At 47.4% G+C, this 52,856-nt stretch overlaps 2 protein-coding genes across 4 annotated transcripts; both read left to right on the top strand.

The window, feature by feature from the left end:
• On the top strand, positions 4,285-24,087 carry SEPT3 (septin 3). 3 transcript variants are annotated; one of them, XM_018048831.1, is made up of 12 exons: positions 4,286-4,443; positions 4,604-4,730; positions 8,767-8,958; positions 10,763-10,891; positions 11,534-11,615; positions 13,775-13,912; positions 15,195-15,312; positions 16,168-16,263; positions 18,832-18,931; positions 20,159-20,210; positions 20,492-20,585; positions 22,759-24,087. In XM_018048831.1, the coding sequence occupies exons 3-12, from the start codon at positions 8,796-8,798 to the stop codon at positions 22,822-22,824; spliced, it is 1,038 nt and encodes a 345-aa protein (XP_017904320.1). In that variant the 5' UTR covers positions 4,286-4,443; positions 4,604-4,730; positions 8,767-8,795; the 3' UTR covers positions 22,825-24,087. The 3 variants fall into 3 exon arrangements, with proteins under 3 accessions (XP_017904319.1, XP_017904320.1, XP_017904318.1); XM_018048830.1 differs by lacking the exon at positions 4,604-4,730 and having other exon boundaries at positions 4,285-4,443; positions 18,835-18,931; XM_018048829.1 differs by lacking the exon at positions 4,604-4,730 and having other exon boundaries at positions 4,299-4,443.
• On the top strand, positions 26,400-46,188 carry WBP2NL (WBP2 N-terminal like). Its single transcript, XM_018049074.1, has 7 exons — positions 26,400-26,461; positions 35,268-35,376; positions 35,956-36,097; positions 36,254-36,346; positions 39,187-39,297; positions 45,632-45,760; positions 45,866-46,188. Exons 1-7 carry the CDS (start codon positions 26,400-26,402, stop codon positions 46,186-46,188), a joined length of 969 nt encoding a protein of 322 aa, XP_017904563.1.

Consider the following 52,856-nt stretch of genomic DNA (forward strand, 5'->3'; position numbering starts at 1 on the left):
TGGCAAGAGCCTGGCATCCAGGAAGTTCAGTTCCATCTCCTTAACAGTCCATCCGCATAGGCAGGCACGGCCCCTGGGCCCCCTGCCCTCTCACTGGGAAGAGCTGTCCAGCCCGGGCAGGGAGGCAGCCACCCACGGAGGAAGGAGGCTGCCCACAGTTGGCTCGTCATCAGTGACCCTAGTTCCAGGGGACAGGGTCCACTCCGAGGGCCCAGGGAACCCAGGTCTGGCCAAACCCAGCAGGATGCCCACAGCGGAGAAGCCCCTGGTGAGCTCGTACCTGACCCTACCATTCCAGTCCCGCTTGGCTCCGAGTCCACCAGGTCCTGCGGGGCCAGGCTCAGTGGGTCCAAAGCACCCCGTTCCAGTGACTGCACACGTTTCTGCCAGAGCTTCTCCAGGAAGAGGCAAACCCCGGTCCAGGGGTATCCCGAGACCCCGGCTCCATCTCCAAAGGGCCTCCCCTACCACAGGGCCTGCGATGGCCATGGACTTGGCTGCTCTGGATACAAGGCCACACACAGCCAGCCGTTTATCCACAAGGACCACCAACAGACCCAGCTTGACTGTCAACCTGGCTACACCAAATCCATCCAGACTGGACACAGGCATTGAGTCCCCTGATCTGGATACCAGTCTGGGCTCGGCCGTGGATGTGGCTACAGTAGGCACAAGCAAGCCTGGCAGGGGCATGGACTCGGTAACTCCAGACCCGGACAAGGTGGGCAAAGCCATAGCCACAGAGGGCATAGCCCAGCCAGAATCCACCACAGGGGGTGCAGCCATGGAACGGGCAGCCCCAGATCCAGTCAAGCTGGGCACAGCCAGGCCGGACACAGTCATGCTGGTGAACACAGCCAAGCTGAGCGTGACTACAAATTCTCCAGCTGTGGATATAAGCAGGTTGGTCATAGCCATGGGTCCAGCTGTGCCAGTCACCCCAGACCCGGCTGCTGGTGAGACCACACTGGACAGTGTCATCAACCTGGCGACATCAGACGTTGCCACCCAGCCATCAATGCTGAGCCGAAGCACAGACGCAGCCCTGGGCCACCCTACAGCAGATGCTGCTACGGACTGGGCCGCAGAGCTGGACCGGGCCAGAGAAACCAAAGGTAAACGCAAAGAGCTGGGCTGGGGAGGCACTGGGCTGCTGAGGGTGGGCAGGCAGGGGTGTAAGGGCCTGGAGAGAGGTTATGCTTGGCTAGATCTGGAAAGGGAGGGAAGATTTTTTTTTAAGGTGAGAATGTCATTTATTTTAATATCTATGTATTTAGTTTATTTATCTGGCTGTGCTGGGTCTTAGTTGTGGCACATGCAACATGTGGGATCTTACTTCCCTGACCAGGGGTCCAACCCGTGCTCCCTGCATTGGAAGGTGGATTCTGAGCCTCTGGACCACCAGGAAAGTCCTGGGAGGGAAAATTTTAAGGTCAGAGTTGAATGAGCTGGGGGAAGGGGATGGGATTGAGGGGCAGGACACAAGAGAGGCAGCCTGAGCTGGGTCCCAAACTGCCAGTCAGAGTTCAAGCTGAGGGAAGCCTTCAGAAGAAAGGCTTGCAGGTGTAATTTGTGGGAGAGCAATTATGCTGTGTTTGTCCTTTGCCATCTTCCATGACTATCTCTCTGTTCCCTGAAGACCTAAAATAATCAGGTGAGCTATAGGTGAGTCCAGCTTGAAAGCAACCCACCTACATGAAAATGTAGACCAGCACTTCAGTAAGTGGTGATTTGTCTAACAGTCAACACTGCCAGGCTCTTCCAGGTGTGAACAGTAATCTCACACTATTAGTGAGACCTTCTAAATCATTCCCATTCAGCCTTTCAGGAAGATAGCTGTTGATGTCTCCTTTTTTTTTTTTTTTTTTACATTAAAAAGTTTATTTATTTGGCTGTGCTGGGTCTCAGTTGCAGCATGCAGGATCCTCGATCATCATGGCATGTGGAATTTTTCTAGTTCCAGTACATGTAACATGCGGATCTTAGTTTCCTGACCAGGGATCCAACCCATGTTCCCTGCATTGGAAGGTGGATTCTGAACCACTGGACCACCAGGGAAGTCCTGAGAGGGAAGATTTTAACTCTTAGTTATAGATTTTAACTCTTAGTTGCAGCATGTGGGATCTAGTTCCTTAACCAGAGACCAAACCCAGAACCCTTGCATGGGGAGCTCGGAGTCTTAGCCACTGGGGGGAAGCCCTGATAGCTGTTGCTTAAAAGGTGTCTTACCTGGAAATCTCTCTTGGTTCCCTAGCCCCAGCGCTGTAGTCCTAAAGGGTGAGTTGGAGATTTGTATGTTGGAAGTCCTACACGAACTATAAACTGGTCAACACAAGGGCCAGAAGTTCATTTGGTCTTCGTGAGGCTGTGACTTGCCTAAATCATATAGCTGACATGTCTAAAGTGGCAGTAGTGGTAAAGAACCTGCCTTTAGTGCAGGAGATGTACAATAAGAGACTCGGGTTTGATCCCTGGGATGGGAAGATCCCCTGGAGGAGGGCATGGCAACCCACTCCATGGGCAGAGGAGCCTGGAGAATCCCCTGGGCAGAGGAGCCTGGTGGGCTATAGTCCATAGACATCTCAAAGAGATGAACACGACTGAAGCGACTTAGCATGCATTCATGCAAGGTAACAGGGACCCAGCGATTGGAATTCTTCTGGCAGTCTCATTCCCAACCTTTCAAAGGCTCAGAGATTCTGGGTCTGGAACAGATGCTCAGAAAGCATCTGGTCCTGTGGCTTACCTGGGGTTGGGGGTTGTCAGCCCCCTTCCCACTGCACTCTGCACACTCGGTCTAGGGGAGCCCACTCAAGCTCTCGTCTTCCCTCCTCCAGGACCCCAGCTCTCTCTCCATCTTCAGCCCAGCCCTCTCTTCCGAAATGCAGGTGTGGACAGCCAGCGGCCTGCCGGACCCCTCCGCCCAGACAGCTCCCAGGCAGGTCCAGAGGCAGCCCTTGTCTTCCTGACTTCTGCCTTTCCTGATATCACTCCCAGAGCTGCAGGCCCCACCCCACTAGAGACCCAGGCATCCTCCTCTTTCTCTCTCCTTCATCCCAGTCGGTCTGATTCCAACTCTGTAGCCCAGCCTCCTCAGTCCTAGGCTCTGTGTCCCTTTCTCTCCATCCCTCTGCCCCATGCGAGGCCACCCTCCCCCTTCAACTGGCATGAGATGAGGGACTCATGGGAGCACTTTCTGCTTAACAGCTGTTGGTGACTCACCATTATCTTCTTTTAAAGTCCAGCTCCTTAGCTTGACTCCCAAGGCTGTGGACTTCTCCAGCCTCTTCGCTCTGTATCCGTCTGGAATTTTCCCTGCTTCCTTGCGCGCAGGAGCTCTGCTGCCCACAGCACCAGGCAGCTCTCACTTCTGGTCTCACCGCAGCCCTCCTCTCTCCAAGGAACGATTTCCCTTCTTCCCGCCCGCCTACATTTGCCTTTCCATCTTGTTCCGCAGCCCCTCCAGGAAATCCTACAAACCCCCTCTTCCCAGAGTGCCCACCTCCCTGCACCCGCAGTTTCCCTGTGCACACCGCACGCCCTGTGTTAGGACGGTCCAGCTTTCTGTCTTACCCCACCAGACCCAGAGCTCCTTGAGGGTATAAGAGAATGGTCCTCATTCCTATGTCCACCTGGCCTGGCAATATGCTATCCATTCATGTGGATTAAATGCAAGAAAGATTTTTTTTTTCTGATCCGTAAATTGAGGCCCAGGAAAGAAAGTTCCTGACCAGTTCAAGGTCATAGGGCTCGTCATCCCAGAGCCAGGCCTGGAACCCGGGCTCCTGAATCAGGCAGGGTTCTACCGTCACCCACGCCTGGGCAGAACCCCACGGAATCAGCCCAACATCCCAACCACCGCGTGACTCACGCTAGCGCACCGCATCCCGCAGCTGTCACCGGTCCCCCGCACCCCCGCCCCACCCCAGCCTTAGAGAGTTAGAGGCCAGGAGAGGGATCCAGGCGGAGGGATGGGATCGGGGCGCCGCCCCTCGCCCGGCATCTCGAGCCTGCGAGGCCCAGCGCCCCCGCTCAGCCGGCGCTGGGTGCCCGCGCTCCCGCGTGCGGGCGGGCGGGCCGAGAGCCGGTGCGGGCGCCGACGCCGTGGGAGGGGGAGGGGCCCTCGGCGGGGCGGGCGGCGCGCGGGTCACGTGGTGCGGGTGGCGGCGGCGGCGGCGGCGGCGGCATCGGTGCGCGCGGGCAGGGGCAGCGCGGCGCCGAGCCACGGAGTCGAAGTCTCGGGCGGGCGCGGCGGCGCGGGGCGCTGGGGCGGCGCGGCCGGGCCGCGGGCCGGGCGGGTGGGCGGAGAACGCCGAAGGGCGAGGCCCGGCTGCAGGGGCTACTCGGCCCAGGAGGAGCCCGCGTCCGGCTCAGCCTTGCAGCCCCGCGCCCTTGAGCATCTTCCCGGAGGAAACGGAGACAAAGGAGGATTCATGTCCAAAGGTAAGGAGGCCGGCCGGGCCATCGGCGCGCGCCGGGAGGCGGAGGCTGCGGCCCCTGCCAGCCCAGCTGGAGATGCTACCGGGGGAGGGTTGAAGCGCGGAGGAGCCCACGCACGGTGACATATGTGCGCGGACACACACACGGTGGCACACTTCCCAAGATGCCCAAGCCTGGAGAAATGCACAGACGGGAAGGCGGAGAGGCACGGAGACCCCCGAACAAGCAAGCGGGCACCGCGATGCGCGCTGGAGCACACTAGGACGAGCGCACACGCACCCCACGCACAGGTATCGGGACCACCTACAGCCGGGCTCAGAGACCTGTGCGCTGACACACAGACCCCCTTCCCCCACACACAGCGGCGGGCGGGCGCACGCTGAGACAGGCACCAGCTGGTGGTCTCCAAGGGAACTCGCTGGCCTCCAGAGGACTGGGATGGAGGAAGGGGTATATATCTCAGCGCCCTTTGCTTCTGTGAATGGGAAAGTACTAAGATATCTTTTGTGATTTCTCCGCCGAGAGCCAGGGGCTGGAGCTAGGGGTGAACTGAAATTGCCTCTGCGGGTGGGGGTGGAGTCTTAAAGACTGCTGGGGTCTGGGGGTTGGGAATGATCTCCGGCTCCGGAAGGAAGAGCCTACCCCTGGATCCCCACGAAGCCAGGAAGGCAGGTGCTATTCTGGAAAGGTCCCCTCCCTTTGCGGCCACCTTCCCAGCAGAGGGGTGGGGTCCCTGGGCCGGACAAAGACAAAGCCCGTTCATTTCCCTGTAAGAGAAAGCACCAGGGCTCTTGCTTGGCAGGGAGGTGGGGGCGGGGCAGGGGGTAGCAGGTTCTGTGGGGACTAAGCCAGAGCTGAGCTGGGGACGGACAGGGTCTTTCCCTGGAGCACGGTTGAGGCAGGTGGCTCCCAGCAGGAGGTGCTGCAGGCAGGGCCCCGAGAAAGCTGGGAGCTCAGAAGGAGCCCCAGGAACCATGTAGGCAGGATGGCATATTTGAGTTACATCCGGCTGTGAGCCCATCCCTAGCTCTTCCCCACCCCTGGGGAGCCCCTCCTCCAATCCCTGTTGTGGCGTGGGGAGAAGGTGTCATAACAGAGTCTATCTCCGGGCCTGGGGCCCACCCAAGAGCCATTTGCTGGGTTGGAGGTCAGCTGCTCCACCAAGGGAGCAGCATCCAAAGGAGGAGAAAGGTGATGGCTCTGAGTAACATCAGCCTTGCAGTGAGGCTTGCATCCATTCATTCATTACTCAGTGAGGCTTGCATCCATTCATTCATTGCTGAGTGCCTTGTTATACTAGGTACATTGGGGCACAGAAATCCATAAGACATGGCTCCTGCCCTGAAGAAGGGTGGCAGCTGGCATGTGTTCGGTGCCAGGTTTATGCCCACACTTTTGTGTAAGCATCAAAGCAACCCATTGAGGTCAGGACTGTCCCTGTCTTCCTGAGAACACTGAGGCTCCCGGAGGCCATCCGCCTGGGAGTCAAGGATGGGCCAGCTGCCCATCTGGAGCTGGCATGGCCCGACCTGGAGGGGCTGCAGGGGCAGAGGAGGGAGCTACAGAGTTGAACTTTGGAGCTGCATACGCCCTGTGCTCTGGAGGTCTCCTTACCAGACAGTATGAGGCAAGGACTCATAAATAAATAAATAAATACCAGACTCATTTTCCAGGTCTGCAGAGTAAGACCCTGCCCCCCCAAAACACACACGTGTACACAGATGGCTCCATCTCACAACAGTGGTTGTGGTGACCCAGTGGGCTGGCCGTAGGGGCATCCGGGGGATGGAGAGGACTGGCCTGGCGAGCAGCTGGACAGGGAAATCAGGGCATTGGCCCCAGTGCAGGTGTGCTGAGTTGGGCCCGGGAACCACGTGCAGAGTGGAGGCGCAGGCCAGGCTGCTGATAGTCAGCTGCTTCAGGCCCGAGCCAATCTGGGTGCCTTCTGGAGCCGCCTGGCTGGCAACAACTTCCTGGGAAGCAGGAGGGAACCACGCCAGGCCCTGGGGAGGTCCCGAGACTCCGTCAGATTTGGCTGTGCCCGCGGATGACAAGGAAAGAACGGTTTCCAGTGGAGAGAGAGAGGAGAGTCATGCCAGGACCAGGGAAAGGACCAGGTGGTGGGGGAGCAAGAACAGACTCCTGGCTGGCTTCGGGGGTAGGAGCGGGAGGCTCCTGTGCCCTCTCTGTCTTTCCCATCTGCTGCTCCATCACTTCTCCCTGTGAGCCGGAGGCCCTGCAGGGTGGTAACCAGGAGCCATAGGATTCTAGAATGGCCAGGCCGGAAGGGGGCCTCCAGAGAGCATGGAGTCCAGTGACTGCGCTGGGGAATCAGCGTCTCAGGCACCTCCCTTTAACAAGTGCTTTCACATACACCACTTCATCCCCCCCTCCTGACTGGGAACTGAGAAGGGGCAGGACCAAGAGGGTTTGCAGCAGTGAGGCAGAGTGGGGGTGCCTCTCATGTGCGGGGCTCCCCGCAGCCTTCATCACTATCCTGAGAAGTATACAGAAGAGGAGGCAGGTGCATGGGGGCAGGTGGTTCACCCGAGGCCACAGAGAAGGCAAGTCACAGAGCCAGGCCCTTCCCATGTCACCACACACACCCGTCTTATGGGGAGGGAAGTGGAGAGGCCATGTCCTGAACCCCACCCTGGAGGGACAGTGCCCTGATGGGGGAACACAGATTTCTCATGTGTATGAGCATGCCCATGATGCCCCAGACCCAGAAGGGTGTTTGCCGTTCTCCACTGGGGAAGGGCTGTGATCTCAGGCTCTCCTTTCTCCTGTTACCCACCACGCCAAGAACACAGCGTGTCATGTCATCTTAGGCCTGTGACTGCCCCTACTTGGGCCTCATCCTCTCCTCATTGGTCAGCAGGGGAGACTTACTCCTCCTCAGATTTAAAACAAAGGCTTGGAGAGGACTTCCCTGGTGGTCCAGTGGTTAAGACTTCTTACGTCCACTGCAGGTGGCATGGGTTTGATGCCTGGTCAGGGAACTAAGGTCCTGAATGCTGTGCAGCGCAGCCAAACAAAAAATTTGAAAGCAATAAATGACTTAAAAAATGATAATAAGGCGTGGAGGCTGTCTGGGGATCCTCAGGGCACAGATACTCCTACTTTGCACCAGTGCTCATGGAACAGAGGGGACACAGACTGGGAGGCACAACTGATGCTCGCTCTGCTGAGTTGAGATAGCCCCATGTGCTTCTTAGAGGAGAAGGCAATGGCACCCTACTCCAGTGTTCTTGCCTGGAGAATCCCATGGATGGAGGGGCCTGGTGGGCTGCAGTCCATGGGGTCGCTAGGAGTCGGACACGACTGAAGTGACTTAGCAGCATGTGCTTCTTTCTTTAAGAAGATTATTTTGTTGCATCAGGTCTTAGTTGTGGCATGCTGGACCTTTCGTTGTAGCTCACGGACTCTATTTGCAGTGCATGGGCTTAACTGTTCCTCAGCATGTGGGATCTTAGTTCCCCTACCAGGGATCAAACCCGCATGCTCTGCATTGCAAGGCAGATTCTTAACCACTGGGCCACCGGGGAAGTCCCAGACCCATGGGTTTCTAAAAGACAAAGCAACTAGGGCAGGGACAGGCAGTCAATAGACATTAGGTCCAGAATCCTAAAAGGTCTTTGCTTTGCCCTTTATTTGGGTGAGGCAGGACTCAGGTTGGAATAACCCCAGACATCTCTTAGGTCAGTGCTTCTCAACTGTTGGCAGTGCCAGCCAACATCTGGCATAGTCTAAAAATGCTTTTGGTCATTAAATTGGGAGCTAGTGCTGGCATAAGGAAATGACAACCCAGTCCAGTATTCTTGCCTGAAAAATACCATGGACAGAAGAGCCTGGTGGCTACAGTCCGAAGGGTTGCAAAGAGTCAGACCTGACTGAGTGACTAAGCATGCATAGGCGTCTAGTAGAGGCCAGGAATGCCACTAAACGGACTCCAATGCCCAGGACGGCTCCCTACTCTAATTATCTGACCTAGCATGTCAGCAGGGCCAAGGCGAAGAAACCCCTGGGTTAGAGACACGGATGTGGTGCTTTGGGGCAGCGAGGTGCATTTGAAAGTACCCCAGCAACTGGAGGGTCTGGGTACTGGTCCAGATTTTCCATCTGACTTGTTCTTTGTTCTCAGGCGAGCCCTTACCACTGCCTCCCACCCCCAGGCCTCAGTCTCCACATCTATGAGATGGGAGACCTGTACTGGAGGACATCCACGGTCCCATCCAGGCCTAACTCTGTATGATTGTGTATCCAGAGACTAATACTGTGGTGTCCACGTGACCTCAGCCCATCCCTCCCACCTTGGCTTTGCAGGGCTCCCGGAGACCAGGACGGACGCAGCCATGTCAGAGCTGGTGCCTGAGCCCAGGCCTAAGCCGGCAGTGCCCATGAAGCCCGTGGGCATCAACCCCAACCTGCTGGGCTACATCGGCATCGACACCATCATCGAGCAGATGCGCAAGAAGACCATGAAGACCGGCTTCGACTTCAACATCATGGTGGTCGGTACGGAGGCCGTGCGCTCCCTGGAGACCCTGGTGGCAGGCAGCGCCCTTTAGGATCCCACTTCTTTCTTTAGAATGGCCTCAGCCCTGGCTTCTCCAGAACGAGCTCTTCCTCAGAGGAAAGATCTCAGCGTGCTGATCACAAAGGCCTTACTCCTTTCTTCCCACAAGGCTGGCTGATCTGAGGGTGGGAGATGTGAATGGATGATGGTCAACCTGGCCCCATCACCCCCCTCTCTGTACACAGGCAGCCTTATAGCTGTGCTCAAGGCCTGGGAGCATTACCCTTGTTCTTCCCCACCTTCAAGAGTTGGGGGAGGGTCAGAGGAAGGGTGGTCTTCTTTCTGATCTTTGATAGTGGTTTCAAGCTTGAAGAGAATTTTCAGGACATCGGTCACTAAGTAGGGTCACTGGGCCACAGAATGTAAGAGCAGGAAGGGACCTTTGCCTTTGATTGCACTGACAGATTTTCTCAGTTGCTGAAACTGGGGTCTGGGAATCATCCTTCTTCCTCCTGCTTTATCCCCCAATCCAGTCAGTCACTAAATACTGTCAATTTTACCTCACAAATATCTCTTCCAGTCTGTCTACCCTCTCCATCTCCACTGCCAGCACCCTGCTACTACCCTGGGTTACCATGTCCACCTGACTCAGAGCTGCTCATATGTCTGGGCCAGAGTGTAAATCATCTGGAACATCTTGCTCTAAAAAGTATTGGCTAAACTAGACAGCGTGCATGATGACATTACTTATTTTTCTCCTGGTTCCCTGTCTTCAATCCATTGTCTACCAGTGACTAAATAATTTTTCCACCCTGCAAAACTCATCATCACCCATCCTACTTAACAATGTTTAATAAATTTAAGGGTTTGAATTCCTAGCTTGGCCTGGTGCTACTTCTCCACTCATCTCTTACCACTTCCCATATATAGCATCTTTGTTGTTGTTCAATCGCTAAGCCATGTCTTACTCTTTGCAACCCCATGGACTGCAGCACACCAGGTTCCCCTGTCCTTCACTATCTCCCAGAGTTTGCTCAAATTCATGTCCATTGAATCAGTGATGCTATCTAACCATCTCATCCTCTATCACTCCCTTCTTTTTTGCCTTCTTTCCCAGCATCGGGGTCTTTTCCAATGAGTCGGCTCTTTGCATCAGGTGGCCAAAGTATTGGAGTTTCAGCTTTAGCATCAGTCCTTCCAATAAATATTCAAGGTTGATTTCCTTTGGGTTTGTTTGGTTTGATCTCCTTGCAGTCCAAGGGACTCTCAAGAGTCTTTTCCAGAGCCACAATTCAAAAGCATTGATTCTTCACTCAGCCTTCGTTATTATCCTGTGATTCTTGTGCATGTTTGAGAAACACTCTGCTCAGACCAGTGGTTTTCACCTATCTTTTAGTTGTGGAGCTCTTCCTTGGAATGAAATCTTCTTCAGAAGCGTAAAGTCAGTATGCAAAGTAATTCCATCTTTAAGTGTGATTAAGGACTAAAGACTTAGGTCAAGCAAAAATGAAACAGAAAACCAATACACAAGTGCAGGGGTTGCCCCTTTCCCAGCGCTCCCAGGGCTCCAGAAGGAGAGAATGTGCAATTCGACTGATGTTTCCCCAGGTCCTTCACCAGCAAGTAGGAAAGCATTCCCACCCACTCGCTCTCCCTGCTCAGCCTCTAGCCTCTCCAGTGAGTGGTCAGTCAAGGACTTGGATCACAGCTCTAGAATTCTGTAAGCTCAGGGGAGAGATGCTAGGCTTGGGAGCTGGGCCTGGAGTCTCCCTGCCTTCTCATCCCCTTCCTGTCTTGCTGCAGGTCAGAGTGGACTGGGCAAGTCAACACTGGTCAACACCCTCTTCAAATCCCAAGTGAGCCGCAAGGCCTCCAGCTGGAACCGGGAGGAGAAGATTCCCAAGACAGTGGAGATCAAAGCTATTGGGCATGGTGAGGACCCAGCAGGGACCCTGATGGGCACTGTCCCAAGGGCCTCTGCCAGAAAAGGGGAAGAATGGGGCATCTGGGGGGTGAGACAAATGAAAGACAACCTGAAGACGGAATAGAATTAAGCCCTTGAACAAGATGGAGCCAGGTTTTTCGACTGTAAGTCCAGAAAAGGGGGTGTGGGAATTAGAGAGGAATGAAGTAGGTCTTGAGTGGGATGATAAAGCCTGGTGGATTTTTTTTCTTTTCATTTAAAAAAAATACTCTTTTTTTTTTTGGCTGCGCCAGGTCTTGGTTACAGTATGAGGGATCTTCAGTGGGGCACGAGAACTCTTTGCAGTGTGCAGAGTGTTCACGTTTGCAGCCCTAGTTCCCAACCAAGAATCGGACATGGGCCTCCCTGCGTTGGGAGCATGGAGTCTTAGCCACTGGCCCACCAGAGAAGTCCCAAGACTGGGTAGATTTAGACAGACAGAGGGGTAAGGAGGGCATTCCAGGTACTAGGAACGGCATGAACAAAGGTGTTGAAGGGTTGAGGACCCTGAACTTGATTTTTCCAATCATTGGTCCTGCTGGTAGGCAGTGGGGCACCTGGCATCAGCTGGAGGAGTGACCCTCCGGGTGCCTTTTCTGTTCCCTCCCCAGTGATCGAGGAAGGTGGTGTCAAGATGAAGCTGACCGTCATTGACACGCCGGGCTTTGGAGACCAGATCAACAATGAACGCTGGTATGTCTGCCCGTGTATGAGACCTCCATCCTAAAGACTGCCAGGCAGACACTGAAGGTGGAGCAGACTCACTCACACTGAGAACCATCTGTGCCCTCCATGCTGAGGGCTCAAACGGCAAGACTTGCCGAAAGAGGGGAGGGGGGTTGTCAGGAAGCAAGCGGAGAGGACCAGATGGGGCCCGGGCGTGGGGATAGAGGGGGACAGAGCAGAGAGAATGTCAGCCGAGGCATTGCCTGGAGATGGGAGTGGGTCAGGAGCTGGAGCAACGGAGCAGGGGGAGCTGGGGTGCAAACCCAGGCGGACCTGGAGGTTGTGGCAGATGGCTTGGCCTGAGGGCCAGGTGTTGGCCACCTGGACAAAGAGAGGGCAGGAGGGAAACGGGGGGGACGGCGGTTCCCATGAGGAGAGAGCCTCTGGGGATCCAGCGTCCAGCCAAAATGGGGGAAGCACACTGCCCAGGTGAGGATGGAAGTGTCGGCTGTGAACAGAACGCACAGTGCCTGCCTCACGGTGCAGCCAAAAAAAAGAGAGAAGCAGCACAACGTAAGAGTTCTAAGTCGGGTCTTATTCACCCTCTTACTGAGGGTTCCCCAAGTGGCTCAGAGGTAAGCAATCTGCCTGCCAGTACAGGAGACACAAGAGACACAGGTTCAGTCCCTGGGTCGGGAAGATCCCCTGGAGAAGGGAATGGCAGCCCCCTCCAGTGTTCTTGCCTGGAGAATCCCACGGACAGAGGAGCCTGGCGGGCTGCAGTCCATGGGGTCACAAAGAGTCGGCCCGACTTAGCGACGGAGCACACACGCACACACGCACACACGCGCACACTGAGGGCTGTAGCCTGAGTCAGCCTCCCAGATGGCTCGGAGGACCTGCTCTGAAAAGGTGGGCGGAGGCCAGTATACGTGTGCATTTTGACTGGGGATACGTGCAGCCAGGCATACATCTCAGCAGAAGGCTACTGCCAGTCAGGAGGAAGAGAGATCTCTGTTAATGATTTTAGTGCTTTTCTAAGTATGGGAAAGTGTAAGAATTTGGGTCCAAAAGTTTTTTTTTCCTGAAATACAACTATTGAAGGGCCTGTTTCCCCAAAGCGCAGAGAGCCTTATCTTGTTCTTTGTCCCAAATTCCTTCCAGGATATATTGTAGGTCAGTGACTACAGTGGCTAATGACTTAATCCTTGTAAAACCAGATGGCAAGTGACACTCCTTGCTTTACAGAAGGCTCTGGGCAGAAGTTTGCTCCCAGACAGGGGTGAAGACAGCTGTGCCTCTGTGAGGGAGCCTGGGGCTGCCTCAGCCAGACAGGGCCTCTCAACAACACACCTTGGAATTTGCTGTATTGATCTCAGAAAGTGGCTGGTCACCTTCTTCTCTGGCTGTCCACACACTCCTAGACAGGGAAAGGTTACTATTATAGCAACAGCATGATAAGGATGAATTGTTGCGCTGGGGTTAATATATGCTTGTGCTTATGCTGTGATTATTATAACGCCAGGCTTGAGTGCTTTCTCTGCGCCATTTCTCTGTTCAGAACTATGTTGTTGTCGTTTAGCCCCTCAGTCGTGTCCGACTCTTTGCAACCCCTTGGACTATAGCCCGTCAAATTCCTCTGTCCGTGGGATTTCCCAGGCAAGAATACTAGAACGGGTGGCCATTTCCTTCTCCAGGGGATCTTCCTGACCCAGGGATCGAACCTGCATCTCTTGCATTGCAGGAGGACTCTACCACTGAGCCACCAGGGAAGCCCCGTTCAGTATTATACCTCTGTCCTAATTCTTACATGACTCTCTCCAGGCACCTGTTGTTACTCTCTTTTCACTTATGAGAAAAGAGCTTCAGAGAAGGGCAGAGACTTCCCCAGAGTGGCCCAGCTAGTAAGTGATGGATGTGGGGAAAGTGCACCGCTGTCAGGAGTAGGGTGGGGCTCTGCAGGTTCCCGTAGGCCAATCAGAGGACTCGGACCACAGAGGAGTTCTGCCCTTGCTAACAGGGAAAGCCACCCATGGGGGCTGAGAGAGAATAGTCAACAGGTCACCGAGAGCCCTCGGGAGGCAGGGAGTGAGATGGAGGTGAGAGCCTGCCTCCTGACCCTGGTGAGAGGGGCTCCCGGTCGTGTCCTTCTGGGCCTCCACCTGCTCTCTTCCCCCCTCCTCCAGCTGGGAGCCCATTGAGAAGTACATCAACGAGCAATACGAGAAGTTCCTGAAGGAGGAGGTGAACATCGCCAGGAAGAAACGCATCCCTGACACTCGTGTCCACTGCTGCCTCTACTTCATCTCCCCGACCGGACACTCGTACGTGCCAGGCCTGCCCCCGTCCCCGCGCCTGCCTCTGGTTTGCATCATTTGATCCCAGCCTATAGTGAATGAGCGATATCTAGACTCAGCTGGGGAGGTCAGGTAGGCCCCCGCATAGTCATGGCCCTGGGAGTCCCCCAGAGATCCTTGACAGGAGAGAGAAGCTCACCATCAGCCCCCATGCTGCCCGTCGGTGTGTTAGCGCCCTAGCAACACTGTGCCAGCGGACAGAAGTTGGTTGCTGTGAGCAAAGGGCTCCTCGTTTGTTCAACAGATACATGCTATGCAGAGGCCTGGGGTCAGGAGCAGCAAGAAGGATGAGATGGGAAGGGCCCAGGCTACTGGATTGGGGCTGGTGTTCAGGTGGAGGTGGGGAGGGGGGACCCAGCTGTAGGCATTTGGAGGGTGGCCAGCCCAGCAAGAGGAGCCAGGTGTCCAGCAATGAAGGCTGACAACCATCGGGCATGCTGGGAACTCTGGTTGTGAGTATCAGGCAAGGCTGAACGATAGGGAGTGCCCCTGGAGAATGGAGCCATCCAAATGGACAAGCAGGCCACCTTCCTGCTGGGGAGGTCACCTAACTGTCCCTGAGCCCAGTGACTAGGCAAGAGTTTCATTCTTGAGATGATGGCACAAGCGCAGCAGGCCCCCAGTTCTGAAGGAGCCAGACGTTCAGCAGGTTTTTAACGGTGCAGCTCAGGAGCTCAGCAGGAAAGCTAGCGTTTATCCCTCCCTAGAGCCTGGACCCAAGGTCAGAGCAGGCCAGCAGGCAGCCTGCCTTAAATATCTGGTGGACTTCAAACTACAGCCAGATCGGGGCCCCAGAGTCCAGAGGCCCTCAGGTAGGGGAGGGGCCAGGCTCCAGCTGGACCCCTGCAGGAATACTTGGGGACAGGGGGAGGCCTGTCCAAAAGTGCTGCCCCATAGGCAGAATAGACACACGTATAACCATGATACGAGGATGCATGGGTAGGGACAACAGTCCACGGCTGTTCCTAGGAGAAAGAAATCTCAGGTCAGAAAAGGTGTTGTGAAGGAGTGGTTTGAGTGGGGCTTAAAGAAAGCCAGGATATGCCCCAGAGCCAAGGGAGAGAGAAAGGGAGTTGGTGGACCATGTGTGGGTAGAGAGTTGAGTTCTGTTCTGCAGACAGGAGATGGTGGCTACCTCAGCCAGTTCTCAGCCCAGTCCTCCTGTCTCAAGGGTGCCCCTGGAGTGGTGGCAGTGGCTGAGTGGGGGAGGGCATGGTGGCTCTGACACCCCATCTCCTCTGGGCCCCAGCTTGCGACCTCTCGACCTGGAGTTCATGAAACACCTCAGCAAAGTTGTGAACATCATCCCTGTCATTGCTAAGGCTGACACCATGACCCTGGAGGAGAAGTCTGAATTCAAGCAAAGGGTGAGAAGGCCCCTCCTCCTTTTCCTGTCCCCATGCTTGCCTCTCCCACTCTGGTCCAAGCCCTCATCTATCCTCTATTACTATACCCACCTCCTACCCCATTCCCCACCTGGCTCCAACTCAACTGTTAGAGAGGCGAGGCTGGTGGAGAAGAGAAGTTAGTGCGGCTTCAGCCTTCTCGCAACGTACCTGCAAACACCACTAAATGCATAAATCACCTCCAACGTGAGAAACCATTCCGCACTGTTAGGTTGCTTGAAGGACGAGACTAATTAATCAACCACCCACTGGTCTTTATCGTTATTTTCCATAAGCTCTGTCCTGTGCTGGACACACAGGGGACTGGGTTGGGGAAATGCCGGAGAAGTATAAAGACGTTTGCTGCCTTTAAGAAACTTCATCAAGGAGATTATTGAAAAGCAGTGGTGGCTTCCTGGAGGAGGAGACTTAAGCTGAGCTTTGAAAGAGGACAAATGGGGAGAGGCTGGGGGTGGCGAGCTGGACCTCTCTTCCCTGCCAAGAGGAGTGAAACAAGTAAGGCATGAGCACTGCCCCCATGGAGTCTGTTCTCAGCGGTCCTGCTTGTCTGGATCCTGATCTTACACACCCTGAGAGGAACAGACTGCACCCCCGGATTCTTCCTCGTGGCAGGCTGCGGTGGGCAGGGGTAACTGCAGGGCTGGGGCTCCCATTCATTCAGGATCCTCCTGCTGCCCAGGGCCTCAGAGTTCAAAGATGATTGCCATTTACCCCTCTGGCTTCAGTAAGCACGCATTTGCACAAGCATGCACACACACACGTAGCCCTCTCTCTTTCCTGACGTTTGGCTACCATGCTTCTCCCGCCCGCCTCTAGGTTCGAAAGGAGCTTGAAGTGAATGGCATTGAATTCTACCCCCAGAAGGAATTTGATGAGGATTTGGAGGACAAGACAGAGAATGACAAAATCCGGGTAGGTACCTAGGACTCTGTTCATCACATAGATACCCACATTGGTCTCCCTGGGATATGTATCATGTACCACTTCTGTTTTTCCTCCTGCTTTCCCCTTTCCAAACTCCCTGCCCCACCTTGCCTGACCCCGACCAGAAGTGGCATGAGAGAGGAAGAGGACTGGGGGCCCTCGCTGCGACTGTGAACCCTGCACCCAGAAAGCCAAATTTTCCTGTTCATCCCCAGAGCCAACAGAAGCTGCTGGTTCCCCCACCAGGCCAAGCAAAACCAGAGTATGGGGTGATGGAAGGATATAGGCAGAAAAAGCTTCAGGCAGAGCTCCTCCTCAGTTTCTCCTTTTTTAAAATTCAGAGATCAGGCTAGATGAGTGGCTTATTGGCTCTTTTGCTCCCCTGGAAGAACCCTTTCTAAAAAGCTAAGTGTCAGACAGACTCCAGTATGTTGTTGTTCAGTCGCTCAGTCGTGTCCAGCTCTTTGCGATCCCGTGGACTGCAGCACGCCAGACTTCCCTGTCCTTCACCATCTCCCGGAAGAATTTGCTCAAATTCATGCATTGAGTTGATGATGCCATCCAGCCATCTCATCCTCTGCTGCCCCCTTCTCCTCCTGCCTTCGATATTTCCCAGCATCAGGGTCTTTTCAATCCTAACTTCTGAGCAGCCCCTGAGATGTTTTCTGGGAATCTTAAGGCTTCATGAAACCTGGCTGGGAAACCCTTGACCTTTATGATTTCCGAGATCCCTCTCAATTCTAAACTTCCACTGTTCTGTGATTCCTCATCAGAATCCTGGGTTCTAGTCTGAGCTTTTCCACTAATCACTGTCAGTCAGTCAGTTCAGTTCAGTCACTCAGTCGTGTCCGACTCTTTGCAACCCCATGAATCGCAGCACGCCAGGCCTCCCTGTCCATCACCATCTCCCGGAGTTCACCCAGACTCACGTCCATTGAGTCAGTGATGCCATCCAGCCATCTCATCCTCCGTCGTCCCCTTCTCCTGCCTCCAATCCCTCCCAGCATCAGAGCCTTTTCCAGTGAGTCAACTCTTCGCATGAGGTGGCCAAAGTACTGGAGTTTCAGCTTTAGCATCGTTCCTTCCAAAGAAATCCCAGGGCTGATCTCCTTCAGAATGGACTGGTTGGATCTCCTTGCAGTCCAAGGGACTCTCAAGAGTCTTCTCCAACACCACAGTTCAAAAGCATCAATTCTTCAGCGCTCAGCTTTCTTCACAGTCCAACTCTCACATCCATACCTGACCACAGGAAAAACGATAGCCTTGAGTAGATGGACCTTAGTTGGCAAAGTAATGTCTCTGCTTTTGAATATGCTATCTAGGTTGGTCATAACTTTTCTTCCAAGGAGTAAGCGTCTTTAATCACTGTAACCTGGGACAGATCCCTCACTTAGGCGTTGAGTCTCCTGCTCATCAAGTGTGGTAACCTAGGAGGAGTCCCTCACCTGATGTAGTTAAGACAGGTAGTTCATTGAAAAAATCAACTGAAGAAATCATTTTAAAAATGAAACATACAAATCTTAAATGTTTTAAAATAGATGTTTTACTGAATTATTAAAATATCAAAACCCCATCATGTTTATTAAATGTTCTTTTTATGTAGAGACAAGGCCTCTTCTTTGGAGATAAGTCCACTCTTTTTTAAAATTCAGTGCTTTTTTAAAAAAAAATACGTTTTTTACTATGTCTAGTCTTAGTTGTGGCATGCAGGCTTTTCATTGCAGCTTTGGGGCTCCTCTTTAGTTGGAGCCAGAGCACATGGGTTCTGTAATCTGCAGCATCCAGGCTCCCTAGTTGAGGAGCTTGGGCCCTGTGGCATGTGGGATCTTAGTCTCCTGGCCAGGGATCAAACTCATGTCCCTTGCACTGAAAGGCAGATTCTTAACCACTGGACCACCAGGAAAGTCCTGCTAAATCCACTCTTAATGCAAAAGGAACTCACCTTCATCAAGTCTTTCTGAAACATCGCATTTTCAGAGAAACAGATCTCCACACTGCTATGTCCTCAGCTTATATAATAGTTAATTTATCAAAATGCAGTAACAGTACACACCAGGCAGATCAACTTGGGAACAGACGCCTGCTGGAGCGGAGGAGCCTAGGTACATCAGAAAGTGGCCTTTGAACTCTGGCAGGGCAGCAGGCATGGGCCTCTGCCAGCGCGGGAGACCACGTAAAACTCATTACTTTGGCTGTCCATTGGGTGGGTGTCATCTAAGAGGTCTGTCTTTCTTGGCTAGCTCACAATTGTTCCAAATCAAACCAAACCCTGTTAAAAGGGCTAAAGAGTACAAAGCATTCGCCAGTTGTGGGAAAGCTGATTTACTGAGGTTAACCAGCCAGGCAGGGGAGCAATCAGGTCTGGGACCCTGGGACTTCAGACTCCCAGTCCAGTGCTCTTTTTAAGAGACAAGAGCCGGGCTTCTGCCATCAGTGGGATCACGGAATGAGCTTCAGAAATGTGCAGTTCAAGGTGAGAGGCCCAGGACTGATGCCATCCTACCCGTGGCGGCGCAAAGAGTAGAAGGGTGACATGCGCGGCGTCTGCTTTGTTAGCAGGAGAGCATGCCTTTCGCTGTGGTGGGAAGTGACAAGGAGTACCAAGTGAACGGCAAGCGGGTCCTCGGCAGAAAAACTCCCTGGGGCATCATTGAAGGTAATTCAATGCATCTTCTTGAAGAACTGGTTGCCAGTCAATTATGCTTATTAATTAAGCATCTGGAGGTCAAGGCACAGTCCTAGGATGCAAGATATAAAATGAATGCCAGCCAGAGCCAGCCAGACCCTGCCGTAAGGGGCTTACAATCTAATTGAGAAGCTGAGACTCATGAGCAGGAAGAAATAAAAGATGGATTTAGCACCTGACCGGGAGGCACTAGCTTGAGGGTCAAAGGAGTTCAGAACATGGAGAGATTAATAAAGATCAGAAACACCAGAGAAAGGTTTTCACATGAAAGGAGGCATGATCTGAAAAGCTGCTGAAGGGTTGTCAGATGTTGCCATTTTCATTTGATTAGGAATGATGTGACCTTGAGAAGGTCACAGTGATTCTGAGAGCTCTCAGAGAATCACTTAGGTGATGAATTTATCATGATACCCTCGGAGGGGGGCAGGGTAGGGATGGAATCCCTGTTCTCAGATCATCCTCGCTGAGGCACTGGGATCTCAGGTTAAGTGTCCTGCCCAAGATCACATGACTTATTAGCGGTGAAACCTGGATTTTAGACCTGGATATTTTGATTTCAAAACCAAGTTTATCCCATTATATCATGTTGTCTCTTATTTTTCTATCTTTTGCTGGGATTTTTTTTTTAATAGCATTTTTCTCATCAATTGAATTGAATGAAATTATAAGAACATCTGTCCTACCCATAGACTGTGAGAAAGAGTGCTCACGACTTAATTCTCTTCAGCTTCCATCGTCTTTGTCAAGTGATTTGCAAATAGTAGGCACTTGATCTATATTGAATTAGATTTGTCAAGCCATCCTGACCTTTTTAAGATGGCTCGATTATTCTCTCTGTGTGTTTACTGTCTTCCAATCAGGTTTTAAGCTCCTTAAAGATGGAAATTGTGTCTTCAGCCTTGGGCAAGTTTCTTAGACTCCATGTGTATTAGTTGCTTTTCCTATAAAATGGGGAATATAATACTACCTATGAGCTATTATTCCACAGAGTCTAGAATAGTTTTGTACCCTTGTCGCTGCTTCATGAATCCTTGTTCAGTGAGTGAAATCCAGCTCAGTTGCGTGCCCAGATGAGCACACCTCTGGAAGGTGGCAAATGCCCGGCCCATGGCTCAGTCCATGACCTGAAGAGAAGTTCACCTGCTGATATCTGCATTAGTGAATGACCACCTGTTTTTGTTGTTTGTTTGTTCACAGTGGAAAACCTCAACCACTGTGAGTTTGCCCTGCTTCGAGACTTTGTCATCAGGTAAGACGCACCCCTCCCATCCGATGGCAGGTTTAATTATTTGGGGTCCAGAGGCCACTTGTTCAGATCCACTTCCTCGGTCCCCAGGTCCCTCTGACAGAGCTTCCGCCGCAGTCCCCACTCCCATCTTGAAGGACAAGGGGCTCAAGAGGTGTCATTGGCTCTCTGGTCCCAGTCACCGGGTCCAGACCCTGGAAGCCATGTGTTGACCGCAGACGTGGGTCCTCTCTCCCTCGTCATGCCCCTAATCATCCCTCTTTCTCTTGCCCTGTGTCCTTCAGGACGCACCTCCAGGACCTCAAGGAAGTGACACACAACATCCACTACGAGACCTACAGGGCCAAGCGTCTTAATGACAATGGAGGCCTCCCCCCGGTGAGCGTGGACACAGAGGAAGGCCACGGCAGTAACCCATGACGGCCCTTTCTCCGTATCATCACACATACCCACTTCCCCACACACACACATCCTCAGACCACCTCCCACCACCTTCTTCCTTTCTTCTCTGTCCCACAGGCCTGTCTGGTAATTGTGGAGCATCTTGTCTACAGTGTGTGTGTGTGTGTGTGTTGTGTGTGTACGAGAGATAGAGAGTGTGTATGTGTGTGTGCGTGCATTTGTGTGTATGTGTGTGCGCCTGTGCAGGGCTGAGGTATTTATACTGCCTCCCTGGAAAGTTCCTAGTAAGCTTGGTTCCTCCATGGCTGTCCATTATCTGTCTCCTTTCCTTGTGTCCCAGAACAAGGCCGTGTGCCTCACTCAAGAGGTCTGGGGGAGGCTTCATTTAAAAATGATGGGAGCAGGTGAGCCTCAGGTAACGCTTTCTTATCTCTGAACCCACCTGTGAGCAGGGACTGCAGAGATTCTCCAAAGACGGTCTGTGGAGCTCGACCTGGGATGGTGGGGTGGGGGGAGTTGAGGACTTAACCTCCCTGTAAGCCCGGGGTGGTCTGTTGTGAGGCTAGGACTTTTGGGGAAAAGAAAGATTGGGGAGAGCAGAGAAGTCGGCCAGTGCTGGACTCCTGCAGAATTAGTGCCTACAAGTGGAGGAGAGAGCTCCACCCTTCGGTCTGTGTGGCATTCACTGTCCAGAAGCTACCACCTGTCTCTGTTGCAGACTGCTGCTTTCCACATAGCCCACTGCCAGCCCCCTGCCTCACTCTCCTCTGCTCCCCTCTCCTCTCTTTCTTCCCTTTCCCTGCCCCCTCTGACATCTTTCATTTCCTTTTAGCCTGATCCACTTGAGCTGCACTTCTATATTTAGGATTTATGGCCAGGTTACTTCCAAAAGTGACTTTAGGCCACTTAACATCCCCAGTAAAATCACAGGACAGTACAAAAGGAGATTACAAGGGAAATCAGATCTGTGAGAAGCATGGGAAACACAGTTTCTGCAGTCAAGTGATGAAAACGGCCCTGAGCTTGTGGGCAGCCTTGCAAAGGACAGGACACAGGGAGCTCTGTGGTTCCCAGTGTCTGGTTAAAGAAACACATGTGCTGGTCAAGTGAGGCAACCTTTGTTTTAGGCGTCAGGTCCTAGCAGAACTGAGTCTAAAGAAGTATCAAGAACAATATACAGTGTTTGTCTTTCTTGGTTGTTTGGCTTCAGAGACAGTTTTGAACCTCATCTCCCTCCTGTCCATCAGGATTCTTCCTCCTCAAAGCTGGCTTCAGTTTCTCCTCCTTCTTGTGTATACTTGACCTCCCTCTTCTCTTCTATTCTCTTTCTCGTGTTGAAGCTACTTGCATTTCTGTCTGTCTTTCTCAGCTTTCTGCACTTCCTCTTCCTCACCCCTATAGACATGCCCAATGATACTCACAAGCCTTCAAGTAGCCTTTTCTTGCCTTCCCCTTCAGCCCTGTATTTATTAATGCATATATTTTCCATGTTGTTTGACACACAAGTTACTCTTTCTCCTTTAGTCTGTAAGGTGGCTGAAATTTCAAGCTGGGGAAACAATTTAGCCTCAGGCAAGGGGAAAAATTGATACAGTTTACAGTGACCTCTTGCAACCTCCTGTTTCATCTCCTGGCCCAACCCGAGGTGTTTTACTGGCCTTCTACAAATCCCAGCATTTATAGGCCCTTATCACTCAGGTGCTAGGAAAACATATAGACTTAAGACCAAGATTCAGCAGACCAGGAGAAAGAGGTGGGTGATCAGATTGCTAGTGGCCCCTAACTCATGGTCTCCAATCTTTCCTGGAAGCTCATTACCATTCCAACCTCCATCTTCCCTCACCCACACAGTTATCCCAGGTTAGGCACCAGTCAGAGCAGAACAGCGCAGGGTTAGAATCCAGAGGTTGCTAAGTTTCAACAGAAGAGGGACCCCTGGCTTATATGAAGACGTGGGACTGGACACCTTGGCCTCACAGGGAAGGTCTGGGGTGGGCGTGGGGGGCCCTGGCGAGGCCGAGGAAGAGAATAGGAGAATGATGCCTGGGGCTCCTCAACTGTGGTCTCAGCCTCCCTGGAGGAGCTGTTCTGTATGCCTGCTGTCAGCTGCCGGTCTCCACACCCTCAACCGTTCTCAACCCCCCTGCAGGGAGAAGGCCTCCTGGGCACTGTCCTTCCACCCGTGCCAGCCACCCCCTGCCCCACTGCCGAATGAAGGCCATTCCAGGCGCTGCTCCTCCCTCCATTCCGCTCAGCTCTTCTTGCTGCAGGGCCACGCGCTCTTTAGCGCTGTGCGTGTCGGGCCCACCGCCACAGCCCCTCTCAGCCCTCAGCAGATGGGGGCGGCCAGCTGCCTCTTTAGAACAGTTGCTGCTTCCATTTATCCACACCACCCCTCTCCTCCCAGTGGAATGGAGTTCCCGCCAGCACTGCCCTCCTCCATCGTCTGTGTCAGCTGGTCCTAGCCCATCCGTAGGGTGAAAGAACTCACCAAGAGCTTCTTCTGCCCTTGCAAACCCATATCAGCTACTTGTAACCATCTCCAAGGGATATGGCGTTGCTCCCTGTCCATTCATCTGCATGAGCTGCTCTTGACTTCCTTAAAGGGTCAAGAAAGCAACTTTTCTGCTTGTCGGATTTGTTGACGTCAGCTGTGTGAGCCCCAATGTGGGACAAGGGTGTCTCCTTCATTGCTTAAAGCTTATTTGTAAGGATGGGTCACTCCAGATGGGGGGGAGCAAGGGCCAGGACCACTTTTTAAAAAAAATCACCGCTGGTGACTGGCCCAGAGTGCAGCCACGCACCCTCCCTACCCCATATAGCAGCCATTTAGGAATGGTGGTTTTCCTGAAGAGACATTCCTGGAGTTGACTTCCTTATCCTTAGATTTTAAATAAGAACTAAACATACACACCAAATTCCGGAAGCTCACGAGATGTGAACTCTAGGAAGAAAAGCACCCTTCTGTCCACTTAGCAATAAGAGGGAATCTTTTCCCACCTACCCTGGCTACTCCTACACCCCACCCCGCCCCCACTCCATTAATGTGAGTAATGAATTAGCCTGGCCACAGTCGGTCACTGCAGGCTGGTGGAAAATCCCCAGTGGAGGGCAAAGCCCTCCCATCAGATGCATGAATGTTTGCGAATGTTGGCTGCCACTGCCCACCCCTGCACTGAGTCTTTATGGACTACCCGTTGCCCACTGCCCGACCACTTCCACCTGGACACAACTTGCTCAAAGGCTGGTGACTTGTGGGCCATTCATCTACAACCAAGTCCTGATGGAGCAAGAGGCCCAAGCCTAGGGGATGCAAGAACGACCCATTTCTTAAATGTTACCAGTCCCAGCCAACCTTTTGGTGACATTACGGTTAATTTTCCCAATTGAAAGTAAGCCAACAGACACTCAAACTGGTTGTGTAAATGTTGCTAGACTTTATGTGTTGTACAACTAAACATTGCTGTTTGAACAATAACTGTCTGAACTGTGTTTTATTTGTGCTCCTCGATCCTTGGCCAAATTAGCTATTACATCATCTCCTGTGGAGGGTGAGATAGGACCATGTTGGTAAGAAGCAGACACAGAAATTAGAGATGGAAAATTTTTGTTCATCTTCAGTTGGCAAGAAATTGGTTGCCAGGCATTATTCCCTGGAATTTTGTGTCCAAAATAAGTTATAGATCTTTCACACGACCTTGAGGGATGTGGTAGTCTATGTAGCCTGTTTCCTCCAGTGGAAATGATGCTTATTTTCATTCAATTAATTTCCGAGCTTTCTCTCCTCCTTTTTCCAAAGGCATAAAACCAAAGCTGTGAGAGGAGTGGATCCATCTTGCTAGAAACCTGCCTATCTTGCACTGAAGACTTTTTAAGAGTTAAGAATTTAAACTTAAAGCACTAGCTTTTCTCTTATCTTTTTTGAACTTAAGTCAGTCCTTCCTGCCTATGCGGTTTACACTCTCTTCTATAGCCAGCAAATAACACAACTCTACCTGCACGTTATTTCTCTGAATTTGAATACAACAACCATATGCAATTGTGTTTGGATCCTCAACGTTCTGTATGATGATCTCAAGGTATAAATGCATGGTAGGGGTCAAGACCAGAGGAAGCAAGGTGAGTGTGCTCTTGGAGTCATTCAAGTTAAATGATGAGGGCCAGAACTATAGTCACAAGGAGAAGAAAAGTGAGAAGATTTGAGAGACAGTTGGGCTTCCCTGGTGGCTCAGAGGGTAAAGCGTCTGCCTGCAATGCAGGAGACCTGGGTTCGATCCCTGGGCCAGGAAGATCCTCTGGAGAAGGAAATGGCAATCTACTCTAGTACTCTTGCCTGGAAAATCCCATGGACAGAGAAGCCTAGTAGACTACAGTCCATGGGATCGCGAAGAGTTGGACACGACTGAGCGACTTCACTTTCTTTCTTTTCTTGGCAAACATAAAATATTACAGCTGAAAGAAACCTAAGAGTTCTTCTACTTCTTTCTTCAAACAGATAAGGAAACAAGGCTAGGAAGCATGATCATCTTGCCCAAGGTTATATACTTAGTTAACAATGCAGGACAGGACCTAGAGAGCAATGCGTGATGTTTGTTCCACTGCTTCACACCATTCCTATGGTAGTCATAATTAAAAATATATGCATACATATATATTTCTGAAATCAGGATACATCTTACAACAGATGTCAGTAGATTTAGCAGCTTTTTCCCCTTAGAGTTACACTTCAAAATGGTGCCTTTTATAACTGTCGTTTAGTTGCTGAGTTGTATCTGACTCTTCATGACCCCATGGTCTGTAGCCCACCAGGCTCCTCTGTCCAGATTTCCCAGGCAAGAATATTCAAGTGGCTTGCCATTTCCTTCTCCAGGGTATCTTCCCAGCGATCAAACCAGTGTCTCCTGCTTGGTAGGCTGTCTTTACCTCTGAGCCACCTGGGAAACCCCTATTTTATAACTGACAACATCTTAAATTTGATGAAATATATGGTAGGTAATCCAGATGTTAACATCCTTTTATTGGAAGACCTCTGGTGCTATTGGTGAAGTTCAAGGAAATAAGCAAACACACAACATTTTAGTCTTAAAAGCAACTCTGATAAAATGCATCACCTGATCCTCACAATCACCCTTTGGAGGAGGCAGGGCAGATATGATGGGAGACACAGAGACAAAAGGCTCTCTCCATCTTGGAGCTGGAACGGACTCACTCAGGATCGAAATCACCTCTTGGATCCCCTCACCCAGCTCTTGCACCATTTCCTGGACGCTGCCTCACAAAAAACTGGCTCTGATTTCAGTCTTTCTCTGGGGGAAGAGAGTTCTGCTCGCCTCAGGAGAAGTGAGGAATCATTTCAAACTTTTTCTCCAAAGGGCAACAGTTTTCTGACCTGGGTCAGGAAGGGCATAGGAAAATCCCGCTTTTAATTTTGACTCCTGACAGGACCAATTCAAGTCCATACTCGTGGGCAGCGGGGCAGCTAGGCAGGGGCGACAAAGCAGCGGCCAAGACTGGGTCTGGCTGTGGTGATCACCGCCTCATCCCTTACTCCTCGGCGCTCTGGGGGCGGAGCCAATCCCCTGGACCTGCCCGCTTTCCCCTCACGGCTGTCTCAACCTTGACTCTGCTGGGTCCTCTGACGGAGGCCCCTCACGTGACCAGCTGCCTCATTCACTCACCCCGGGTCCTTGCGCCATAATCTCCGCCCTCCCCTTCAGAACCCCGCCCAACAGCTTGGCGCAGGCCCCGCCCCCTCCCATCTGCGGGGCGGCAGGAGGGGGCCTCGGCAGGATGGCAGTGAACCAGAGCCACACCGAGAGCCGTCGTGGGGCCCTCATCTCCACTGGCGAAAGGTGCCTGAAGGGAAGCCTGTGGAGCTGTCGGAGGGAGGAGAGGCCAGGAGAATCGGCGGTGCACAAACTCTCAGCCAGTCAGAGACTTTCCCGCCTTCTTTGCGCTCATAGCAAGCGTAGCTCTTCCCCGACCATTAGAGCCGGCGCTGCCTCGCGGGTGTTCTGGATGTGAATGTGGCGGAGGCGGGAATAGGGGTGTCGCACGTGTGAAGGGCACGTGTCCAGGGAGTGAGCCGTGTGCTGCCTCAGAAAAAAGTTGGAAGTGCAGTGGCAGGAAAGGGAAGTCACACCGACCCTCGGGGTGGCGTGCCGTGCTGTTAGGAGTGAGCTACCTTTGTAGAGTGACGGCACCAAGGTCCCAGGCTTCTAGGAGGTAGAAAAGGCACGAGTGTGGCTCTTTCTAGAAAGATCCTAAACTGTCCAGGGCCTCTCATCACCCTCAGAACTTCAAAAAGCCCCCTCTCTTCTTCGTCCCCAATCAAGGAGATGGCTGGTCTTACTTTTTTGAAAAGATGGGGACCAAAAGAAGACACGTCTGGGAAGAGTGATGTTCTCTCACCTCCCGTGGGGGCCCTGGGGTTTGCACCCATGGCTTTGTGGTGCTAGCAGTGCCTGCCGTTCACCTGTTTCCTCCAGCCTCGTCAGGTTCAGCCCAGAGTTGCCCATTTTTACTTCCCTACCCAATACCTCCAGTACTTTGGCCACCTCATGCGAAGAGTTGACGCATTGGAAAAGACTCTGATGCTGGGAGGGATTGAGGGCAGGAGGAGAAGGGGACGACCAAGGATGAGATGGCTGGATGGCATCATGGACTCGATGGACGTGAGTCTGAGTGAACTCCGGGAGATGGTGATGGACAGGGAGGCCTGGCGTGCTGCGATTCATGGGGTCGCAAAGAGTCGGACACGACTGAGCGACTGAACTGAACTGAACCCAATACCTCAGCCCCTGCTTCACTCCCCTCCTCAGTCCCCTGCCCAGGCTGTTAAGAGTCCTGTTCAAACTCCCCAACAGTTCTTAAATATGCTCCTCTCTCTGCTCAGATTTGCCCTCGTTTTCCTTTGCTCTTGCCCAGCTGTGAGACTCTGAATCCCAATGCAGTGCTCAGGTGAGGCAAAACACACCCAGATTGCTTTGAATGCATCTATCAGGAAGATCCTTTAAGACAGTACATCGTGCTGATGTCCAGATCTGTTTTTTCTATGCTTCCTTCCCCAGAATATTTTCTTGACAGATTTATACACTCTGAAGGCTGTACATCCTCCCTTGGCCCTGAAGGACGGCTGCTGTTTTGTTCAGTTTTCCTAGTAGTGAGATGATTGCCCACCATACTGATGCCCTGCACGCTGGCCTGGGGAACTGAGACCTGTGTGCCTGTGGCTCTGTGCCTGGAAGCCACTTCTAATCTGGTGTTCGGGTGTCTTCTCAGCTGGGCTACGGGTTTGTCTCTCTGCTTTTCTGTTTGTGTGCTAGAGGCAAGGAATGAAGCGTGGTCTTAAAAAAATTATAGCAAATATTGATTTTATGTGAATTATCTTTGTGGAGTCCTTTCTGTGCTCTCCAATGGTTCGCCTTATTGGGGCACTGTTCTAAGGGCTTTATGTTTATAATTGCTCTATCTGCAGTGAGGATCAGTATGATTTTCCTCATGTCACAGGTGGAAAAACTGAAACAAAAAGTAATTTGCCTAAAATCATATGGTCAGGCATGTGGGAGAGCTCTGAATTTCGGTAGTGTGTATTCATGTCTCTACGCTGGCTGCCCCTCAAAAAGGAGAACTCTGTCTCTTTTTTTCTCCTCTGCAAGCAAAGCTCTGTCAGGGCTCTACCTTTTCGGATAGAAACTACTTTACAGAAATAGCTTGAGAGGAAGAAGATTGGTTATATTTTGACTTCTCCTGACTATTCACAATACACAGTTAAGAAATTCATCACAGCTTGGCTGTGTTATGTGGAGATTTTTTTCTGATCCCAGCTGAAAAGTCATAAATGTATGAGCCAGACTGTACTGGTAAAAAGGAAGATACTGATTGAGTTTTGTTTTTTAAAAATATCCATATTTTAAAGTGTGCATGTAATACCGTTTAGAAAAGTTGGGAAACATTTAATTACTCCAAATTCTTACATGAAGTGCTTTTTATATTTTGGTATGTATCCTTTTGCACATCCCCCTGTGGAAATACACACACCTTCCCCTATCAGACTGCTTTGTAATTTGTTTTCCTCATTTACTGATGTATTGAGAATGCTTTGCAGTATTGGCATCTATTAATACATCATTACTTTTGATGTCTGGTACTCCAATATGCAGACATTTTTGCTCAAGCCACTATCTGGGATAAGTCTGGTTTTAATTTGTCATTGCTATAAACATTGCCACAGTGAATTTCTTAAAGATTTATTTTTGTTCACCTATCAAAATGTTTCTTTCAGACATATTCCTGAAAGTGAAATTGTGGGGTCAGAAGACATAGACTTTTAAAAAATAATTATTTGTTATTTATTTAAATATTTATTTTTATTTATTTGGCTGTGTTGAGTCTTGATTTTGGCACACAAACCTTTGTTGTGGCCTGTGGGATCTTTAGTTCTGGTGTGCAGGATCTAGTTCCTGGACCAGGAATTGAACCCAGGCCTGCATTGGGAGCTTGAAGTCTTAACTGCTGGACCACCAGGGAAGTCCCCAGAGGACATAGACTTAAAAATTTTTTTTTACATATTTATATAAAAATCCTTGTAAAAATATTTTTAAATATTACACATATTTTATATTTAACATATTTATAAATGGAAATATATTTATTGCAAATTCCCCCTACGGTTTCAGTTTCAGTTCAGTTGTTCAGTCGTGTCTGACTCTTTGCGATCCCGTGAACCACAGCACGCCAGGCCTCCCTGTCCATCACCAACTCTCGGAGTCCACCCAAACCCATGTCCACTGAGTCAGTGATGCCATCCAACCATCTCATCCTCTGCCGACCCCTTCTCCTCCTGCCCTCAATCTTTCCCAGCATCAGGGTCTTTTCAAATGAGTCAGTTCTTCGCATCAGGTGGCCAAAGTATTGGAGTTTCAGCTTCAGCATCAGTCCTTCCAATGAATATTCAGGACTGATCTCCTTTAGGATGAACTGGTTAGATCTCCCTGCAGTCCAAGGGACTCTCAAGAATCTTCTCCAACACCTCTGTTCAAAAGCATCAATTCGTCTGCATTCAGCTTTCTTTATAGTCCAATTCTCACATCCATACATGACCACTGGAAAAATCCCCCTACAGAACTGTATCAATTTACATTCTTTTTAATACTTTGTGTCCAATTTCACCTTGCCAACACTGAATGTTAATCTTTGATAGCTCTGCCAGTCTGATAGGAAAGGAAAGGAAAGTGAAGTTGCTCAGTCATATCTGACTCTTTGCGACTCCATGGACTGTAGCTTACCAGGCTCCTCCATCCATGGAATTTTCCAAGCAAGAGTACTGGAGTGGGTTTCCATTTCCTTCTCCAGAAGATCTTCCTGACTCAGGGATTGAACTCAGGTCTCCCGCGTTGCAGGCAGACACTTTGCCATTTGAGCCACCAGGGAAGCTAGTCTGATAATGGAATCCAAATAATGAAATCTTTTTTTAAAGTTTTATTGCTAATGAAATTATTTTTGTCTTATGGTTATCGACTATATATGTATTTGGTGTTTCTTGGTTCATAAATATCCTCCACTTTTTGGCTAATTTGTTCATCATTTTTGTGTGGTAAAAACACATAACAAAAATTACTATCTTAACCATTAAAAAATAAAAATTGTATATAAAGTATATAACAATAATGTAATGTACACAGTGAAATGATTATTGCAGTCAAGTTAGTTAACATTTCATTTCCTCAAATAATTACCTTTTTGTTTTAGTGTGATGAAAGCACTTCAAATCTACTCTCTTAGCATATTTCCAGTGTTCAATACAGTATTATTAAATACAGTCTTCACGCCTGCATATTAGATCTCTAGACTTATTCATCTTCAGTTCAGTTGAGTTCCTCAGTCGTTTCCGACTTTTTGCAGCCCCATGGACTGCAATACACCAGGCTTCCCTGACCATCAGCAACTCCCAGAGCTTGCTCAAACTCATGTCCACCGAGTCGGTGATGCCATCCAATCGTCTCATCCTCTGTTGACGCCTTCTCATGCTGCCTTCAATCTTTCCCAGCATCAGGGTCTTTTCCAGTGAGTCAGTTCTTCGCATCAGGTGGCCAGACTATTGGAGCTTCAGCTTCAGCATCAGTCCTTCCAGTGAATATTCAGGACTGATTTCCTTTAGGACTGACTAGTTTGATCTCCTTTCAGTCCAAGGGACTCTCAACAGTCTTCTCCAACACCACAGTTCAAAAGCATCAGTTCTTATGCATTAAGCTTTCTTTATGGTCCAAGTCTCACATCCATACATGACTACTGGAAAAACCATAGCTTTGACTAGATGGACCTTTGTTGGCAAAGTAATGTCTCTGCTTTTTAATATGCTGTCTAGGTTGGTCATAGCTTTTCTTCCAAGGAGCAAGCGTCTTTTAATTTCATGGCTGCAGTCACCATCTGCAGTGATTTTGGAGACCAAGAAAATAAAGTCTGTCACTGTTTCCATTGTTTACCCATCTATTTGCCATGAAGTGACAGGACCAGATACCATGATCTTTGTTTTTTGAATGTTGAGTTTCAAGCCATCTTTTTTCACTCTCTTCTTTCACTTTCATCAAGAGGCTTTTTAGTTCCTCTTCACTTTCTACCATAAGGGTGTTGTCATCTGCATGTCTGAGGTTATTGATATTTTCCCCAGCAGTCTGATTCCAGCTTGTGCTTCATCCAGCCCGGCATTTCACGTGATGTATTCTGCATAGAAGTTAAATAAGCGGGGTGACAATATTCAGCCTTGATGTACTCCTTTCCCGATTTGGAACCAGTCCATTATTCCATGTGCGGTTCTAACTGTTGCTTCCTGACCTGCATACAGGTTTCTCAAGAGGCAGGTCAGGTGGTCTGGTATTCCCATCTCTTTCAGAATTTTGCACAGTTTGTTGTGATCCACACAATCAAAGGCTTTGGGGTAGTCAATAAAGCAGAAGTAGATGTTTTTCAACTCTCTTGCTTTTTCAATGATCCAGCAGATGTTGGCAATTTGATCTCTGGTTCCTCTGCCTTTTCTAAACCCAGCTTGAACATCTGAAAGTTCTTGGTTCAGGTACTGTTGAAGCCTCGCTTGGAGAATTTTGAGCATTACTTTGCTAGCGTGTGAGATGAGTGCAATTGTGCGGTAGTTTGAGCATTGTTTGCCATTGCCTTTCTTTGGGATTGGAATGAAAACTGACCTTTTCCAGTCCTGTGGCCACTGCTGAGTTTTCCAAATTTGCTGGCATATTGAGTGCAGCACTTTCACAGCATCATCTTTTAGGATTTGAAATAGCTGAGCTGGAATTCCGTCACTTCCACTAGCTTTGTTCGTAGTGATGCTTCTTAAGGCCAATTGGACTTTGCACTCCAGGGTGTCTGGCTCTACATGACTGATCACACCATCGTGGTTACCTGGGTCATTCAGATCTTTTTTGTATAGTTCTCATGCGTATTCTTGCCACCTCCTCTTAATATCTTCTGCTTCCCATACCATTTCTGTTCTTTATTGTGCCCATCTTTGCATGAAATGTTCCCTTGGTATCTTTGATTTTCTTGAAGAAATCTCTAGTCTTTCCTAGTCTATTGTTTTCATCTGTTTCTTTGCATTAATCACTTAGGAAAGTGTTCTTATTTCTCCTTGCTATTGTTTGGAACTCTGCATTCAGAGGGTATATCTTTCCTTTTCTCCTTTACCTTTTGCTTCTCTTCTTTTCTCAGCTATTTGTAAGGCCTCCTCAGACAACCATTTTGCCTTTTTGCATTTCTTCTTGGGGATAGTTTTGGTCACCGCCTCCTATACAATGTTACAAACTTCCATCCATAGTTCTTCAGGCACTCTATCATGATCTAGTCCCTTGAATCAATTTGTCACTTCCAGTGTATAATCGTAAGGGATTTGATTTAGGTCATACCTGAATGGTCTAGTGGTTTTCCCTACTTTCTTCAATTTACTCATCTTACATAGCTCTAAATTTGTATCCTTGCCTAACATTTCCCCATTTTCCTCATCCCCTCAACCCCCAATAACTACTGTTATACTCTTTGCTTCTATGAATCTGATTTTGTTTTAGATTCCACATGTGGGTGAAATCGTATAATTGTCTTTGTCTCTGCGATTGCACTTAGCACAATGTCCTCAAGGTTCACCCATGTGGTGGCATGTGACAATATTCCTTCCTTTTTAAGCCTGAATAATATTCCATTGTATGTATATACCACATTTTGTTTCTCCATTCACTGATAGACTTTTAGATTGCTTCCTCCTCTTGGCTATTATGAATATGAGTGCACAAATATCTTTTTGAGACCTTGTTTTCAATTCTTTTTGACATATACCCAGAAGTGGGATTTCTGGACCATGGAGTAATTCTATTTTTAATTTTTGAGGCAACTCCATACTGTTCCATAGTGCCTGAACCACTTTACAATCCCACCAAGAGTGCACAGAATTTTCAACCTGTCAATATTCTAGGCCACAAACACCAAGGATATCTTTTTCAATAGTAGTCACCCTAATAGGTGTGAGGTGATATCTCATTTGTGGTTTTGATTTGCATTTATCTGATGATTAATAATGTTGAGCATCTTCTGGTGTTTTTTGCTATTTATATATTATTTTGGAGAAATGTCTATTTAAATCCTCTGTCCATTGAAAGAATTTTTTTCTTTTAAACTTTTTATTTCGTATTGAGGTATAGCCAGTTAACAATGTGATAGTTTCAGGTGAAAAGCAAAAAGACTCAGTCATGCGTATACATGTATCCATTCTCCCGCAGACTCCCCTCCCATCCAGGCTACCGCGTAACACTGAGCAGAGTTCCATGTGCTATACAGTAGGTCCTTGTTGGTTATCCCCTTGGCCATTTTTAAATTAGATTTGTTGTTGTTGAGTTGTATGAGTTCTTTATATATCCTAGATGGGCTGTGTGTGTGTGTGTGTGTGTGTGTGTGAGCCAGTCTTTGTCACTCAGTCAGGCAATGTAAAACTGTCTTAATTTTTACTTCCTGATCAGGCAGAGCCTCATTGTCAGCCAGAGGTAACTGTTCTAGAGCCTTCTCAGGTTTCTTCTGAGCGTGAACCCAGCCCTGATATGTGAAAGCACCCAGTCTGTGATGCTTTCTAGATTCCCATGAACATGTTAGAAGTTTTCAAAGCCTTTATTTCTCAAAGCATCTCATTCCCCAGTCTTTTCTTCCTGTCTTTTAAGTTTTTTATTGTTTGCCCCCCAAAATCATCTTTTGCCCCACTTAACAGCTCTCACACATTTTGAAATGTTGTTTAACAAACATGCCCTGGGTAGCTGCCTTAATCCTGAGAGAATTCTGAGCTAGTCCTCCAGGGAACCCCTGGACAGGTCAAAGCAGAAAACCACAGTAAGGTCTGTTCTTCTCCCCTCACCCCAGTACTTTGTACTTATACTGAGAATGTGGGTTGCTGTTTCAGAGCTGTGCCAAGCTAGGGAGTGGAGGAGTACTGGCCTAAGTTGAAGTGCACAAAGCTCTTATTGACGCTCTTATTTTTTTTCTTGATTAAACATTCCCCTGGTTGCTATCAGTTTTGATTAGATTCTAGAGTTCTAGACTGGCTTTTAGAGATCCCTGTTCCGCTATTGTAGCTGACATCCATTTTTTCATACTCTTTTAAGAAGGACTTTTTAGCCATATACTATTACCCTAATTCCAGTTGTTATTACCTCATATCAGGACTATGTTAGTTCTTAAATGGATCCCTCTGACATATCACCATTTCCTTGATCATGTGACCTACCTGCTGAGACAGCTGCAGGCCACAGTTCTGCCTTGCCTGTTGAATGATGTGTCTAGTGCTGGTCCCAGCACGGGCCCAGCTTTATCTCACTATTCCTCCTAATCACACTTCCATGATGTTTTGATAAATTCACGCAGGTAGGCTGCTCCCAAGTATACAGTGTTCTTTCCACTGATGCTGTTTGCATCCCATCAGGACTGTCCCCTACCCTCACTTCTGCCCAATGAAACACTATTCATCTCTTAAGAATCAGCTCAAATTTCAATTTTTCTAGAAAATCATTCCTAATTGCTTCTATCAAGAGCTGATCTCTACCTGCCATGATATTTTGTTCTGCCTATGTGATGCATATCATGTTTTTCTTGCTTTATTACTTATATCCATGTTTTCATTCATTCATTCAATAAATATTAATAGCATATATATATATATAACTAAGAAAGAGAAAAAACCCCAATAGGATTCTGTAAGAGTAGGATGGGTCCAGGGTTTTCAGGTTAGGAGTGAAGGGAGAACATGGCAGACATGTCAGAGGATCCTGTACTTCACTTCATATGTCTCACCTTCTTTACCAGAGTCCAAGAAACAGCTTCATTAACGCAGTGCTTTATATAAAATGCACAAGAAGTATAAGAATTAGTGGACTTTAAGAATAGAATTAGGTTTGCTAAGAAAGAAAAAAAAAAAGAACCCAGTGATAAAGAGGAAGACAAGTGTGAGTTGTCAGAGAATAAGATCATTTCAATTCCTTTCTATTTTAATAAAATAGTAGCAGTAGCACCAGCAGCAGCCAATAACCTCCCTCCAGGCTAGAAACTGCACCGAGAGCTTTGTTTGTGTCTTTTCGTATAACTCCTAAACCACGTGCTGTCCGCCTTTCTTTTCTGCAGTGTCTTGAAGCAGTGTGAGGATGTGGACCTCTGCTTCCTGCAGAAACCAGTGGAATCCCATCTCTTTAATGGCACAAAGAAAGGAACGCTGTTTCTCACTTCATACCGGGTAATTTCTCTCTTTTTAATCTAATTTATTTTATTTATTTATTTTTTCACTGTGCTGGGTCTTCATTGCTATGCCCGGGCTTTTTCTAGTTGTGGTGAGTTGGGGTTACTCTGTAGTTGTGGTGCTCGGGCTTCTCATTGCAGTGGCTTCTCTTGTTCAGGAGCACAGGCTCTAGGGCGCTCGGGCTCAGGAGTTGTGGCACACAGGCTTAGCTGCCCTGTGGCATGTGGAATCTTCTTGGACTAGGAATCGAACCCATGTCCCCTGCATTGGCAGGCAGATTCCTAACCATTGAACCCCCAGGAAAGTCCCATAACAGGTAAGTTCTGCTTCTCCTTTGATCTAATTAACTCTACATTTATTTCCCTTAAAAGGGAGAGAGGTTAAACCTTGACTTTCAAAATGTTTTGAAACGTTACCACTTGGAGATTTTCCTTGTTGAAGAGTGATGGGAGAAAATCTGTGATGTTTCTCAATTAGGCCAGGATGCCAAAGCAGCCTCGACTTTAGGATTGTTCTTCTATGTCTCAACGCATGGACGAATCGCATTCCTTTCCCAAAGTTTCTTTCCTTTCTTAGGTGGTCTTCGTGACTTCACACTTAGTCAATGACCCCATGCTTTCTTTTATGATGCCCTTTGACCTGATGAGTGACTGCACCATTGAACAACCAATTTTCGCCCCCAACTACATTAAAGGAACCATTCAGGCAGCTCCGGGTGGTAAGTGTCCCCCTCAGAAGTGTATTTTTTCTCAAAAGCTTGTAGAAAGTTTAAGATTCAGGCTCCACTGGGTGGTGCTTCTCTCCATGCTTCCGGCAGTGCTTCTGTTACCAGCGTGCCAGCCTCTTAGTGAGTGTCTGCCATTTCTCCCCCCAGGTGGCTGGGAAGGACAAGCTGTTTTTAAGTTATCCTTCAGGAAAGGAGGTGCCATCGAATTTGCCCAACTGATGATAAAAGCTGCCTCTGCTGGTGAGTGATGCTGATAAAGATATCAAGCTCTTTGGGATTTGGGGGCCTGGATAATTGGAATAGGATGGTTAACTAGTGAAGACTTCTGGCCTCTGTGGTCAGGATGGTGGTATTTCCCCACGTTGTTGTTTAGTCGCTAAGCTGTGTCTGACTTTTTTCAGCTTCATGTACTGTGTAGCCTGCCAGGCTCCTCTGTCCGTGGGATTTCCCAGGCAAGAATACTAAAGCAGGTTGCCATTTCCTTCTCCAGATTTCACATGTATTCAGTGGGTATTTCCTGAGCCTACTGACTATGTACCAAGTACCCTACTACATGCTAGGAACATAACCTGAAGAAGTTCACAATCTAGTGGGAATTTACAGGCAGACACCTGAGTGATTTTACCTTAGTAAATCATTCGGATAGTCTCTTGTCCGTTTAAGTGGCTGCATCATTGAATACTCTTGTTTTTGGTGGAGTTACCTTGGCTCTTCTTCCTCTGGCATGCCTTCTTGTCTTCTCTCTGGCTATAGCTTTGCTCTTCTTGGGTTTAATTCTCATTTTTCACGGGACTAAAGCATGGGAAGAGATACTGTCAAGTCCTGCAGCACTGATCTAGTAGATGTACCAGAGGACTCTTTTCAAACTTAGAATACAAGTAATCTTTTAATTCAATGTAGCTTCACTTTGTATCCCTCACTCTCTCAGTTTTTGTATTCCAATCCAGCTGGACTTCTTTGTACCTTGCTCTCCCATCTCTGAGCCTTCAGGCTATTTGCTCTGTCTGGAATGCTCTTCTTTCTCCCTTGCTTTCCACCACCAACTCCAGTCTAGTTAAGATGCACATGGTCTGGTGGAAATAGACATATGCAAGAATAATACATTATCCTATCTTACGGTGGGCTTTCCTGGTGGCTCAGAGGTAAAGAATCCGCTTGCAATGCAGGAAATACAGAAGTGGATTTGATCCCTGGGCTGGGAAGATCCTCTGGAGAAGGAAATGGCAACCCACTCCAGTATTCTTGCCTTGGAGACCCCATGGACAGAGGAACCTGGCGGGCTACAGTCCATGGGGTCACAAAGAGTTGGACACAACTGAGCACATCCCACCCAGTTAAGATAATGCTAGCTATTGAAACAGATAAACCCCAAATTATCAGTGACTTAAGATAGTGGTGGAGAAGGAAATGACAACCCATTCCAGTATTCTTGCCTGGGAAATCCTATGGACAGAGGAGCCTGACGGGCTGCAATCCATGGGGTGGCAAAAAATCAGACATAACTAAGCGACTAAACAAACAACAATAAGGTAATGGATATTACCACTTATATAAAGGCCAGTTGGGAACTTCTCTGACAGTTCAGTGGTTAAAATTTCCCGTTTCATCGCAGACAGTGTGAGTTCTATCCCTAGCCTGGAGCTCAGACCCCACATGCCTCAGGGCCAAAAAAGCAGAGCATAAAACAGAAGCAGTATGGCAACAAATTCAATAAAGACTTTAAAAATGGCTCCCATCAAAATAAACCTTAAAAAGAGGCCAATCAGCAGGGGTTAAAGGGACCTCTGTTCCACACAGCCCTTCAGGGACACAGGGTAGTAGAGTCTCATCATTAACACATGGCTTCCACAGCCTCTTTGGGTGGTCAGCAGAGTGAGGAAGAGAGTAAAGATCTCACCTGGGATGTTTTCATGGGCCAGGCACGGAAGCTGTGTACATTGCTTCTGGTCATATGCCATAGGGCAGAAATTAGTGTGGCAGGTTGACAATGGTTCTGAAAATATAATCCTCAGAATCTTTGAATGTTACTTTGTTAAAAAAAAAAAAAAGCTTTTCAGATATAATTAAGGATCTTGAGATGAGAGAATTACTCTAGATTACTCAAATACCATCAAATACTAAATACCATTAAAGTGTCCTTATAAAAGAGATGCAGAGACTAACAGAAGCTTTCTTTGGTAATGTCATTGTTGTTCAGTCAGTAAGCCATGTCCAACTCTTTATGACCCCATGGACTGCAGCATGCCAAGCTTCCCTGTCCTTCACTCTCTCCCAGAGTTTGCTCAAACTCATGTCCACTGAGTCAATGCCATCCAAGCATCTCATCCTCTGTGGCCCCCTTCTCCTCCTGCCCTCAACATTTCCCAGCATCAGGGTCTTTTCCGATGAGTCATCTCTTTGCATCAGGTGGCCAAAGTATTGGAGTGTCAGCTTCAGTATCAGTCCTTCCAATGCATATTCAGGGTTGATTTCCTTTAGGATTGATGGGTTTGATCTGCTTGCTGTCCAAAGGACTCTCAGGAGTCTTCTCCAGCACTGCAGTTCAAAAGCATCAATTCTTCAAGGGTGCTCAGCCTTCTTTATGGCCCAACTCTCACATCCATACATGACAACTGGAAAAACCATAGCTTTGATCATATAGACCTTTGTTGGCAAAGTGATGTCTCTGCTTTTTAAAACACTGTTTACGTTTGTCATAGCTTTTCTTCCAAGGAGCAAACATCTTAATTTCATGGCTGCAGCCACCACCTGCAGGGTACTGCCATTATGTTGGCCTTTAATGGAGTTATCTTGACAACTTGATAGAATCGTCACTGGAAAATTTTTTCTGAATCCCTATTATGGTGGGTGTTATGCTAGGCCTTCAGTAAGCACAGGAAAATATACACAATCACTGTCTTCAGGAAGCATACAGTTGAGGACAAGGACAGAATATATTTTAAATCTTATATCCTGGGAGCATTGCCGGACACTCATGTAACATGTTGGTTAAAACTCTGTTAATTATTTGGTTGATAGTTGCTGTATATCTGTCTTAAAAGAATTAAAGAGCCCTTATTTTGCCAAATTTGTCTTCTCAGCTGCCAGAGGAATTCCACTTGGAAGTGTAAATTACTGGTTTGACACTTCAGGACTGTACATAATTACTGTCCCAGGGGCTGCAGTGTGCTCCTCACAGACACCTTGTCCAGGTGAGGTATGGCAGGGAGGTTCTTCCTGGGAGGTGGAAAGGTGTGCCCAGGGCTCACAGATCTAATCACGGATAGCTTGCCTCCAACTCTGCTGCAGGAGAAGCAGCGGAGTTTTGGAGGTTGGAAAATAGTTGAGTCCATGATTTCATTTCCAGATTCAAACCCGGTGGCAAGCCAGTAAGTGACCGGCTTTCCATTTCAGACTTTGTTGTTGTTCAGTCACTCAGTCGTGTCCGACTCTTTGCAACCCCATGGACTGCAGCACACCAGGCTTCCCTGTCCTTCACCAGCTCCCAGAGCTTGCTCAAGCTCATGTCCATCGAGTCAGTGATGCCATCCAACCATCTCGTCCTCTGTCATCCCCTTCTCCTCCTGCCTTCAATTTTCCCAGCATCAGAGTATTTTCTACTGAGTTGGCTCTTCGCATCAGGTGGCCAAAGTATTAGAGGTTCAGCTTCAGCAGCAATCCTTCCAATGAATATTCAGGATTGATTTCCTTTAGGATTGACTGGTTTGATCTCCTTGCAGTCCTAGAGACTCTCAAGAGTCTTCTCCAACACCACAGTTCAAAAGCATCAATTTCAGGCTTACTTTGATATACAAATATGGAGGATATTGGGCAACTCTCATCAGTAGGAAGTCACTTCTGCTTACAACCTGAGCAGAAATGTGTGCTCTTGGATACTCCGCATTCCTCTCTCATACAAGCACAGCCATTATGCTTGTCCACGCCCTTCATCCTCACTGAAGACTCCAATCCTGGGCTCTGTGACCTGTACCCTTTCCTGTAACTGTTGTGTCTGTCCACAGATGCTGAGCCATGTTCCCCAGAGATGTAGATCAGTACTCTCAAGTGTGGTTCACAGTCTGTGGGTGGACCACGAAAGGTCTCCTAACAGGCTGCCAACAGACCCCTAGATGCAGGCCATTTCTTGGGTTTTCCTTGGAGCATGACATGCATGTCCATCAGCATTTAGTTTGTATACAACTGATGGGTAGTTATTTCTGGCCTTTATAGTTACCTTAATCTTTAAGTGTTAATCAACTGACATTCAAAATTTTGAAGTAAGTATTGGTAAGGTTTTATAAAAATGTTTTTAAGTTGAAATTTGTGTAACATACAATTAACCATTTTAAAACGTACAAGTCAATGGTATTTAGTGTATCACAGTGCTGTGCAGCCATCAGCTCTCTTCAGTTTCAAAACTTTTCCAAGACTTCGCTGGCAGTCCAGTGGTTGATCTGCCCTTTCACTTAGGGGGTGCAGGTTTGATCCCTGGTCGGGGAGCTAAGATCCTGCATGCTGTGCTGCACAGTCAAAAAGCAAACAAACAAACCAAATGGAAAACGTTTCCATTACTCCGTAAGAATACCCCACACCCACGAAGTAATCATTCCTTGCTGTCTCCTCTCCTTTGTCTCTTGGTTTCCTCTGATCTGCTTTTTGTCTTTTTGGATTTGCCTGTTCTGTGTATATCACATAAAAGAAGCCAAGCAACAAGTGGCTTTGTGTTCGGCTTATCTCACTTAACATGATGTTTCCAAGGCTCGTCCAAGATGTAGCATGTATCAGTGCTTCACTCTCTGTGTCTGACTAGTGCTCCATTGTTTATATCATAGTTTGTTTTTTCATTCGTGCATTGATGCACATTTGGCTTGTTTCCACCTTTTGATTATTATGAGTAATAGCCGTTATAATCATTTGTATATAGGTTTCTCTGTAGACATAAGTTTTCATTTCTCTTGAGTACATACTTAGGTTTGGAATTATTGGGTGATACGGTAATTCAGTGTTTAACTTGTTTGAGAAACCACCAAACTCTTTTTCCGCAGCAACTGCACTGTTTTTTCACTCTCACCAGCAATGTACAAGTTCCTATTTCTCCATATCGTCGTCAATGCTTGTTATTTTCCTTTCTTTTTGCTCGTTGTTTATATTAAAGTCATCCTAGTGAGGTGAGGTGATATCTCATTATAATTTTAACTTGCATTTTCTTAATGACCAATGGTATTGAATATCTTTTCATGTGCTTGTTGACCATTTGTGTATCTTCTCTGGAGCTGTATCTATTCAAGTCCTTTGCCCATTTTAAAGTATTTATTTATTTATTCATCTTTGGCCACACTGTGTGTTTGTTGCTGCTCTTGGGCAGCAAGCAGGGGCTACCTGTTTCTGCACTGTGCTTGCTTGCAAGCTTCTCATTGCAGTGGCTTCTCCTGTTGCAGAGCACGGGCCCTAGAGAGTGTGGGCACAGGCCTCGTTGCTCTGCAGCATGTGGGACCTTCCCGGACCAGAGATTGAACCCACGTCACCTGCATTGGCGGGTGGATTCTTAACCGCTGCACCACCAGGGAAGCCCAAGTGTGGTGTTTAATTTCCAGAAATTTGTGAATTTTCCAGTTTTACTTCTGTTGTTGATTTATAAATTAATCCCTTTGTGATGAGAGAAGCTACTTTGTATGACATCTACCTTTTAAAATCTATCCAGAGTTAATTTGTTGCCTAATATATGGTCTATTCTGAAAAATACCACATGTGTCCTCGAGAGTACCAGGGTCCCAGGTGGCACTAGTGGTAAAGAATCCGCCTGCCAGTGCAGGAGGCATAAGAGATGTAGGTTCGATCCCTGGGTCAGGAAGATCCCCTGGAGAAGGGAAAATTCCATGGGCAGAGGAGCCTGGTGGGCTACAGTCCATGGGGTCACAAAGAGTTGGACACGGCTGATCAACTGAGCATTTGAGAGTAACGTGCATTCTGTTGTTGGGCAGAGTGTCCTATGTTTGTTAGATCCAGTTGGCTTGATGTGCTTTTTCAGATCCTCTACTTCTTATTTATCTTCTCTCTGGCTGTTCTATCCATCAGTGTGAGTGAGGGATATTGAAGTCTTCAACAATTACTGTAAAATTGCTTCTTCCAATCCTGTCAGTTTTGCTTCGTATGTGTGATGGTCTGTTATCACCTGTGCAAATGTTTATAATTGTTATATTCTTTTGCTGTACTGAACGTTTTATTAACACGTAATTTTCTTCTTTATTTCTTAATGATGTAAAGTCTATTTTGTCTGATATTAGTATAGTTACTTTTGCTCTCTTTTGGTTACTATTTACATGGAATATCTTTTTTCATCCTTTACTTTTAATTATTTATGTCTTTGTATCTAGAACAAGTCTCTTAAACACATAGCATGTAGTTGAATCATGAATTTTCATTCATTCTGCCAATCTCTGTCTTTTGATTGGGGAATTTAATCCACTTGCATTTAAAGTAATTACTGATGATGGGAGCCTTCAGTTCAGTTCAGTCGCTCAGTCATGTCCAACTCTTTGCAACCCCATGAATCGCAGCACGCCAGGCCTCCCTGTCTATCACCAACTCCTGGAGTTCAGTCAGACTCATGTCCATCAAGTCAGTGATGCCATCCAGCCATCTCATCCTCTGTCGTCCCCTTCTCCTCCTGCCCCCAATCCCTCCCAGCATCAAAGTCTTTTCCAATGAGTCAACTCTTCTCATGAGGTGGCCAAAGTATTTCTACTGTTTTACTATTTGGTTTTTATATGCCTTATAGCTTTTTTGTCCCTCATTTTCTGCATCACTGTCTTCTTTTGTGGTTTAGTTGATTTTTTGATAGTGAAAAGTTTGAATTCCTTTCTCATTTCCTTTTGTTTATATTGTATAGCTTTATTTTGGGTGTGCCTACCATGGGGCTTACATTTAACATCCTAAAGTTATAGCACTGATTTGAATTTTACAATCTTAACTTCAATAACATACACATATTCTGTACCTTTACAAGCCCTCCATCTCACTCCTTTTAGTTGATATCACAAAATTATATCTCTATACACTGTGTCACCAAACACATAATCTAATATTTCCTTTAAATGCATTAGTCTCTTAAGTTATGTAGAAAACAAAAATGAAATTACAAACCTTTGTTAAAATAATATTGACTTTTATAATTGCTCAATGATTTACCGTTATTGAGATATTTATTTTTTCATATGGCTTCAAATTATTATCTAGTGTCCTTTCATTTGACTCCCTTAAGCATTTCTTGCAGGACAAGTCTAGTTGTAATTAACTCCCTCAGGTTTTGTTTATCTGGAAACATCTTTCTTTCTCTATCTGAAAGGAGTTTGGCCAGATATAGGATTCTTGTTGGATAGTTTATTTCTGGCCTCCAACATTCCTGAAGAGAAATCTGCTAATCCTCTTATTGAGGATCTCTTGTATGTAATTATTCACTTCTCTCTTGCTGCTGTCCCTTGGACTGCAAGGAGATCCAAACGGTCCATCCTAAAGGAAATCAGTCCTGAATATTCATTGGAAGGACTGATGCTGAAGCTGAAACTCCAATACTTTGGCCACCTGATGTGAAGAGCTGACTCATTTGAAAAGACCCTGATGCTGGGAAAGATTGAGGGCAGGAGGAGAAGGGGACGACAGAGCATGAGATGGTTGGATGGCATCACCAACTCAATGGACATGGGTTTGGGTGACCTCCTGGAGTTGGTGATGGACAGGGAGGCTTGGCATGCTGTGGTTCATAGGGTCACAGAGAGTTGGACACGAATGAGTGACTAAACTGAACTGAACTTGCTGCTGTCAAGAGTCTCTGTTTTGTAAGTTTGACTATAATGTGTCAGTGTGGATCCCTTTGAGTTCATCTTATTTGGAGTTTATTGAGCTTCTTGGATGTTTATATTCATGTGTTTCATCAGGTTTGAGAAGTTTTCAGTCTTTATTTCTTCAAATACTTTCTCTACATCTTTCTCTCTTTCTTCTTTTTCTGAAACTTCCACAATGTATATGTTGGTCTCCTTGGTAGTGTCCCACTGGTCCCTTGGGCTCTGTTCACTTTCCATCAATCTTTTTCTTTTTATTCCTCTCTATCTACAGCTTTTATTGTTCTATATTCAAATTTACTGGTTCTTTCTTTTGCCTATTCAAATATGAATTTGAATCCCTCTAGTGAATTTTTCATTTCAGTTATTGCACTTTTCAGCTCCAGAACTTTGTTTGTTTTGGTTTCCTGTTATGTTTTCTGTCTCTTTACTGATGTTTCTATTTTGTTCATATATCACTTTTCTTGACTTTTATACATTTTTCCTTTTGTTCTTTGAGCATCTTAATGATGATTCTTTCAATTTTTTTCTAGATAGCATAAATATTAAATATGGATTATAGAAAAATAACTTGACAGTTATCCATTCATGTTGACACAGTTAAATAATTTTGGGAATGTAGCCAGGGAGTGGAGAAGGCAATGGCACCCCACTCCAGTACTCTTGCCTGGAAAATCCCATGGATGGAGGAGCCTGGTAGGCTGCAGTCCATGGGATCGCGAAGAGTCGGGCACGACTAAGCGACTTCACTTTCACTTTTCACTTTCCTGCATTGGAGAAGGAAATGGCAACCCACTGCAGTGTTCTTGCCTGGAGAATCCCAGGGACAGTGGAGCCTGGTGGGCTGCCATCTGTGGGGTCGCACAGAGTCGGACACAACTGAAGTGACTTAGCGGTAGCAGTAGCAGTAGCCAAGGAAATAAATAAAACCCATGTTTATTATAATATTAATTGGAAAGTTGGAAGCAACATAACTCTCTGACAATCAGGTAGCACTTATCATAAGTAGCATTTATCCATATGATAAAATATTGTCCAGATTTTAATCTGTGAAATACATTAATGATATAAAGAACTTTCTTGGCAGTCCAGTGGTTAGGACTTGGCATTTTCATTGCTGAGGGCCAGATTCAGTCCCTGGTTGGGAAACTAAGAATCCCACAAACCATGCAGAGCAGCCAGGAAAAAAAGAGAAAAATAATATAAGAGCATTCTCACAATGTCAAGTAAAAAGAGCCAGATTTTAAAAAATTATTTGATTGTCATAATCATGACTGTATAAAAAATATTAACAGAGATCCTACCTATAAATATACCAAAATAATAAATTTTTGTCTTTGATGATGAAATTATAGATGACTTTTAAAAATTTATCTCTTCTCTATTTCCCAAATACATATTCCTCATTGAGCATTTTTTTTATTATCAAATCAAACTTTACTGAGTTATGTATGTATCTGTGTACAACTATTAGTATGTAGAGATTTAACTATAGGTTATTTTCATGTTAATTTGGATTCCTCCACAACAGGAAATGTTAAAGCATCCAACTGGTGATGACTGAAGGATAAGACTTTTGCATTGTTCTGTCTGAATTCTCTTCCTGTGTCAATCTGCTTCAGTATTTTTTTTATCTTCCACCTCTTTCTTACTTATTCCTTGTCTGCTCTAAAAAATGAGTAACTGATTTTTTTTTTTTCCTTCTCAGCATATCCAATTGTGATCTATGGACCCCCACCACCAGGATATAGAGCCCAACCAGGGGAATATGGAACTCCACGGGAAGGATATGGAGCCCAACCAGGGGGATATGGAGCCCCACCTATGGGATATGGAGGCCCACCTGGGGGATATGGTGTCCCACCTGGAGGATATGGAACCCCGCCTGTGGGATATGGAGTCCCACCTGGGGGATATGGAACCCCACCTGTGGGATATGGAGCCCCTCCTGGGGGATATGGTGCCCCACCTGCAGGATATGGAGCCCCACCTGGGGGATATGGAGCCCCACCTGGGGGATATGGAGCCCCTCCTGGGGGATATGGTGCCCCACCTGCAGGATATGGAGCCCCACCTGGGGGATATGGAGCCCCACCTGCAGGATATGGAGCCCCACCAGCTGGAAATGAAGCCCTACCCCCGGCATATGAACCTCCATCTGCTGGAAATACAGCTGCCTCTCACAGATCTGTGGCAGCTCAGCAGGAGACTTCTCTTCCCTCTACCTCGTCTTCTCAGGTCCATTTACCACCTTCTCAGAGTTAAATCTTGAAGATTCACCAAGCAAAGGGCACCCTAAAACTGAAGTTACAGTAAGAAGGAAGACTCAGGTAGGTGGCTGAAGTCCCATCCCAGATAGTTGTCATACCCTTTGGAAGGGCAACCTTAGAGGGAAGATGAAGCTTTACTTCCATGCCTAGATTTTAGAGGCCAAGTCAGTTCTTGATTGGGCTTCCCTGGTGGCTCAGTTGGTGAAGAATCTCCCTGCAATGCAAGAGATGCAGGTTTGATCCCTGGGTCGGGAAGATCCCCTGGGAGAAGGAAATGGCAACTCACTCCAGTATGCTTGCCTGGGAAATCCCATGGACAGAGGAGCCCGGCAGGCTATAGTCCATGGGGTTGCAAAGAGTCAGACACAACTTAGTGACTAAACCACCACCACCACCACCACCACCACCACCACCACCACCACCAATTCTTGATTAGATGGGCTAAAGGAGAAGTACATTCATACAGCTAATTCTCCAACAATTTGGTTGACATTGGCTGCATTTTTTTTTATTACATTTTTTTAAACATGCCTTGAGTCAGTTTGGAAAAACTGTTCTGCATTTTCCCCTCTCCAATTCAAGAAACATCCATTCTGCTAAGTTTGCTAGGAACTAAGATATATGTTAAAAATATCAAGTTGAGGGATTTCATGATGATGTGATCACTAATCTAGAGCCAGACATCTTGGAGTGTGAAGTCAAGTGGGCCTTAGAAAGCATCACTATGAACAAAGCTAGTGGAGGTGATGGAATTCCAGTTGAGCTGTTTCAAATCCTGAAAGATGATGCTGTGAAAGTGCTGCACTCAATATGCCAGCAAATTTGGAAAACTCAGCAGTGGCCACAGGACTAGAAAAGGTCAGTTTTCATTCCAATCCCAAAGAAAGGCAATGCCAAAGAATGCTCAAACTACCGCACAATTGCACTCATCTCACATGCTAGTAAAGTAATGCTCAAAATTCTCCAAGCCAGGCTTCAGTAATACGTGAACCGTGAACTCCCTGATGTTCAAGCTGGATTTAGAAAAGGCAGAGGAACCAGAGATCAAATTGCCAACATCCGCTGGATCATCGAAAAAGCAAGAGAGTTCCAGAAAAATATCTATTTCTGCTTTATTGACTATGCCAAAGGCTTTGACTGTGTAGATCACAATAAACTGTGGAAAATTCTGAAAGAGATGGGAATACCAGACCACCTGACCTGCCTCTTGAGAAATCTGTATGCAGGTCAGGAAGCAACAGTTAGAACTGGACATGGAACAACAGACTGGTTCCAAATAGGAAAAGGAGTATGTCAAGGCTGTATATTGTCACCTTGCTTATTTAACTTATATGCAGAGTACATCATGAGAAACGCTGGACTGGAAGAAACACAAGCTGGAATCAAGATTGCTGGGAGAAATATCAATAACCTCAGATATGCAGATGACACCACCCTTATGGCAGAAAGTGAAGAGGAGCTAAAAAGCCTCTTGATGAAAGTGAAAGAGGAGAGTGAAAAAGTTGGCTTAAAGCTCAACATTCAGAAAACTAAGATCATGGCATCTGGTCCCATCACTTCATGGGAAATAGATGGAGAAACAGTAGAAACAGTGTCAGACTTTATTTTGGGGAGCTCCAAAATCACTGCAGATGGTGACTGCAGCCATGAAATTAAAAGACACTTACTCCTTGGAAGAAAAGTTATGACCAACCTAGATAGTATATTCAAAAGCAAAGACATTACTTTGCCAACAAAGGTCCGTCTAGTCAAGGCTATGGTTTTTCCTGTGGTCATGTATGGATGTGAGAGTTGGACTGTGAAGAAGGCTGAGCGCCGAAGAATTGATGCTTTTGAACTGTGGTGTTGGAGAAGACTCTTGAGAGTCCCTTGGACTGCAAGGAGATCCAACCAGTCCATTCTGAAGGAGATCAACCCTGGGATTTCTTTGGAAGGAATGATGCTAAGGCTGAAGCTCCAGTACTTTGGCCACCTCATGCTAAGAGTTGACTCATTGGAAAGGACTCTGATGCTGGGAGGGATTGGGGGCAGGAGGAGAAGGGGACAACCAAGGATGAGATGGCTGGATGGCATCACAGACTCGATGGACGTGAGTCTGACTGAACTCCAGGAGATGGTGATGGACAGGGAGGCCTGGCATGCTGTGATTCATGGGGTCACAAAGAGTCGAACATGACTGAGCGACTGAACTGAACTGAACTGAAGACTTCATGCTTCCAATGCAAAGGGCACAGCTTTGATCCCTGGTTGGGAAACTAAGATCCCACATGCCATGTGTCATGGCCAAAATTTTTTTAAAAATCAAGTTGTACACTTACATAGCATTATTTATATTAGTGAAAGGATATAACAACTTAAATTTTCAGTAGTAAGAGAGAATTTCACAAATTATACAATGAAATGTTGTGCAGCCATTGAAAATGACATCTAAAGGTAGGGGAGGCCTTCTTTAAGAAGACCAAAAACAATGAAGCAATAGAGGAAAACAGTGATAAATTTGACTATATCAAAATTTTAAACTTCTGTATGACCAAAGTTAGAAGATATGCAATAGACTGCTGCTGCTGCTAAGTCGCTTCAGTCGTATCTGACTCTGTGCGACCCCACAGACTGCAGCCCACCAGGCTCCCCTGTCCCTGGGATTCTCCAGACAAGAACACTGGAGTGGGTTGCCATTTCCTTCTCCAATGCATGAAAGTGAAAAGTGAAAGTGAAGTCACTCAGTCATGTTCGACTCTTAGCAACCCCATGGGCTGCAGCCTACCAGGCTCCTCCGTCCATGGGATTTTCCAGGCAAGAGTACTGGAGTGGGGTGCCATTGCCTTCTCTGACTAGACTAGGAGGAACTAACTGCCAATGTATATATTAAACAAAATAATTGTAGTTAACGTATAAGAAGAACTTTACAAATCAACTCAAAAGAAAATATGGAAAAAGATGTGAATTCTCAGTTAACTGAGGCAATAGCCTCAAGAAACATTTGAGGACTTCCTTGGTGGCACAGTGGATAGGAGTCCACCTTCGAATGCAGGGGACATGGGTTCAATCCTTGGTTTGGGAAAATTCCACATGCCAAGGAGCATGAAAAGATGTTGAACTTGACTTGTGTTAGATAAATGAAACTTGAAATGAAAAACAATTTTTATCTCTAAAGATTCAGAAGCATTAAAAAGATTGAGACAGTCGATGAGATGACTTCCACCTTGGGCCTTTTTCCATGCTCCTTGTTACAAACTGCTTGTGAGTGGCATCCATCCAAGTGAGAAACTGGTGTAGGCTGCCATGAAAATCACTGCACAAACATAGCCCCAGCTGGCAAGGGATGGTCTGGGTTTCTGGACTCTGTATTTTTCTAGTAAAGGAACCCACCTCTTGCAGATCTAAAACCAAGGCCCATGGACCAATAATATTCAGGTGTGTGGCCATAGAGTTCTTTCAGCATGAGTTGGAATCTCTCAACCCTGTTCAAAGTTGTACTGCAATGAGAACTATAGTAACTTGGTCTCACTGGGCCATTCCATTTCTTTTTAAAATATTTATTTATTTGGCTCTACTGAGTCTTAGTTTTGGCATGGGGAATATAATTCCCTGACCAGGGCTTGAACCTGGGGCCTCTGCTTTGAGAGTGTGCAGTCTCAGCCACTGGAGCACCAGGGAAGCTTCCCCAAGTAGCTTTTAAAAGTTAAAATATTTCTACTCTTGATTTAGCAGCTCACTCAATATCCATCCCTAAGAAAGGGAAAGATATACCCATTTAAATGCAGAGTTCCAAAGAATAGCAAGGAGAGATAAGAAAGCCTTCCTCAGTGATCAATGCAAAGAAATAGAGGAAAACAATAGAATGGGAAAGACTAGAGATCTCTTCAAGAAAATTAGAGATACCAAGGGAGCATTTCATGCAAAGATGAGCACAATAAAGGACAGAAACGGTATGGACCTAACAGAAGCAGAAGATATTAAGAAGATGTGGCAAGAATACACAGAAGAACTGTACAAAAAAGATCTTCATGACCCAGATAACCACTATGGTGTGGTCACTCACCTAGAGCCAGACATCCTGGAATGTGAAGTCAAATGGGCCTTAGGAAGCATCACTATGAACAAACCTAGTGGAGGTGATGGAATTCCAGTTGAGCTGTTTCAAATCCTAACAGATGATGCTGTGAAAGTGCTACACTCAACATGCCAGCAAATTTGGAAAACTCAGCAGTGGCCACAGAACTGGAAAAGGTCAGTTTCCATTCCAATCCCAAAGAAAGGCAATGCCCAAGAATGCTCAAACTACCTCACAATTGCACTCATCTCACATGCTAGCAAAGTAATGCTCAAAATTCTCCAAGTAGGCTTCAACAGTATGTGAGCCATGAACTTTCAGATGTTCAAGCTGGACTTAGAAAGGGCAGAGGAACCAGAGATCAAATTGCCAACATCCATTGGATCATCTAAAAAGCATGACAGTTTTAGAAAAACATCTACTTCTGCTTTATTGACTACCCCAAAGCCTTTGACTATGTGGATCACAACAAACTGTGGAAAATTCTGAAAGAGGTGGGAATACCAGACCATCTGATCCGCCTCCTGAGAAATCTGTACGCAGGTCAAGAAGCAACAGTTAGAATAGGACATGGAACAACAGATTGGCTCCAAATCAGGAAAGGAGTACATCAAGGCTGTATATTGTCACCTTGCTTATTTAATTTATATGCAGAGTACATCACAAGAAGTGCCGTACTGGATGAAGCAGAAGCTGGAATCAAGACTGCTGGGAGAAATATCAACAACCTCAGACATGCAGATGACAACACCCTTATGGAAGAAAGTGAAGAACTAAAGAGTCTCTTGATGAAAGTGAAAGAGGAGAATGAAAAAGTTGGCTTAAAGCTCAACATTCAGAAAACTAAGATCATGGCACCCAGTCCCGTCACTTCATGGGAAATAGATGGGTAAACAATGGAAACAGTGACAGCCTTTATTTTATTGGTCTCCAAAATCACTGCAGATGGTAACTGCAGCCATGAAATTAAAAGACGCTTACTCCTTGGAAGAAAAGTTATGACCAACCTGCACAGCATATTAAAAAGCAGAGACATTACTTTGCCAACAAAGGTCCATCTAGCCAAAGCTCTGGTTTTTCCAGTAGTCATGTATGGATGTGAGACTTGGACCATAAAGAAAGCTTAATGCATAAGAACTGATGCTTTTGAACTGTGGTGTTGGAGAAGACTGTTGAGAGTCCCTTGGACTGAAAGGAGGTCAAACTATTCAATCCTAAAGGAAATCAACCCTGAATACTCATTGGAAGCACTGATGCTGTAGCTGAAACTCCAATACTTTGGCCACCTGATGTGAAGAGCTGACTCCTTGGGAAAGACCCTGATGCTGGGAAAGATTGATGGCGGGAGGAAAAGGGGACGACAGAGGATGAGATGGTTGGATGGCATCACCAACTTGATGGACATGAGTTTGAGTAAGCTTGGGAGTTGGTGATGGACAGGGAAGCCTGGTGTGCTGCAGTCCACGGGGTCGCAAAAAGTCAGACACGACTGAATGACTGAACTGAAGAAATACTTCCACATGTGCACAAAGTTGTATGTGGGAAGATTTCATTACATTCAATGTTTCTAACAGCACTGAATTAAAAATATCCTATATGTCTGTTAATAGTAAATATTAAATAAACTATAGTATGTCCATACTATGGCATGGACCAGCGGTTTCACTGCAGGGGGCATGAGTTTGATCCCTGGTCAGGGAAATAAGCTCCTGCATGCCACTTGGCCAAAAAAATAAATAAATAATTTCTTGAACTGAATAAAAATGAAAATACAACACACCAAATTAAAAATTTGGGGGAAAGTAATAACTTTTTTAAAATAAAAAAAGATCCTCTGTAAGTTACCAGCATTGAGTCATGTATGAGTCTAGGAAACTGGAATGTCAGTAGCACAAGGGGAATGTCAATAGCACTGCCAGTATGCCCAGACTGGCACATTATACTCCTTAGTACTGAAGGCCCTGCACGATCTGGCCCTTCTGCATGACCTTTGCCTCTTCCTTCCTCTCTGCATGTTCTACTCATCTTTCGAAAGAGCCCAGACGAGCTTTTTCTGAACTCCTCTTCTAGCCTAAGTGGGCCTCCTTGGTGGCTCAGCGGTAAAGAATCCACCTGCAGGGCAGGAGATACAAGAGACACAGGTTCCATCCCTGGGTTGGGACTATCCCCTGGAGTAGGAAGTGGCAGCCCACTCCAATGTTCTGCCTGGGAAATCCCATGAACAGAGGAGCCTGGATGACTAGAGTCCATAGGGTCACAAAGAGTCGGACACAACTGAGCACCTGTGTGCGTGCGCGTGCGCGCACATACACACACACACCCTCCAGGATAATTGCATTTCTGCTGAACTTGTATTGTAACCTGGAGTGTTTCTCGTGAAATACCATGCGAATCTTATTGGGATCGTTTGTGTGCTCATCTCCTCCATAACCTGTGAGCTCCTTGAAAGCAGAGCCTGTATCTCATTGCAGGGGCCCCTAGCAGAAGGCACAGCATAGAGTGGGTGAATAAACATTCCTAGAGTGAATAAAGACATGAATAAATTGTGTTTCTTGGTTTACGATATACACATACAACACATTCATACCTCCCTGAGTTCTGGTTGTCAA

This window comes from Capra hircus, chromosome 5, assembly GCF_001704415.2.
Source record: "Capra hircus breed San Clemente chromosome 5, ASM170441v1, whole genome shotgun sequence".
In the NCBI taxonomy this organism is placed as follows: domain Eukaryota; kingdom Metazoa; phylum Chordata; class Mammalia; order Artiodactyla; family Bovidae; genus Capra; species Capra hircus.

Coding starts and splice junctions, on each gene's coding strand:
- WBP2NL (XM_018049074.1), top strand. CDS start 26,400: ATGGCAGTGAACCAGAGCCACACCGAGAGCCGTCGTGGGGCCCTCATC. Junction 26,462..35,267: donor CTCATCTCCACTGGCGAAAG/GTGCCTGAAGGG, acceptor TCTTTTCTGCAG/TGTCTTGAAGCAGTGTGAGG. Junction 39,298..45,631: donor CTCACAGACACCTTGTCCAG/GTGAGGTATGGC, acceptor TTTCCTTCTCAG/CATATCCAATTGTGATCTAT.
- SEPT3 (XM_018048829.1), top strand. Junction 11,616..13,774: donor CAGATCAACAATGAACGCTG/GTATGTCTGCCC, acceptor CCCCTCCTCCAG/CTGGGAGCCCATTGAGAAGT. Junction 16,264..18,831: donor CAGAGAATGACAAAATCCGG/GTAGGTACCTAG, acceptor CTGCTTTGTTAG/CAGGAGAGCATGCCTTTCGC.